This window comes from Taudactylus pleione, unplaced genomic scaffold (assembly GCF_031769625.1).
Source record: "Taudactylus pleione unplaced genomic scaffold, aTauple2 ptg000758l, whole genome shotgun sequence".
NCBI lineage: Eukaryota > Metazoa > Chordata > Amphibia > Anura > Myobatrachidae > Taudactylus > Taudactylus pleione.
This window is the reverse complement of record NW_028285160.1, coordinates 3,652,486-3,724,574: the sequence shown is the minus strand read 5'-3', so window position 1 is coordinate 3,724,574 and position 72,089 is coordinate 3,652,486. Positions and strand designations below refer to the sequence as shown.

Sequence of the window (72,089 nt, the reverse complement as noted above, 5' to 3'; positions counted from 1 at the left end):
GAGTGTCAGTGGCACACCTATTACAATGACAAAGGAGGAGACGTGTTATGGGCCTCAGAGTTTGCATGTCACAAATAAGGCAGTTCTGTGTAATAGCGCATTTCGCCATTACAGCGACAGTTTTAGACCCTGGAAGCAGCATCAGAATCTGACAATTGGTTCCTGACTCTGTTACATGGGGTAGGGGAGAACCTGTCCTCATGAGGCAGGGGAACCTGTGTGGATGTGTGGCTTATTAACTAAAATTCAGCATTAATAGTCAAAATATATTTGGTGGGAGCTGGGAGACAGCACAGTGCAGCCAAACTAACTCAAACTCCCAAGTCAAGCTATTAGTACTTTTTGGCATTTCCCAGGCAAACAGGAGAAAGGTGGTAAAACATATTTTTTAATTAGATTTTTATCCCCTTGTTTTTATTAGAAATAAACAAAAAGTATAAGAAAAATAGTTCCTCCCTGTACAGGTCCACAGGTGGAGTGCAATAAAGTACCAACCAATCAGCTCCTAAATGTAATTTTTTAAACACCGCCTGTAAAGTGACAGTTAGGAACTGATTGGTTGGTACTTTATCTCTCTCCCCCTAAAAGTCTTTAAATATTTACAGGAGACTCTTCTCTGTAAAGAAGCATATCTCTTTTCTTTATTATCAGTATGTTTATTCCTATAATCCTACTATCAAAATGGTCACACACAGCTATTCAGTTTGATTACTCCTCTAGCGTGTGCACTTTTAAGATTTAAAACTCGTTTGGGCAGGTCAACATTACCTTCCATTTCATGCCATTTATGTAGTTATATAGGTGTTCTAACTTTTTTATAACTGGGTTACAGTTCGTAAAATTTACAAGACATTCTGGAACCTTAGAATACTACGAGAATAAAATTTGAGCAACACAAACATGGCTGTATTGTATAACATTTTTAATGATTTTAATGTTTTTTTTTTCTTCATTTTAGCATTTATCAGCTATGAAAGCATGCTCAAACCTCAAACACAAACGCCCAAATCCAGAATGCGATCTTCATACCAGCAGTTTGCTATCTTAATCTGGGCACTTGCATCACAAACATATATGAGGTCCTCGACCTGGCTAATTCCTAAGCAGTTCCAATAGCTTGAGCATCTCTAGTCTCTTGTTAGATAATAGTTATATTATCTAACAGTGCTGTACACCCATAGTCTGTCATGTAATGGCTGTGTATCAATATTCTTTAAAAATAAAAATTTAATTAAATTAAATTCAGAATATATAATCTTGGAGCTAAAGCTCCAAACTCTGCAGTTCATGCATACCTTATTGCACGTATTAAAATATAACTTGACAGATTAAGGACAGATTTCCCCTTAACACAATACATGTTGGTAACACGTAATTTAAAAATAAAAAATGATAATAATTTTTTTTTTTTTTTAAATGTTGCAGAGGAGGGATAACCATGACATCTGTTATTTACGTAGCTATCAGAACAGGTCTGCTTTCTCAAGTCTGTCTCTTCTCAAGTCTGAGTGATCCATGTTTTGGTGTTAAGCAAATTTAATCAGGTAAAAATCAATTTATGATGAAAAAAATAATAATTTGGAATTGACTTATATCCTGTCTAGCAAGGATATTCAACATGCGACCTGCTGTGGAACTACACATCCCAGCATGCCCTGCCACATTCCTTAATAGCAAAACTATGGCAGGGCATGCAGGGATGTGTGATTGCACAGCAGCTAGAGGGCCACATGCTGATTACCCCTGCTGTCTAGGGATTGGATAAACTTTGTAGTTTGACAATTATTCTTAAACAGCAAATTCCAATTTGAGAAAAAATAGATCATTTTATAATATAAAGTGTTTCCAGAAAGTGAGCCGGGTCTAAGCATGTAGTAAAGTGAATAAAATTAGTCCTATCGCTTCGCTACCATTATGTTGCCATTCTGTGTGTGAGCCTAAAGGGGCTTTCCTCAGCTCTTGCTGTTATGTTAGACGTTAGAAGAGAAAGTGGGAAGCTTAGTGACAAATGTATGTACAGTACAGTAATTAGGCATGGAAAGAAATATATGCAGTGGCGTAAGTTCATCACAGACGCCCGGAGGCAAGTTATAATTTGGTGCCCCCCCGTCACAGACGCTGACACTGTAATGTAGCAATTCACATGCTGACAGGCTATAGATAGATGAAGGCAGCTAATGGTCTAACATGGAGCTCTCCACTAGTGTATGGTGGCTTCTCAGGTGCCTGAAAGGGGTGTCATGTACAGTATTGGCCGTCCGTGACGGTACACTCCGGGTACATAGTTACTGCCCTAAGTGGGGTGAATATGATGTGGACAATGGAGGAGGTGCCCCTTCAGAGCTGGAGCACGGTGGCAGACGCCTCCATTGTCTCCTATAGTTCTGCCCCTGAATATATGTAAAATATATCCACACATTTAGCTATGGATGAGCGCCCTCCTCAGGCGATCACCTGCTATTACATGGCTTGTACACCTTGGGCCAAATGTAATAGGGTGAGAGTTTAGAAAATGTGAGAGTTTAGCAGTACACGCTCACCCTATTACATTTGGCCCCTTAAGTCTATTCCTTTATGATTTCTTAGAAAAGAAATAGCAAATATAGTGTTAATTCCCTTTTTTTTTTGCATAAGAAACATTTTTACTGATCAACTCATGTCTGAAATCTTTTACAGAAATACCAGTCACTAATTTGATATTGTAAACCACAAGCCCGTGTTGCTCTTTTGAAATGTTTTGCTAGGGAGTTATATACGTCAAATAGGCTCCTTGTGAAAAAAATCTTTTGTCATTGTCCCCAGGCACCTTTTACTTTATGATTTGTAGCATATAATTTGATTTCCACTAGGCAAAAAGAAAAAGTCCTTCATTCCTCATGGACAACTACTCAGAAATACAGCAAAGCAAAATTTTAGTCTAATTTCCATTTCTGTTCCATTGCTGTTAATTGGTATGCCGAACAATGACACATACAAATCATTGCTGGCGGCAATGGTAATTCAGCCCCTGCGACTTTTTTTTAATCCATATCAGTATTTCCTTATTGTTTCATTCATACCAATTGTCATTTGTCAATACTGTACTAAGCCTTAGATGGAGATAAACTGAAGAGAGATAGCAGCCAATCAGCTCATGACATGTCACCGGAGGTGTTTGAAAAATGACAGAATGGTTGGTTGGTACTTTATCTCTCTCCATTTTATCTCTCTCCAAGGCTTAGGGGTCTATTTACCTGGAGATAAAGTGAACAGAGATTAAGTACCAACCAACCAGCTCCTAACTGTCATTATTCAAACACAGCCTGTGACATGGCAGTTAAGAGCTGTTTGGCTGGTACTTTATCTCCATTCACTTTATCTCCATCCCAGGCTTAGTAAATAGACCCTGTACCTCTACCCCACTATTTTCTCATTGACCTCACCACATCTTTTTCACTGATGGGTCTTTTATGCTGTTTATTTCAAAATATCTGCCAGTGTAATATGAACTTTTTTTTATATAGTGATATCCTCATAAGGGTGGGCAATAAGCGACCTCCCAGCTCTTTGCTATGTGGCCATGCTAAAACTGTTGCAATGCATGCTGGGATTTGCAGTTCAACAACAGCAGGAGGGCTGCTTAATACATTAGGAATTCTTTTTACCACTGTGTTTTTCTAGTTAGTAGTGACTTCTATAAATATTGAGCCTGATTCCAAGTGGTAAGTAATGCGCACACAGCTCCAGATGCCCTCTGCGAACAGAATGCAAAAGAAGTACAAATAAAGCGCAAGCGTGCAGTATTCACTGCCCTAGTCTCCTGTGCCCGAGAGCAATCATCGTCATGGTCATCAGCAGTTTCACCTAGCACATGCTCGGTGCAGGTGATCTGTCAGACTTTGGCATTCAGATTGTACTTGCATGACTCCGAATAATGAGTAATTATGGCTATTTGCCTTCGGGGCCGGATTAAGGCTTGTGGGGGCCCTTGTGGGGGCCCTGGGGCAACTAAGTTGTGGGGGCCCTCACCAAGCCACATGGAGCCTACCCCCCACCACCACATGGAGCCTACCCCCCCCACCACATGGAGCCTACGCCCCCCCACCACCACATGGAGGCTGCCCACCACTCTCTCTGATTACTTAACTTCTGGCTCTGTGTTGTGAATGCAGCAGCACAGTCAGTGCTGCTGCATAGAATGCAGAGCGGCTCCTGAGGTCAGCGTCACGATCATGATGTGTCACGTGACGCTGATGGGACTCGGGAGCCGCTCTGTGCTCTATGCGGTAGCACTGACTGACTGACCATTCAGGAACAGGTGCCACACAATATATATATATATATATATATATATATATATATATTAGGGGTGAGCGGGTTCGGATTTCTGAAATCCGAACCCCCCCGAGCCCCCCTGATCCGAGTCCGATCCGAGTCAGGCTCGACTTTTCCCGCCTGACTCGGATCTGAAATCGAGGCAAAACGTCATCATCCCGCCTTCCGAGTCTCGCGGGTTTTGGATCCTATATAAGGTACCCGCGTCGGCGCCATTTTCTCACTCGGCTGTGGACAGTGAAGAGGGAGGGTGGGAGTTAGGGCTGTGTAGTGTAGTGTAGTGTAGTGCTGCTGTTGTCCACTACTTCAAAGTCCATAGGGGCTGGCTGTGTTGTGCTGTGCTGCTGTTGTTAATAGGGGCTGTGTCCACTACTTCAAAGTCCATAGGGGCTGGCTGGACTGTGTTGTGCAGTCAGTTCTCCATAGGGGCTGTGTCCACTCCAAAGTCCTGTGCAGTGTCCCAGTCCTAAAGGAGTGCTGTAGTGTTGTCCAGGGGGTGCTCTGTCCATCAGGGGTGCTCCCCCCAAGTGTGTTTGTGAATTGTGTGCGCAGTAGCCGCACGTGCATCAACAAAGTAGTGCCAAGCGTGCGCCTGTGTCATAAGTAAAGGGCCGGCTGGCTTGACCGTTAAGGGTGCTGTAACCCCCGAAAGTACACTCCAGTCCAAACCAAAAAAAAAATTATTTTCTGTGTTTGTGAATTGTGTGCGCAGTAGCCGCACGTGCATCAACAAAGTAGTGCCAAGCGTGCGCCTGTGTCATAAGTAAAGGGCCGGCTGGCTTGACCGTTAAGGGTGCTGTAACCCCCGAAAGTACACTCCAGTCCAAACCAAAAAAAAAATTATTTTCTGTGTTTGTGAATTGTGTGCGCAGTAGCCGCACGTGCATCAACAAAGTAGTGCCAAGCGTGCGCCTGTGTCATAAGTAAAGGGCCGGCTGGCTTGACCGTTAAGGGTGCTGTAACCCCCGAAAGTACACTCCAGTCCAAACCAAAAAAAAAATATTTTCTGTGTTTGTGAATTGTGTGCGCTGTAGCCGCACGTGCATCAACAAAGTAGTGCCAAGCGTGCGCCTGTGTCATAAGTAAAGGGCCGGCTGGCTTGACCGTTAAAGGGTGCTGTAACCCCCGAAAGTACACTCCAGTCCAAACCAAAAAAAAATTATTTTCTGTGTTTGTGAATTGTGTGCGCAGTAGCCGCACGTGCATCAACAAAGTAGTGCCAAGCGTGCGCCTGTGTCATAAGTAAAGGGCCGGCTGGCTTGACCGTTAAAGGGTGCTGTAACCCCCAAAGTACACTCCAGTCCAAACCAAAAAAAAAATTATTTTCTGTGTTTGTGAATTGTGTGCGCAGTAGCCGCACGTGCATCAACAAAGTAGTGCCAAGCGTGCGCCTGTGTCATAAGTAAAGGGCCGGCTGGCTTGACCGTTAAAGGGTGCTGTAACCCCCAAAGTACACTCCAGTCCAAACCAAAAAAAAAATTATTTTCTGTGTTTGTGAATTGTGTGCGCAGTAGCCGCACGTGCATCAACAAAGTAGTGCCAAGCGTGCGCCTGTGTCATAAGTAAAGGGCCGGCTGGCTTGACCGTTAAAGGGTGCTGTAACCCCCAAAGTACACTCCAGTCCAAACCAAAAAAAAAATTATTTTCTGTGTTTGTGAATTGTGTGCGCAGTAGCCGCACGTGCATCAACAAAGTAGTGCCAAGCGTGCGCCTGTGTCATAAGTAAAGGGCCGGCTGGCTTGACCGTTAAAGGGTGCTTTAACCCCCGAAAGTACACTCCAGTCCAAACCAAAAAAAAATTATTTTCTGTGTCTGTGAATTGTGTGCGCAGTAGCCGCACGTGCATCAACAAAGTAGTGCCAAGCGTGCGCCTGTGTCATAAGTAAAGGGCCGGCTGGCTTGACCGTTAAAGGGTGCTGTAACCCCCAAAGTACACTCCAGTCCAAACCAAAAAAAAAATTATTTTCTGTGTTTGTGAATTGTGTGCGCAGTAGCCGCACGTGCATCAACAAAGTAGTGCCAAGCGTGCGCCTGTGTCATAAGTAAAGGGCCGGCTGGCTTGACCATTAAAGGGTGCTGTAACCCCCGAAAGTACACTCCAGTCCAAACCAAAAAAAAATTATTTTCTGTGTTTGTGAATTGTGTGCGCAGTAGCCGCACGTGCATCAACAAAGTAGTGCCAAGCGTGCGCCTGTGTCATAAGTAAAGGGCCGGCTGGCTTGACCGTTAAAGGGTGCTGTAACCCCCAAAGTACACTCCAGTCCAAACCAAAAAAAACATTATTTTCTGTGTTTGTGAATTGTGTGCGCAGTAGCCGCACGTGCATCAACAAAGTAGTGCCAAGCGTGCGCCTGTGTCATAAGTAAAGGGCCGGCTGGCTTGACCGTTAAAGGGTGCTGTAACCCCCGAAAGTACACTCCAGTCCAAACCAAAAAAAAATTATTTTCTGTGTTTGTGAATTGTGTGCGCAGTAGCCGCACGTGCATCAACAAAGTAGTGCCAAGCGTGCGCCTGTGTCATAAGTAAAGGGCCGGCTGGCTTGACCGTTAAGGGTGCTGTAACCCCCGAAAGTACACTCCAGTCCAAACCAAAAAAAAAATTATTTTCTGTGTTTGTGAATTGTGTGCGCAGTAGCCGCACGTGCATCAACAAAGTAGTGCCAAGCGTGCGCCTGTGTCATAAGTAAAGGGCCGGCTGGCTTGACCGTTAAAGGGTGCTGTAACCCCCAAAGTACACTCCAGTCCAAACCAAAAAAAAAATTATTTTCTGTGTTTGTGAATTGTGTGCGCAGTAGCCGCACGTGCATCAACAAAGTAGTGCCAAGCGTGCGCCTGTGTCATAAGTAAAGGGCCGGCTGGCTTGACCGTTAAAGGGTGCTTTAACCCCCGAAAGTACACTCCAGTCCAAACCAAAAAAAAATTATTTTCTGTGTCTGTGAATTGTGTGCGCAGTAGCCGCACGTGCATCAACAAAGTAGTGCCAAGCGTGCGCCTGTGTCATAAGTAAAGGGCCGGCTGGCTTGACCGTTAAAGGGTGCTGTAACCCCCAAAGTACACTCCAGTCCAAACCAAAAAAAAAATTATTTTCTGTGTTTGTGAATTGTGTGCGCAGTAGCCGCACGTGCATCAACAAAGTAGTGCCAAGCGTGCGCCTGTGTCATAAGTAAAGGGCCGGCTGGCTTGACCATTAAAGGGTGCTGTAACCCCCGAAAGTACACTCCAGTCCAAACCAAAAAAAAATTATTTTCTGTGTTTGTGAATTGTGTGCGCAGTAGCCGCACGTGCATCAACAAAGTAGTGCCAAGCGTGCGCCTGTGTCATAAGTAAAGGGCCGGCTGGCTTGACCGTTAAAGGGTGCTGTAACCCCCAAAGTACACTCCAGTCCAAACCAAAAAAAACATTATTTTCTGTGTTTGTGAATTGTGTGCGCAGTAGCCGCACGTGCATCAACAAAGTAGTGCCAAGCGTGCGCCTGTGTCATAAGTAAAGGGCCGGCTGGCTTGACCGTTAAAGGGTGCTGTAACCCCCGAAAGTACACTCCAGTCCAAACCAAAAAAAAATTATTTTCTGTGTTTGTGAATTGTGTGCGCAGTAGCCGCACGTGCATCAACAAAGTAGTGCCAAGCGTGCGCCTGTGTCATAAGTAAAGGGCCGGCTGGCTTGACCGTTAAGGGTGCTGTAACCCCCGAAAGTACACTCCAGTCCAAACCAAAAAAAAATTATTTTCTGTGTTTGTGAATTGTGTGCGCAGTAGCCGCACGTGCATCAACAAAGTAGTGCCAAGAGTGCGCCTGTGTCATAAGTAAAGGGCCGGCTGGCTTGACCGTTAAAGGGTGCTGTAACCCACAAAGTACTCTCCAGTCCAAACCAAAAAAAAAATTATTTTCTGTGTTTAGCCGCACGTATATATCAAATCGATATAACATAAATGGAGGACCAAACTTTCTCCGATAAAAATAAAATAGAGAAAGATCAAGAACCACTTCCTCCTAGTGCTGAAGCTGCTGCCACTAGTCATGACATAGACGATAACATGCCATCAACGTCGTCTGCCAAGGCCGATGCCCAATGTCATAGTAGAGGGCACATACAATCCCAAATGGCAAAGTTCAGGAAAATGACCTTGAAAAAGACATTTAAATCAGCTGAAGAGAAACGTAAACTTGCCAATATGCCATTTACGACACGGAGTGGCAAGGAACAGCTAAGGTCGATCCCTAGTATGTTCATGACTAGTGGTTCAGCTTCACATGACGATGGAAGCCCTCCTCCCTCTAAAAAAATCAAAAGAGTTAAGCTGGCAAAAGCACAGCGAAGAACTGTGCTTTCTAAGAAGATATCACAAATCCCCAAGGAGAGTCCAAGTGTGGTGGTGGTTGCGATGCCTGACCTTCCCAGCACTGGACGGGAAGAGGTGGCTCTTTCCACCATTTGCACGCCCCCTGCAAGTGCTGAAAAGGAGCACCCACAGTCCACTTGCTGATATGCAAATTGAAGATGTCACTGTTGAAGTACAACAGGATGAGGATACTGGTGTAGCTGGCGCTGAGGAGGAAGTTGGCGAGGAGGATTCTGATGGTGATGTGGTTTGTTTAAATCAGGCTCCGGGGGAGACAGTTGTTGTCCGTGGGATGAAAAAGCCCATCACGGTCATGCCTGGGCAGAAGACCAAACATTCCACCTCTTTGGTCTGGCAATATTTCTATCCAAATCCGGACAACAACTGTCTTGCCATATGTACCATATGTAAAGGTGAAATAAGTAGGGGTAGGGACGTCAACCACCTAGGAACATCCTCCCTTATACGGCACCTGCAGCGCGTTCATAAAAAGTTACTGTCAAGTTCAGAAACTTTGGCTAAGACCGTAAGCAGTCCAGGGACACCTAAATCCCGTTGTCCTGTTGTATCCAAGTGCCTGCAAACCACACCGTCAACTCCCTCCTCGTCAATTTCCTCCTTAGTCAGGATCGGAAGTAGTCCTGCAGGCCATGTCACTGGCATGACTGACTCTCCTATCCGGGATTCCTCTGGAGGATCCTGCATTGCTACGCCTACTGCTGCCGCTGCTGCTGTTGCTGCTGCTGGGAGTCGTTCATCATCCCAGAGAGGAAGTAGGAACACCACTACTTTTACTAAACAATTGACCCTCCAACAGTCCTTAGCGAGGAGGATGAAGTACGACAGCAGTCATCCTGAAGCAAAACGTATAACTGAGGCCTTGACTGCTATGTTGGTGTTAGACGTGCGTCCGGTATCCGCCATTAGTGCAGTGGGATTTAGACAATTGATGGAGGTAGTGTGTCCCCGGTTCCAAATCCCGTCTAGATTCCACTTCACTAGGCAGGCGATACCGAGACTGTACAGAAACGTCAGAAAAAGTGTCCTCAGTGTCCTGAAAAATGCCGTTGTACACAATGTCCACTTAACCACGGACATGTGGACAAGTGGAACAGGGCAGACTAAGGACTATATGACTGTGACAGCCCACTGGGTAGATGTATCACCTTACGCAGCAACAGCAGCAGCGTCACCAGTAGCAGCATCTCAGAAACGCCAGCTCGTTACAAGGCAGGCTACGCTGTGTATCACCGGTTTCAGTAAGAGGCACACCGCCGACAACCTCTTAGAGAAACTGAGGGAAATCATCGCCCAGTGGCTTACCCCACTTAGACTCTCCTGGGGATTTGTGATATCTGACAACGCCACCAATATTGTGCGGGCATTACATCTGGGCAAATTCCAGCACGTCCCATGTTTTGCTCACACAATAAACTTGGTGGTGCAGAATTTTCTGAAAAGCGACAGGGGCGTGCAGGAGACGCTTTGGGTGGCCCGAAAAATTTCTGGCCACTTTCGCCATTCAGCGACTGCGTGCCGAAGACTGGAGCGCCAGCAAACACTCTTGAACCTGCCCCGCCATCACCTGAAGCAAGAGGTTGTGACGCGGTGGAACTCAACCCTCTATATGCTTCAGAGGATGGAGGAGCAGCAAAAGGCCATACAAGCCTATACATCCACCTATGACATAGGCAAAGGAGGGGGTATGCACCTGACTCAAGCGCAGTGGAGAATGATTTCCGTGTTGTGCAAGGTTCTCCAGCCCTTCGAACTTGCCACACGTGAAGTCAGTTCAGACACAGCCAGCTTGAGTCAGGTCATTCCCCTCATCAGGCTTTTGCAGAAGCAGCTGGAGAAAGTGAAGGAGGAGCTAAGACGGAGCGATTCCGCTCGGCATGTGGGACTTGTGGATGAAGCCCTTCATTCGCTTTGCCAGGATTCCAGGGTGGTCAATCTGTTGAAATCAGACCACTACATTTTGGCCACCGTGCTTGATCCTAGGTTTAAAGCCTATGTGGTGTCTCTCTTTCCGGCCGACACAAGCCTGCAGAGGTGCAAAGACCTGCTGGTGAACACACTGTCAGCTGAAGCGGAACGTGACACGTCAACGGCTCCTTCTTCATTTTCTCCCGCAACTGGGGCTGCCAGGAAAAAACTTAGGTATCCTAAGCAACCCGCTGGCGGTGATGCAGGGCAGGCAGGACCAAGTTTGGACATCTGGTCCGGACTGAAGGACCTGGCAACAATTTCTGACATGTCTACTGTCACTGCATATGATACTGTCACCATTGACAGAATGGTGGAGGATTACATCGGTGACAGCATCCAAGTAGGCATGTCAGACAGTCCATACCTGTACTGGCAGGAAAAAGAGGCAATTTGGAGGCCCCTGTACAAGCTGGCTCTATTTTACCTGAGTTGCCCCCCCTCCAGTGTGTACTCCGAAAGAGTGTTTAGTGCAGCCGGGAACCTTGTCAGCGAAAGGCGTAGGAGGTTGCTTCCACAGAATGTGGAGAAGATGATGTTCATCAAAATGAATTATCAGCTCTTCCAGGGAGACCAGCCTCCAGAAGGTACAGAGGGACCTGTGGTGGTGGATTCAAGTGGGGACGAGTTAATACTTTGTGAGGATGAGGATGTACACACTGAAGAGGGTGAGGAATCGGTGGATGAGGAGGATGAGGATGACATCTTGCCTCCGTAGAGCCAGTTTGTGCAGGGACACATTAATTGCCAGCTTGTTTTGTGGGGGCCCAAACGAACCAATCATTTCAGCCACAGTTGTGTGGCAGACCCTGGCGCTGAAATGATTGATTTGTTAAAGTGTGCATGTCCTGTTTATACAACATAAGGGTGGGTGGGAGGGCCCAAGGACAATTCCATCTTGCACTTCTTTTTTTTCTTTGCATTATGTACAGTTTGGGGCCTAGTTTTTCTAACTGCCATCCTGTCTGCCACTGCAGTGTCACTCCTAGATGGGTCACGTGTTTGTGCCGCCCACTCGTGTCGCTTAGCATAGTCATCCAGCTACCTCGGTGCAACCTTTTGGACATGAAAACACTATTGTGAGGTGTGAGGTGTTCAGAATAGACTGGAAATGAGTGGAAATTAAGGTTATTGAGGTTAATAATAGCATAGGAGCAGAGAAACCAACAAATTCTGTGATTTTAGCTGTTTTTATGCTTTTTAAAAAAAAAATACAGATCCAAAACACAAAACCCAGAACCCAAAACACGGAAGGGTGGTTTTGGCAAAACCAATCCAGATCCAAAACACGAAGAAAGATCCAGATCCAAAACCAAAACACAAAACACGAAAAGTGGCCGGTGCACACCCCTAATATATATACATATATATATATATATGTAGCAAACGTATATATTATATAGAACATACACACTAACGTGATGTAGTCAGTAAGCCGACGGTGGAATGCCGACTGCCGGCTTCCCGACAGTGAAATACTGGCATATGACTTATGATAGCGTCTAAATACAGACTCCTGTCATTAGCCCCACGCCGAATTCCCGACACCCGGCATACCAAACGTAGGTAAGCCGGGCCTTGGGAGTTCATAGCCGCGGGGGTGGGGGGTGTTAGGTTTAGAGACTCACAGGTGGACTTAGGTTCAGGCACCCCTCCTGGGAGGGTTAGTGTTAGGCTTGGGGAACCCCCTTACTCAGGCACCACCAGGGGAGGTTATGGTTAGGCACACCCTAGGTTAGGTTTAGGGTTCGGAGAGGTGGGGTTAGGTTTATGCACCCCTGGGGTGGGAGGTTAGTGTTAGGCACAAGGGGGGAGATTAGGGTTAGGCACCCCTAAGGGAGGGTTAGGGGGTAGAGGGGAGGGTTAGGGTACTTTCTTACCTTAGTCGGGATCTTCACCTGCCGGCCCTTCGGCGTCGGGATTTCATTCGCCGGGCTTAAGTCCGGAGGTAATTCATACCAATTCCCACACTAACACACACATATACAGCAAATACACACTAACACATATATACACATTAACACATACATACCCATATATACACACTAACACATATTGCACACAGTATACACATACTAACATATACTGTATATACAATAACACATAAACATATATATACACACACATACATACACTCATTAGGCCCTGCCCCTCACACTGTAATGCTGTGATTCGTGGTTGCTATGGGGGCGAGGATTGCCGTATTTGCTACGCCCCCACTTCGGCCATTGTAGTGGTGCAAATTGGTGGTCTGTCAGGGGGGGTTTCTAGGTACTCAGAAACCCCTCCTGTGTGTACTACTTGTGGGGGCCGCTATGTGTGTGCCCCCCCTTAATCCGGCCCTGCCTGACCTCAACACAACCCTGGCACATCCACAAAACAGTTCTCTTGCGTACGTTCTCCTTTAGCGGCCACAGGAAGATGACTGAAATGCATACGGGTCTGAATCATACATATGCTTGCATATGCAGCTGGGATACATGCACAGTATGCTAAATATCGCTACATGCGGCTGTGTTCTATGTTGTGTGCGAATTAGAATCAGGCCCATTATACCTAGGATGTAGCTTAAAACTCTTTAATGCTTCATTGTTTCAATAAGGCAGGGTCGGACTGGCCAACAGGGGTACAGGGGAAATCCACGGTACGCCCCACTGTCTGAGGGCCCCACCCCCTCCTCTAGGGGTGGAGCAAGGTCATGGATGAACTTGGTGCTTGATTTGTTTCTATGGAACCTACACTAAGATTAGCCCTCCTGCCAATCAAAGTGGGTGGTGCTGACACACCCCTGTCCTCTATTTTATAAAGGGCCCCTGTTCCTTGCATGTCCTCTCTAATGTTTGTCCAAGTCCATCTGTTTTGGCTGGCTACACCCCCTCTGGGGGCTGGCCACACCCCTTAAGCTTGGACCTCTATCATTGCATTCCCTGGTGGGCTCTCCATGCCACAGTCCGACACTGCAGTGAGGTGTTCTAAAAGGAGTAGCATAGGCAGACAAAAAACTTTATCCTGCATTGATGAGTGTTATTAATGGTAAAAGCATATTTCTATAGGTGAGAAGCCTGTCACAGCATTGGCCCACATCATGCTCTATAAACCCAGTGGGTAGAGAAATTACTCAAAGATGGTCATATCTATGTACATTTGAAAAATAAAGTAACAATACATGTTTTAATCCAACATAGTTTTTATTTGAAGTCAAACCCAACTAAATAGTCATTCTTTGGCCCCTTCTTCAGTCTCACCGACCCAGGCTCAGCTCATTGAATTACCTTCTCTGTCATTTCATGTGAGTGATGAAGTGAATGTTCTCTTTCTATAAACATCCTCCTTTGCTCATAACTGGCCAGACGGCAAGTAAGCCACGTAGATATGGTGCAGCCGCTGATACCTATGCATGCAAGTGACAGTGAAGCGAGGTGCAATGAAGATTTTTTGGAAAGGGGGCGTAAGAACTGAATGTTTAGGATGCCTCCAATAAGTCCGCAGATGCAGCAGGCAGAGAAGAGAATCATCTGCAGTGTGAAAAGAAAAAAGAAATTGAGTTTCTGCAAGTAGAGGATGGAAGTTATCAATCCATGATTCTGGCTTATTAGGATCAACAAAAGGAACCAGAAATAGTATTATAATGTTGGTGCAATGGTGACAAAGTTTCATTAATTCCAAACCCTTTTTGGGTGCATTTGACCACGGTCAGGACACTTATTGTAGTCGTTTGTCAAAGCAGGGCACACACAAGTGGGCAAAGCTCCAACAGAATATAACCAATACTGTCCATGTGTAATAACAGCGTAGTGATGCAAGGCTTTTGTCAGATTAATGTGGGAGGATTGTGGTGACAAATGCATCTCTATATTGATAAAAATGTAACTTGTTGATAAGTCATCATACAGTAGTAAGGTGCATTGGTAGACTCTGGTACCAAGAGATCAGCCCACGAGTCTGAAACACAGTGTCCTAGCTCATCTTCAAATTCTAAAATGTAATTTATTTAATTTTTAACTGATTTATAGCAGATTGATTATAGATACTTACTATAAGTCCAGATTTTTTTTTGGCGCAGAAGATTCCACAAATGCCACAAATCAGAAACTGCAGTGAAACAAATATAGGTATTTAATATATTGATAAATACTGGTAAACACTCCCACAGGGAAATATGTATTTTTTACACATGCGGAATAATGTACCGCTTGCTGTTAATTACAGGTCAAGAGGAACTCAATGACACACACATGGGTTGTGTACGGGATCCCGATTGTGCAGATGCCAGCGGCCAGATTACCGACAGCAGCATCCCAACAGTCAGAATTCTGATAGATTTCTGTAAGTATTATAACCCTTACCCTAACCTTCCCCCTAACCCTCCCATCCTGCACCCTAACCCTCCCATCCCGCAGCCTAACCCTAACCTTCCCATCCCGCAGCCTATCCCTAACCCTCCCATCCCGCAGCCTATCCCTAACCCTCCCATCCCGCAGCCTAACCCTAACCCTCCCATCCCGCAGCCTATCCCTAACCCTCCCATCCCGCAGCCTATCCCTAACCCTCCCATCCCGCAGCCTATCCCTAACCCTCCCATCCCGCAGCCTATCCCTAACCCTCCCATCCCGCAGCCTATCCCTAACCCTCCCATCCCGCAGCCTAACCCTAACCCTTAAGATGCCCACACACATAGCGATTTTTTTACCCGATTTGGCTGATTTTGATGAATCGGGAGGACAAATCGTGTAAAATATGGCCAAATCGTGAGTTTCAACTCACGATCACGATGCCAATGCGCGTCCCTGCTCGTTGTACCTCGCATCTTCTGATCTGCCATGCTGTAGGGCAGATTTGCCAATCTGGGACACAATGCACTGGATGCACGATAGATCTTAAGTCAGATTGGACATTTTTTAACTCCAAATCGTGACCACGACGGCTGGGGAGCTCCCGGGGAGAGTTCAGGGGAAATCGTGTACATCGGCGGATCGGGAACACATCGCTATGTGTGTGGGCAGATTAATCCTCCCCTCCCGCAGCCTAACCCTAACCCTCCCCTCCCTCAGCCTAACCCTAGTCCTAACCCTCCCATCCCGCAGCCTAACCCTCCCTTCCCACAGCCTAACCCTCCCTTCCCACAGCCTAATCCTAACCCTCCCATCCCGTAGCCTAACCCTAGCCCCCCCCTCCCGCAGCCTAACCCTAATCCTTCTGTCCCACAGCCTAACCCTAACCCTCCCCTCAAGCAGCCTAACCCTAACCACCCCTCTAGTGCCTAATTCCCCCTCTAGTGCCTAACCCTAACCCCTAACCTTAAACCACCCTCTAATCCTAATACTTACTTCTGCAATCTGTCGGTATGCTGAAAGTCGGTATGCTGACTACATCCTACACACATATACACACACGAACAACGAACTCTAAAGAAATTAAAAGGTTTGCATCCTGTATATATGGAGCAGAAGTTGTAGTAGGAGGATGAAATGGGATACGTTAATTATCCCGGCACAGGGAATGCCGGCGCCCAGAATACCGGCGCCAGAATCCCGACACCTGTCAGAATCCCAGCACCGGCATACCGACTCCCGGCATCCTGCAGTTAAGTAGTGGGGTTGGGAGGAGGGTTAGGAGTTAGGGTTAGGCACTAGGGGGAAGGTTAGGGTTAGACACTAGGGGGAGGGTTAAGGGTTAAGCACTAGTGGGGGAGGGTTAAGTTTAGGGGGTGGTGAGGGGGAGGTTAGGTTTAGGCACTAGGGGGGAGGTTAGGTTCAGGCACCAGGGAGAGTGGGTTATGGTAGGGAGAGGGGGAGGGTTAGGATACCTACCGACAGGTGGATCCTAACCCTGCCGGGATCCCGAGTGCCGGCATCCCGTACCCATCCTGAGGAAACACATCTTTGATTGAAGCATATATTTTCTAGTTGTTTGCTTACATACAGTAGTTAAACATTCTCACATAAGTAACTAGATGTAATTTGTGGGTGATACTATGACACTACTCTTTGACTTCTTACTACACAATCACATACAACATAAATTCAAGTATGTACACAATAAAAAAGTTAAAATGAAATGCATTTGAATCAAATATAGTTTATTGTGACATTCTAAACCTATTAGTGTGTTGTATCTCCTGACTAAACAGACAAAGCAAGTTTGTAAAAGGAATTCATTGTGTTGGACTGTGGAGTCAATTGTCACTAGTTACATGCTGCATTACATGGATGAGGTAGCTGATAAAATGTCTGCTTTAGAGAAGTGTATTGCTTCAGGGCCTCGGTAGCTTCAATCCAAGTAACCGTAGATAAGAAGTAACTACAGTGTTAAGGGTATAATTAAGAATGGTGGTACAGTAGGTAAAACGTACTGCAATAGTAGTTCTCAAAATAATAGACTATCTTAATCCCACATCTGAACTGTACGTCATCAAAATGGGCTTTTGTTGACACAGATGATGGACTGAGCTCTTCCAAATGTACTCAGGTTGCTGGACAGATCTTTAGAAAGAATATAGCTAATTTTTAGTATAACCAGTGTAAATTTAAGTGTAATCTCCAATGAACAAATTCACTTGAATACATTTACATTAATTATTATTTGTTTGTTTTTTTCATTTAAATACCAAGTTATCTTCATAATAGATGATTATGTTTGATTGCAATTTAATTATTTTTAGGTACACAATATAAACACATGAATAATTTATTGAATTATATATTAATAATTCTGGTACAGATTTATCAATCAAATCATTATTTAACTGCTTTCTTCCTGGTTGTCTACCATCCAAAGTCCTAAAGTGACCCTACTATATTGGGATCCTTTGTTTGCAGGCCACCAAAGGCACCAGAGTTACAGAAGGAGCATGCATTTCTTGTGTTGATTCACTGTGTAATGAAGTTACTTAGAAGAGGATGGAGGTAGGGGTTTGGCATATCGCAGATCCTTGGAGAATATGATATAGCTTTGGGGCATTGTAGGATAAATAAAGGACCACAGGGCTATGGGGTCTATTTACTAAGCCTTGGATGGAGATAAAAAGGACGGAGATAAAGTACCAGCTCCTAAGGATGGAGATAAAATACCAGCTCCTAACAGTCATTTTTCAAACAAGGCCAGTGACATGGCAGTTAGGAGCTGGTTGGCTGGTACTTTATCTATATCCACTTTTGTAAATAGACCCCAACTCACATAAGGTCCAAAACACCCAACAGACACGAATAGACCTATTGCTGTTGTAATTTGCAGTGTGTAACATCTGGAGAATTTTTAAATGAGCAAGGGTGACGGATAGGGGTTGGGTACAGGATGCTGGCGTTCGTTATCCCGGTGGTCACAATCCCGATGCCGGCATCCCGACTAGGTTACAATCCCGACAGCTCGAGGTAACTATACCTAACCTAACACCTAACCCTACCATAACTCTAACCCTCCCTCCTCGGTGCCTAAACCTAACCTCCCCCTAGTGCATAACCTTCCCTTCCCCCTTAGCGTTTAACCCTAACCCTCCCCATAGTGCCTAACCCTAATGCCTAACCTTAACACTCCCCCCAACCCCGCTACTTACATTGGGGATTCTTGCAGGTGGGATACCAGCGCAACTGTAAGACAGCATACTCGTTTATGCCTTCTTACCGTCTCATATCAAGTGCTGGTTATTACCGTTACTCAGCGTCTCTCATCAAGTGCTGATTATTACCGTTACTCAGCGTCTCATATCAAGTGCTGATTATTACCGTTACTCAGCGTCTCACACCTTCTAGAAGATAATAGCTAGAATCTGATTGGTTGCTATGGGCAACATCTCTTTTAAAACTCACTTCTAAAAACTCTCACTTAAATTTACCCCTAAGTATCTGTCGAATGCAGTATGCCAGTGGGGCAGGCTCCTGTCTTGCCATCGATTCAGCAGCATTGAAGCAAGCCTGGAGTGGACATCCTTAGTATGGCTACCAGTAGATCAGTATTAGATTCCAAATTAGTAAACCTGGACTTGCAAGTATATAAAACAGAATCACACAAGGCAATATGTATATTACAGCATTATGCACTAAATAAAAAGTTGACTATTTTTTTTTAATACTTTAAAATGTATTATTTGTTTTTGGGATAAAGCAGCACAGAGATGTTTTGTACTGTAATCAATCATTACCCTGTTTTCTGGTCACTGTCACAGAACAAGACGCTGTATTCAGGTGTACCACCTGCTAAGTCAGTTATCATCGTCTATTGACTTGCATTTCAACACATGAGTTATTTGTATATGGTTTATTGAAGAATTTGGCATTTACAGTATCAAATATACATTGTGAAGGTACAGTAGAACATTTGAATAATTCTTAGTGCATTTTAGAGAACTGTATACAAGAGCTTTAATATGCAAACATAAAAAATGCTTTAAAGCAGTAATTGCAGTCATCAAGACACATTGTAATTCTAATAGAGTCGGGGGAAGTTGAGTGACTGGTCTTTCCGGAGTGCTTTGTACATTAAAGTATACATATTTTTTCAAACCATGAAACACTATCAGGAATCTCACAGTCCAGTTTTTCAAAGGTTTCCTTCAATATCCACATGAGCAGCTACATTTGTTGAAGCTGGAGAGTGCTACTCATACTTGCCTACTTTTGAAAAATAATTTCAGATAGATTGTGAAAACAACACCTATGAGCGCATATTAAAGTGGGCATGTACTGCTACATCTGAGAGGCATGTCATAAAATGTACTTACATCCAAATGTAAATGAGCCCCAAATCAGTTAGTAAAAATCGATTTGTTGATGAAAACACACTGATACTTATAAGAAAATGCATGTAGCCATAGGGATCATTGTGCCTTATAAACAATGCAGGGAAATTATACTAATGATCTAATTTGAATGTATATATATATATATATATATATATATATATATCTGTTTTTAAATTTAATATAACAGCTTCATAATGGAGGTAAGGTGCAATCAGGGAGATTGTTAGACTCTCCATGAAGATTACTACTATTTCAGGGAGACTCCCTGACCATCAGGGAGAGTTGGAAAGTATGGTGCTACTGCACGTGTACTCCATATTGGTTTCTACAGGGAGGATTCAAATCCCTAACCAAGATGGCCTCCGACCTTACCTCTGCGCATTCCCCATTTTTGTCACAGTGTTGGTACACCTTAGTAGAAGACAGACGTCTTCCACTTAGCTCAAAGTGACCCTGTATGTTACTGCTGATCCACGATGCTAGAGATGCTGGTATTGCTTGTATCCTGCACTACTACCTGTACCTACATACAGTCACGGCTTGTGACCTGCATGCTCTCCTCAAGCTCCGCCCCATGCAAAGAGTCTGTATATGCATAACTGTGAAACCAGCTGTACAATTCACATTGCTGCAGAATAAACCACCCCACTGGTTAAGCACTGGGCCATTCGATGACTCAGGGCATCCGCTGGTGTGTACCTACACTCTACCATACCACCGCCAGCTGTACATACATATTCCAACAGGTTATATTATGGGTCCTGGCACAAAAGCCACAGAAGCACAGGCCCCAAGCTACTAGAATGCTCAGCAGCACACATACACTATTTTAGACACCTGCAAACACAAAATGAAGACAGTACATAGTATTTTTAGTGCAGTGTTTTAGCACAGAAAGCTAATCAAAATACAGGTGCTGCATAGTCATGTCAGTTTACTATGAAGATGCAACTAAAGCGTGAAAGGTTAGAACCTGGTGACAGTACAAGCCCAAATGATGTAGAAAAAGCCATGTGTACATATGATTGGTTTGAATTTTGAACAGTATGTGACAGTATGTGTGCTCTATCATATATGGGAAAGTGTCAGCAAAAGACATGTAGACAGAATAAGTCTGAGACATGTATTGTATAACACCAAGCTATGTGAATGCAGCATTATACATTGAATGATGTCTATTTCTTAGCAATCAATGTATGTAGAACAAGTAGATAATAAAGTGATTACCACAGCAATGATACTTGATAATTTAACCCCTGCGTTTGACTTTCTAGTCATAGCATTGAAAGCAAAAACAGCCAAGTTACCCACAGACACAGTCAGAGCAAAACTGCTACAGTTCCAGGAATGCATGTCAGTTGAGTTGAACTGTGTGGGTACTGCCTTACACCTGATAAAAGTGACAAGCTCAGAAAATGTTCAAGTGTTAGTTAAGTCACAGATTTCAATGTAAGCAAAATAACATAAATGCTATACCGAATACACAAATGTACCAAAAAAAATGAATCAGCACTGAACATCACAGATCGTTGGTGTATCGATTCAGGTGCTACCAGGCATTTCAGCTGCGATGAAGAGTGGTTCACCACATTAGCCACATGTGATCGTATAACTTTCAAAGGAATTGAAAATTAAGTGCTTACAGCTAAGAAAGCTGGAACAATTACAGCCCACTTAAGAATTGGGACAAAAAGAAGAGTCACAAAAATCCAAGCCGTTCTTTATGTACTAGAAATTTGAATAAATGTTATATCCATTAGTGTCCTAGAGCAAAGAGGTCACAGAGTTCACTTTGCAAGAGGAAAATGCATTGTACGGAGCAGAAAAGGGACCATAATAGCAACTGGTACCTGGTGCCATCAATTGTACGTCCTTGACACACAGCAGTGTTATGCAATGATGACAACTGATTCACAGCCTCTCAAACTCTGACAAAGAAGAATTGGTCACCTTGGATATGACGGAGTTCAAAAGCTATTGAACGAGGTACTGTAGTTAAAGGAATATCAGTGACTCATATAGAGAAACCCGTATGTGAAACTGTGAAACAAGGAAACAAAGCCATCAGCCATTTCCAAAGTCAGAAAGAAAAGCTGACACACCACTAGAGTTAGTACATACAGATGTGTGTGTGGTCCAATGGAAGTCAAGTCAGTAAGTGGTTACAGATACTTCATAACATTCATTGATGTCTTCATAAGAATGACACACTTATTCTTCATCTAGGAGTCTGAAGTAGTGAAGAAAATAGCAGACTACAAGCAGAATTGGACTTAGCAACAAGGGAGTGAAGGGTTTCCATAAGTGGGTGGGGTTTACCATGCTGTGTATCTTCAGCAACGCATATTGTAAAATAATAAAAAAGTGTTGCTGCATTATCCTCCCCTAGGTTTCAGGGTGGATCATGTGACTGTTGTTCCTGATCATCTTGGCTGGCCACACTATTGCTATGTAGATGTTTCTTCACCCTTCCCTCGTTGAGGTCCCGCCCCTTTTCCTCTATACCTTGTCCCTGCACTTCTCCTCCCCTAGTCACCTCCCCTAGTGCCTGTTCCATCCTGCTTCCTCTCCTCTCCCTGGTCTTCCAGCCTGTCTGTGTCTGTGAGTCTCTCCTCCATTGCAGCTCTGCAGATAGTGTGCTGAGACCAGTAAGCCCTCCTCACAGTGTGGTAAGTCTATAGGAAGGGGTGGGGTGTATTAATGCAATATCAGAGTGGGGAAGATTGTTATTGTTATCTGTGGGGAATATATTTATAATAAAGGTGGAAGGGAGTGTATTAATGATATGGGAGTATATTATTGTTATCATGGGGGTGCATTGAAGTTATTTTGGGGGTATAGTTATGAAGTTGTGATAATGTGTTAATATTTTTCTTATAAATATATGCACACATTTACATTTCCACACACAAACACACACATATGACCATGATTACACAATGATAACGGGCAAGTATAACAGAAAGACAAGGAGAATGCAGGATGGGGTTGGCTATTGTGACTCTCTGGCACTGGCATCAGGGACACTGCTGGTGAGACGGACTCCCACCCACTTTCCCGAGCCCCCCTACCTGATGGCAACACCCGGATACAGTCACAGCCGTGAAAGTTTTTCCTATGCCCAGTGTGCATCAAGCATGTGCACGTGTCTTGTTGACATGTATGTGTGTGGCCATCATACGCATTCATTGGCACAAGTAGCACCACACTCCTCCTGGAAGCTCCTGGTTCTCTGTACTGTTACTGTATTTTCCTAAAGGAAAAAGTTGCATCTTCCAGCTGGGCGAACAGCCTGTGTTTTTGGTCCTCTCTCTGTGTGTGCTAAGTTTGGGGAAGGAGTGGGGAAGTCATCCCCTCCACTGTTCCGTTGGGCTAGGAGAAAACACTAAGATATCAGCGTGCACCATTTCTGCACTCTTTTGCCTGTTCACTGCTTTCACTACGCACCCACATTGATTTTTTTATCTTTGTTTGTGTGAATCTCCCTAGTAGTTTGTATATTTATACTATTAGTTTTTTTTCTGTCTACTTCCTCCTGTGTCTATTTCCTACTCTGTCTTTTTAGCACTCTCACCCTATATTTTCTCCTTTTCTCTCTCTCCTTCCCCCTCTGTCTGTTTCTCTTTTTCCCACTGACACTGTTGCCCATTTTTCTCTCCTTTATGTAATTTAATTCTTTCTGTCCCCCTACCCTGTCTCTATATACCCAACTCTGGGGTAGATGTATGAAGAGTGGAGAAGTTACCCATGGCAACCAATCAGCTCCTACCTATTTAGAAAATGCACTTGATAAATGTAACCTCAAAGCTGATTGGGTGCCATGGGCAACTTCTCCACTGGTACACTTCTCCACTCTTTTCACCACTTCATACATCTACCCCAGAGTACAGTGTCTTCTCATCCTGTCTGGCTGTTTTTCCCCATCCCCCTGCTGTAGCTCTCTATCTTACCTGCCACTCTCTCCTGTCTCCCATTCTTCTTTCCATCTGTGTCTTAGGGCTCCATTTAACAATGATACCAAATACCAGTGGCATATTTTGTTTAGTATCACTGTGATATTTACAAATATGCAGCCTGTGTTTAACATAACTTACCTATACAGCGAGATCTAGCACTGTCTTCCCATGCCATGGCATCCTCTGCTGAGTAGCTGGCAGTCTAACGCTGCTGGCATCTGTAGAGTCATAAACAGCGGTACCGCTGCTTGATAAAATCTAAATGGATGTCATAAACCCTTTAGAAAATGCTAAAGGGATAATGACTTATTTTTAAAATGGAACTCTTAGAAAGAATGAATATCTATGGGCAGGCCTGGTGACAGGGGGGGGGGACTAAGGGTACACCCGTACCGGGCTCCAAGGTCCATATCCGCCGCCCTGTTCTTTTGCACTCTGGCCCGGGTAGCGCTGGGTTCCACTTGAAAGTGGCTGAGACGCGACCCAGGCCAGACATGACCTCTTCATGCAACGCAGTAGCGTGACGTGATAGGTCACGCCACCGCACATCGTCTCCGTCGGTCAGGCATGCCGCACATAGTGAACTGCGCTGCGGTGGTGAGCGGCTGTGTGCGGAGGAAGGGGCTGGGGGCAGAGGAAGGGGCAGAGTCAGAGGAAGGGGCTGGGGGCATAGGAAGGAGCTGAGTGCAGAGGAAGGAGCTGAGTGTGCAGGAAGGTGCTGGGGCAGAGGAAGGGGGTGGAGGCTGAGGAAGATGAACGGGGTTGAGGGCTAGGGAAGGTGAAGGGGCTGAAGGCTGGGGAAGGTGAAGGGGGCTGAAGGCTGGGAAAGGTGATGGTACTAAGGGCTGAGGGGGTTGTGGGCTAAGGAAGTTGATGGTGGTCTGAGGATGGTGATGAGGGTCTGAGGCCGAGGAAGACATTAATGGACTTTTGGGCTTAGAGTGTTGATGAGAGGCTAAATTTGAGGAAGGTGATGAGGGGCTGAGGACTAAGGATGGCTGGCTACAGATGCCATCCCTCCTACCCGAGGCATCCACAGCACTGTGATCAAGAAGACCTGCCTGCATCATCAGTGACAGCGTGGTAAGCCAGTGTATTTCACTTTATTAAAAGGCTGGCATATATTTCAGTTAACATTATCAATCTTCACATATCATACATGCAGGGGAATTATGTGTGGGTGCGAGGTCGGGGGTGGTGGTGAGCAGGTGGGGCCCCCAGAGATATCAGTGTACCGGGCCCCAAGATTTCTGTTGCTGGCCCTGTCTGTGGGTGAAACTGAGACACTTTTTTTGTAAGATTTCAAAGTGGATTTTTGTGGGTGTGGTATATGCAGCCAGAGAGAAGTAATGACGGAGAAGGATTTCAGTGGGGAATGTTCAGCATCAGGGGGTAGTAATGTTTGAAGGTTATTTCAGTGGGTAAGGGATGGTGTCTCTGTGAAGTAATGGATAAGAGGTATTACATACTTAATATTTTTGTAGCATAGTAATTGGTACAGATTAAGCATAATGATGCATGGTGTGGGTCACTTGTATCGCCCCTGTCTTTTGCCTCTTTACACAGGCTCCATACATTTTCCTCCATGTACTACTTTTTCCATAATTTAGCGTCTCAGTTTGCTTATAGTGTACTAGGTACTTAGGATTAGTGTTTTGGGGCAGCTTAGATACAAAGTCTATGGCACACTAAACCACCATGCAGATGTGTCCACATACTTCTAGCCTCCTTGCGTGTTAAACAACCCTTCTAGTCATGCCATGCCGTGGCATGACTTGGCAGCGCTGAGCGTCTTTTTGTGCATTTCTCTTTCCTTCATATGCATCTTATTCGTACAGCGATGTATCAGCATACAAAACACTACGTTACAGTGTCACACCGCTGGCACTGTAATGTAGCATTTTGTATGCAGATACACCCGCAGTTGCACACAGAATAACTACTTTTTTGCATATAATTTTAATCAACAGAAGCTGCTAGTGCATTCTATTTGCATTGCTGTGTGGATAAGACATATTTGAAAGGAAAAAGTCACATGAATGACACTTGGCGCTACCGAGTGAGCTCACTCCATGCAACTTGTAGCATACAGAGAATAGATGTATGTGGACACATCTGTAGTACAGATATGTCCATATACACCTTTCCTAAAATCAAGCCATATCGCCAAATTTGCCATGCCATGAACTCTGTGACTTAGCCACGCCTTGTGATTTTTCTTAAAATTTGCTATTTAAAACTGCTACTTTATAAAAAATTAAAACTGATAATGGTGGTGAATATCTAAACTAAGAAATCAATTTTGGGCATAAAGCTGTGTCCAGGACAGTCTACCTGAAAAGTCGTTCTTCCTCCATTTCCCTAAAAGACAAAACACCAATTGAAGCATGGTGGAAAAAAAACAAATGTAAGGCATCTCAGTACTTTTGGAAGTACTGCCTACATGCACATACCAAAGGAGAAAAGACTCAAGCTGGATTCAAAGTGCATGAAGTGTATCATGCTTGGCTATTGCCAGTGAAAGTAAGGTTTACAGATTCTAGAACCCAAGTGCCAGAAATCTTGTCAATTCAAGAGATGTCGTATTTAAAGAAACAACACAAATTAAAGAAAGCTGGAATTTGAAATGCAGAGCAAGTATGTGTCATTGGATATGCCAGCAGCTAGAGACATATCTGAACCAAAGGCTACCAGTGTGGACATCCAAGCACAGAAAAAAACTTCTGCGAGATGGAGAGGTTTATTTATCAAGCAGTGAAAAACTTGGAGAAGTGGACCAGTGGAGAAGTTGCCCATGGCAGCCAATCAGCTTATACCTATTATTTTATAGACTGTACTTGATAAATATTACTTCAAAGCTTATTGGTTGCCATGGGAAACTTCTCCAATGGTCCGCTTCTACGTTTTTCACCAAATATTGAAATCCACATAAAAGATACTATGAGGAGTTTGCAAATATCGTGTTCAGTAAACCTCAAGACATTTCAGAAGCACAGTCAAGAGCCAACTGGTGAAAATGGAAATCAGCAATAGTCAAGGAAATGTAGTTATTCGATGAAAATAATACATGGACTATAATTTAGTGACCGAGCCATCATAAGATGGTCAAAAGTAAATGGGTGTTCTGCAGAATGTTGAAGGCAGACTAAAGCATTGTACGTTAACTTATAAGTCTTAGTTGGTTGCAAAAGGTTACACACAGAAGTCAGGAATTCATTATAGTGAAAACTACTCCCCAGCACATTACGATTGGTCATCACTATATCAGCCCTGCAAAAAATGCTACTGTACCAGCTGGATTTCAATTTGCCTTCCTGAATGATGGAGAAGATATTTATGGAGCCATTAGAGCATTCTAATGAAACAATGTTTAAAGAAGTAGAAGTCTGTCTTCTGAAAAAAGCACTACATGGTCTAAAGCAGAGTGGCCGATGCTGGTATTTAACATTAGATGCTCTATTGCAAGAGATGGGTTTTGAATGCTCAAAGATGGATCACTGCGTCTTTCTCACACGCTCATACAGAAGAAACTTTTTTATTATTGTTGTGTATGTGGATGAATTGCTTTTGGCAGGCCAAGAAAAGTACACTGCTGAAGTAAAAGAGTTGCTCAGACAAAATAAGGCCTTGGAATTAATCAAGACCTAGAGAAGAGCACTTTATCTATCGACCAACAAACCTATGTAGAGAACATAGTTGAGAAATATGAGATGTCAGATGCCAAACCGATAGACACTCACATCGACAAAGGCACAAAATTGAATAGACATGTTGCCTAAAAGCAAGGAGGAGGCTGAAGACATGAGGAAGGTTCCTTATCAAAATACCATTGGGCACTTGATGTATGCAAGTGTTGGGACCTGTCCTGATATTACACATGCAGTGAGCAAAGTTAGTCAGTTTGCACCCAAACCGGTAAGACAACATTGGAAAGTAGTTAAAAGACTTCTGAGATACCTAAAGGGGACTCCTTTCTTGAGATTAGAGTTTACCAAGTCCGCAAACTCTTTACTGGAGTCATTCTGTGATGTCAACTGGGGGGCAGGTAAGAATGACCGCCTTACACAGGATATTTGTTTCTATTGGCAGGTACATTGGAGAGCTCGGCAAGTAGGAAAAACCCACCGTGGCATTATCTACTACTGAGGTAGAATATATGGCATTGACTGAGTAAGCCAAGGAAGCCCTACACCTCAAATAGACTTTAAGCAAATTGAGTCTCATAAGTGTGGGAGATACCTTCAACATTGAGTGTGATAACAGGGGTGGAATTGACCTATCATATAGTTATAAACATAATAGAAGATCCAAACATATTGAAATCAGACATCACTTCATCCATGAGCCCGTAGACTAGGGATCTGTTCTATATGTAGTTCATATTGCCAGCGAAGAAAACCCTGTAGATGTACTTACTAATGGCATTACATCACACTCACTTGCCACATTCCTAAAGAAAAGTGGACTGAAACTTACTTGAAATATTGATGTTTTCTTGCTTGTTTAACCCAATTTTTTTTACAATTTGCAATAAGGAAGCTGAAAGTAAACATTTGTGTAACATAAAAAAGCTTGTAGCTAGGGGAGGTGTCGAAGCTGGAGAATACTACTGCACATACTCCATATTGGTTCTTACACGGAGGTTTCAAATCCCTAACCAAGACGGCCACCAACCTTACGGTGCCATCATGTCACTGTGTTGTAGCGCCACATAGAGACCCTGTATGTTACCACTGATCCATGATGCTAGTGACGCTGGTCCCGTTGGTAACCTGTATGCTCCACTCAAGCTATCCTCCACTCTGTATGCATAACTGTGAGTACAACTATACAATTCACATAAACCACCTCATTGGTTAAGTGCTGGGCTGTCCATTGACTCAGGGCATCCGCTGGTATGTACCTACAGTCTTCCATACCACTGCCAGTTGTATACACATATTCCTACAGAATTCATATCTACTGTATATATACGTTGCACTGAGAATGAGGTAAAACATGGCATTATACTCGGTTTTATTGTACTAAAAATACTTTCAGAATAAAACCTATTAAAACCTACAGTAGAGTACTTTAAAAGTATGACCAATGCTCATGAGATGGCATGGGAGGTTGACCTGGGCGAAACTTTAGATATCAAAGATTGGAGCGATATATATATATGCCAATGTGGCATCCAGCTCTATATGTGTTTGCATTAAAGAGAACACTTACAAATTGTTTTATAGATGGTATTATGTCCCTTCTTGACTATATAACATGCACCTGGACATCTCAAATCTATGCTGGAGATGTGGCTCCAATGTTGGAATGCTGAATGTTTCTACATGTATGGTGGAGTTGCCCAAAGCTTGTCCCCCTTTGGAATAAGATTAATACTTTGGTTCATTTCATAATGGACTTGAGCTTTCCACTCACTCCTAAATACTTTTTACTACCATTATGTGTACCTGATGCCACTCACTACCAACACAAATTATTTCAACATATGGTTATGGCAGCCACATGTCTTTTGGTGGCTGCTTGGAAGAAAATAGAGGTTCCATCTATGGGGGAGATTATAGCCAAAAGTTGGCATATCCATTATATGGAATACATGACTAGCATTCTTAAGAATTATTCTAAAAGTTTTACAAAGACATGGGAGCCATTGACCTCTCATTTTCACATCCCCCAACATACATATAGCTGATTCCTGCATAGATCTCGATGCTTTACTTTTGTTCTTTTCTCACAGAAATAGGGCCTTCCTCAGAATAGGTTTACTACTTAGTGGACAGATGGGAATGTTCACCTGAATCTGCTTCCTCTTCCTCTTCCCTTCCTGTCTTTTCTGCTTGTGGGCAGCCACCCCACATTTCTAATTTTTTTCCACTTTCCGCTTCATTACTTCTATTCTCATCTTTTCCCTCTTTTCCACACTCTTCTTTCTATCAATGTAAAATTTGTATCAACTTTCCTTATTGCATAACTGAGCCGTGACACCGGAATTCATTTGTTCTATTGGTATTTTTTGTCTGCTGTTTAGTACTGTTGTGCTATTTATCTTATGCAGACCTCTATGTAGGTCTTGTGTTTGTTGTCATTGATCCACCCAACAAAATTCTATTTAAAAAAAAAGAATGACCAATGCACCTATTTATATATATATATATATATATATATATATATATATATATATATAATCAGAAACTATGGCCATCTAGGATAAGAATAAACAATAAATATGTTTCAAACATTGGGGACATTTATGAAAGCTGATGAAAAGCTAAATGTTGATCTTCTCCAATCAGCCAATCAGACATTTACTTTCACTTTCTACACGACAGCATTGTCAGTTACTGTCGCACTTTACAACAAGACCTTTTCCCTCTGTACTTGTTTCCATATACTGTATGCCCGGGTTTGGTATAGAAGATAGACACTCAATAGATCTACAACAGATGGTAGATAGACAATAGGTTGACAGGGACAAAAGGTGGACAGGTAGAACTGGTTGACACTGTCACGCTTGCCACTGAGGGGTTGGAAGCTGAGGTCCGAGGTTGGGGAAGAAATCAGAGACGAGGGGCCTGAATGTAATATCTCCTCATCCACAGGGCTTGGACGTTGGCAAGACCCTATCAATGCTGTGGAGTCTAACCTGCTGGGGGGTATTCACCAGTGACCCTTACCAATCGGGATATGGGTTTTAGCTGCACCCAGCAGGCAGGTTGTGGTCCTTTGATATTGTATCCAAACCCTGTGGGAATAGAGAAACACACAGATGGTGGCCCAAGGAATATGCCTCACTAGGAGACACAACTTCACTAGAGATTGGTACTTGAGGTACCCACAGGTAATAGTGTGTAGACATACTATTGCGCTGTTGGCTGACTTCTGGGTATTGAGCACAGGCAGAGGTAGTATGACGCACAGTAGCTCCTGAAGGAGACGCTAATTTGTTCACAGGCTGAGATGTTAAGATGCAAGTAAAGTAAAAATATAGTGTTGTCCAATTGACATAAAATAGTCACTTGTTTATAGTTCAACTGTTGTACATCCTTATTTTCTTTACAGTCAGCAACCTGGTTTCTCCACTTGGTTTTTCACACATCCAAAACCTTTACAGAAAGGCACAGTTTTAGGCATATAGGGGTAAATTATCTGCTCCCCCTATTTGAGCAATACCTTCCCACAGTCAGGGCAGATGGCAGCAACACAGGATACAGCACCAAGGTGCTGTATCCTGTGTTGCTGCCATCTACCCTGACTGTTTAGCGCTAAATATCGGCATTGTGTAGCGGGTGCGGAGCCTAAATGACGTGATCGCATGGCTCCGCCCCAACCCCGCCCCTAAACACTGGTAATGTGTCCGGCCACGCCCCCTCTATACAGGCCCCACCCCCCTGCTAAACCGACCTGGCTGCTTCCTCCCGGAGGAAGCAGCCAAGATGTAGGCAAGTATGGTGTAGGTTGGTTTGAATATGCATAAATCTTATTGATATCATACATGCTTTCAGTGTGCAATTTCCGCTGCTTAGTAAATAGAAAGGAGAGCACTAGCTAATTTTAATAGTAACTAAGTGCTAATTTAATAATCCCATGGGCATGTCTCAGAAATCCCTAGGTCAAATTGTTCTTACAATCAGCCCCTTGTCATCGCACTCCCCCTTCATCAAGTACCCATTTCTTTTGGGATCAGATTATCAGACATCTGGTTTCAATCCATTTTCTTGACAGCATTTCTGATGAGAGTATTTCCAACCATCCCACAGGACTCTTTACCATCCCAGGAAAGTGGCAGGTGAATTATTAGCCTGAGGATCTCCTGTTCCTGCAACTTCACCCAGTAAATGAGCTCCAGGACATGGTTTGTAGTAGAGATGTGCGGTTCGGTTCTCCAGAAATCTGAATGCACTCGAAGTTCGTGAATCTGGACATATCCGAGTCGTGGTTCTAATCTCCTGAGGAGATCCAGATAATTCCGAGTCATGGTTCTGATCTTCCAGCAGTTCAGAATTCAGATTTTAAATCTGAATTTTGGGTTTTGGATTGCAAAAATTACATGTCTTTATCTGTTTTTATAATTAAAAAAAAAAAATATGTGTATATTTAAGTGTGTGTACAGGTATATATCTACAGGAAAAATGCTGACCGCGCACTGTGTCCACTTGTATCATCCAAATTTAATCATTAAAGTCCCAATAGTTAATTTGAAAAATCCAAAGTGCTGCTGAATTAATATAAGCTCCTCCAAGCTTATGGAAGTTCAATTATTCTAGGAAAAAGAATAAAGAGCGCACAATGTAAAATAGTATCAACTTTATATAATAAAAATGCATACAATCACATACATTTCAGTAAAGAACAATCTGTTTGAGTCACCAATTCCACGAGTACCGTCACCCTCACTCCAAGCTGATGGCATTTGGAGGTGCAATCGCTGAAAGCTGTGCCTCGGGTGCTGCTGATTCTCATAGGAAAAAGATCACCGACTCCTAAAAACCTTAGCAGGGACTATGGCTTATTTCCTCCAACACGCTAGCTGAGCATGTGTTCCGAGCCTCGCACTGGTCGGCTAGTCAGAATAAGCCGGTGTCTGGTACTGCCTCTCCAAACGCATTTCAACGCTATTGGACTTCGTCAGTGGGTGTGTCCTTATATCATCCTGACAAGCTTATATACCCGCAATGTAACACAATCATTTGACACATATGTTTCATTTTAGTCATTAGTAACGTACTATTAGCCACTGGTATTCCATTTGTGACAGTCTATAACAATTGGGAAAAAGAGTTAAAGTCCATACTGAACAGCTTGGAGTGAGGGTGATGGAACTCGTGGAATTGGTGACTCAAACAGATTGTTCTTTACTGAAATGTACATGATTGTATGCATTTTTTATTATATAAAGTTGATACTATTTTACATTGTGCGCTCCTTATTCTTTATCCTAAAATATATATAAAGTCAGGTGCATAAATATTGGGACATTGACAGAATTTTCATATTTTGGCCTCTATTCACCACCACAATGGCTTTGAAATTAAACAAACAAGATGTGCTTTAACTGCAGACTTTCAGATTTAATTTGAGGGTAATTACATACAAATCAGGTGAACGGTGTAGGAATTACAACGGTTTCTATATGTGCCTCCCACTTTTTAAGGGGCCAAAAGTAATTGGACTATCAACTCAAAAGCTATTTCATGGACAGGTGTGGGCTATTCCCTCATTATTTCATTATCAATTAAGCAGGTAAAAGGTCTGGAGTTGATTCTAGGTGTGACATTTACATTTGGAATCAGTTGCTGTCGACTCTCAATATGAGATCCAAAGAGCTGTCACTATCAGTGAAGCAAGCCATCATTAGGCTGAAAAATCAAAACAAACCCATCAGAGAGATAGCAAACACATTAGGTGTGGCCAAATCAACTGTTTGGAACATTCTTAAAAAGAAAGAACGCACCGGAGAGCTCAGCAACACCAAAAGACCCGGAAGACCACGGAAAACAACTGTGGTCGATGACAGAAGAATTATTTCCCTGGTGAAGAAAAACCCCTTCACAACAGTTGGCCAAATCAAGAACACTCTCCAGGAGGTAGGTGTATATGTGTCAAAGTCAACAATCAAGAGAAGACTTCACAAGAGTGAATATAGAGGGTTCCCCACAAGATGTAAACCATTGGTGAGCCTCAAAAACAGGAAGACCAGATTAGAGTTTGCCAAACAACATCTAAAAAAAGCCATTACAGTTCTGGAACAACATCCTATGGACAGATGAGACAAAGATCAACATGTACCAGAGTGATGGGAAGAAAAGAGTATGGAGAAGGAAAGGAACTGCTCATGATCCAAAACATACCACCTCATCAATGAAGCATGTATGGCTGCCAATGGAACTGGTTCCCTTGTATTTATTGATGATTTGACTGCTGACAAAAGCAGCAGAATGAATTCTGAAGTGTTTCGGGCAATATTATATGCTCATATTCAGTCAAATGCTTCAGAACTCATTGGACGGCGCTTCACAGTGCAGATGGACAATGACCCGAAGCATATTGCAGAAGCATCCAAAGAGTTTTTTAAGGCTAAAAAGTGGAATGTTATGCAATGGCCAAGTCAATCCCCTGACCTGAAATCCGATTGAGCATGCATTTCACTTGATGAAGACAAAACTGAAGGGAAAATGCCCCAAGAACAAGCAGGAACTAAAGACATTTGCAGTAGAGGCCTGGCAGAGCATCACCAGGGATGAAACCCAGCATCTGGTGAGGTCTATACGTTCCAGACTTCAGGCTATAATTGCCTGCAAAGTATTTGCAACAAAGTATTAAAAAGTGAAAGTTAGATTTAGGATTGTTTAGTTTGTCCCATTACTTTTGGCCCCTTAAAAAGTGGGAGGCACATATATAAACTGTTGTAATTCCTACACCGTTCACCTGATTTGGATGTAATTACCCTCAAATTAAATCTGAGAGTCTGCAGTTAAAGCACATCTTGTTTGTTTTATTTCAAAGCCATTGTGGTGGTGAATAGAGGCCAAAATATGAAAATTCTGTCAATGTCCCAATATTTATGCACCTGACTGTATATCTACCTGGCTGCCTCGGATCCCTATCCGAGTCAAAACCTCGAGATACCGCTGTCGAATCTCGCGGTTTTGGCCCGGGCGCCAATTGAAATCAATAGGCTAACCAGTGGTTGGCTGTGAGAGCCAAGCCATCTGTCACGGCTCTCAGCCAATCAGCCTTTCCCCAGACTTCAAAGGGGCAGATGCACGCAAGATGGCGGCCCCCACCGCACCGAGGACACCACTACCCATACTGCTGACACCATCGACACCCCATCACTGCTGACACCCCTGACATCTGCGTACTGAGGACACTGCCGGCACTCCTGCACTGAGGACACCGCTGGCACCCCCGCACTGAGAACACTGCTGGCACTCCTGCACTGCTGAAACTGCTAGCACCCACCCACACTGAGAACACTAGCGGCACTCCTGTACTGCAGACATTACCAGTACTCCCGCCCTGAGGACACTGCCACCAACACCGCACTGCCATCACCGCCAGCATGCCAGCACTGAGAACAATGCTGGCAGCCCTGCATTGCCAACACTGCCGGCACCCCTGCACTGCCGAAACTGCTTCCCCCTTGCACGACTGACATCACTGGCACCCCTGCACTGCCGCCACCGCTGGCAACCCTGCACTGAGGACAACACCGGCACCCTCTGTCAAACTAAGTGTACCATTTGTGCATCCAACCTGCACTGTATCCTATCCACACTGTATTTGACCTGCACTGTAAGTTACAACCCGCACTGTACCTGACCCGCACTGTATCTGACCCGCTCTGTATCCGACCCACACTGTATCCAACCCACACTATGGGGGTCATTCAGACCCGGTCGTTAGCGCCGATGCGCTCAGACCGGGTTGATGGCCCCCCACAGAGCATGCGCACGATGGCGACGGCGCCGTCGTGCGCATGCGTGAGACCCGCTACGACCGACAGCGCCGGTCGTAGCGGGTCTCAATCCAAAGGGGGCGAGCTGTCGATGTTGATTGACAGCTCGGCCCGTTTGGAAGGTGGGCCGGGGGGGTGGCAGCCCAAACGGAGGCGTTCCCATGGGAACGCCTACCGTTTGGGGGCGGCCCCACTGACATCACTAGTGATGTCAGTGGAGAGCTTCCAGCTCAGACAGAGCCAGAAGCTCTCCGGGGCTTACGACAAGGGAGACCCTACCCTAGGGTCTCGTCGTAAGCCCCGATGGTCGCGATGGTCTCTAACCATCGCGACCATCACCGGAGCGGCCGTTAGAGCTGTGGGTGTTAACCCACAGCCTAACGGCCGCAACAGAGGCGGGCGGTAAGGATGCAAGTGGCCGCCCAGTTTCTGAGCGACCCGCACTGTATCTGACCCGCACTGTATCCAACCCGCACTGTATCCGACCTGCACTGTATCCAACTCGCACTGTAACCTGCACTATATCCGACCTGCAGATACGGATTGCTGTTTTTATGTTTGGGAAGATTTTGAGGAACTGCTTAACCAAAAGGATGATTGATCAGTGCTTTCCATGGGCACAGAGTACCAGTCATCATTAGCCCAGGGCCCCCAGGTGGGAGGTACAGATTATGCACTGAGAATAGGCATGTGCTGGGTGCATATGCGCTTGTGTAGGGAGCATTCACGTCTGCTGTTGCTACTGTACACATGGTTTAGGGTTTTTTTTTACTTTGCTGTTTGTTAACTACTACTACTTTTTAGCAATGATATTCCACACACGATTCTGAGTTAGATTGTTTTCTATTAAAAGTATTTGTGAATTGGTTCGATTGGTTATTGCTAATACATTACTAGTAACTGCCGTATGTTTCTGCTGCTGCTCTGTTGCTTAGTTTAGCCAGCCAGCCTTTGGCCTATGTTAGTGGACAATATTGTGGAATAATGTTTCCTTCTGCCATCTCACATATTGTGTTTATTATCCATTAGCGCAGAGATATTATTTATATTTCTTCTTTTTAGTGTTTGAATTTGGAATGAGTTTTTCACAGACTCATTCAAATCTGTGCAGCTGAATTACCTGTTAACTATACTAGTTAGTTATTTATTTATTTAAATCCCAACTGACAAGCGCCGGCGTTTTTTGAATATTTTCTGTTTTTGGACAATATTGTGAGCTGTGAGGTGGTCAAAATTGAGTGGAAATGATTAGAAATCAATGTTATTGAGGTTAATAATACTTTAGGAACAAAAAAGACCCAAATTATGTAATTTTACTGTTTTTTTGTCAATTTGGAAAAAATTCCAAAACCAAAACCAGTCACGGCGTTCTGACAAAACCAAAACCAAAATCGGACGACAAATTAGAATCAAAACCAAAACCATCAAAAATGGTTTGGCGCACATCTCTCTAGACTATCACAGGCATTAAGGAAGAACTAAGGGCAGAGGAGAAGGAGGCTCTGCCAGCTGAGGAGAATGGGAGGAATACAATGGCATATACTGTACATAATTAAATATAGTTTCCAAGTGTCCCTGATTTCCAGAGGTAATCCCAGGTTTTTTCCATGGAATGTCATTATACTTCAGTCTAGATCCACTGGACTATAAAATATCTTATTTTCTGCATATTGGCCCATACTGTATGTACTAGCACACAATTTGCAGGGAGGGTTGTCTTAACAGCAGTGTGGGCCCTGGGCAAAGCAATGCACTGTGGTCCCTACCCACCCATTCATGCAAAAACATTTTTAATGGTCAATAAAATTAAACCCTCCTCATGCCCATCAGACCTCCCACACCTGCAGAGAGACTCTGGCCCTGACAGAGCCGGACGCTCTGACAGAGCGCTTGCTCTGAATCAGGGCCATCCTTCTTCATTTGTAGAGCGGCCTCCTGGCCGCTCGTATAGCTGTGGGTGACCACCCACAGCTATAGCGAGCGGCCGGGAAAATGGGCGCGATGGTCAAGATCATCGTGACCATCGGGCTTGCGACGAGACCCTTGTGGTAGGGTCTCATTGCCGCAAGCCCTGGAGTGCTTTCGGCTCTATCAGAGCCGAAAGCACTCCCACTGACATCACTTGTGATGTCAGTGGGGCCAGCCCCAGATGGTAGGCATTCCCATGGGAACGCCTCCTTCTGGCCAGCCACGCCCCCGGCATGCCCACCAAAGGGGGCGTGCTGTCACTCACCATCGACAGCACGCCCCCTTTGTAGCGAGACCCATAAGCGACGGCTTGACCGGGTCCATCGTGCGCATGCGCACTGGGCCAACATCGACCCGCTTGCGAGCGCTCGCGAGCGGGTCTGAATTAGGCCCTCTGTCTGACTGGTCTAAACCCGGCGTATGAAGTGAAAGTGGGACTGAGGTGAGTACTCGTCACCGGGGGGGCATGGGGTGGGGGAGGTTAGAACAGAATACAGTGCACCGATGGCCGGCTTATAAAAATATCACAAATGTACTAACTGGCCACGGTTGCAGGGGGGCGGGTTGGCAGGCCCCTACAAGCTTCGGGCCCTTGGGCAACTGCCCAACAAGCCCAATGGAAGAGATGGCCCTGTTTGCAGGCAACAGTGACATTCCAGCAAGATACTGTAGCTGCTAGATTTAAACTAATTACCTTTTAAATCTAGCTTCTATCACACTGGAATAACGCTAATGCACTAAATCGCTGGCTATTACATATGGACCATAGTATATACTACTTAGATATGTTATAATTTCTCTATCAGATAATTAAAAAAAAAGATGCATGTGCGACTGTCCCAGTATTATGTATGACTGTCCCAGTATTATGTCCCAGTATTATGTATGACTGTCCCAGTATTATGTCCCAGTATTATGCATGACTGTCCCAGTATTATGTACAACAGTATTATGTCCCAGTATTATGTACGACTGTCCCGTATTATGCCTTTACTGTATGCACAGTTTTAGTGTCCTGGTAATTCATTTCTAGTGTTGTTAACTATGAATAATAGGCTGTCTAACGTTTATGTACAGGAAGGGTCCATTCTATTATAAACATGCAATATGCTTCCCAGACAAATGCCCCGTAATAAGAAAGGGGAAAGGAACCACAATAAGAACAATCCTTTGATAATATTTAATGCACAAAGTTTACAGTATATTAATCCCACAAGTATTTACAAACAACTACAAACTACATTAGTCTGACTGCTGATGGATACAGTGTGTCACTTTTAGCGTCTATAATAGTACATTTCAATTTTGTTGTGTATAGTTCATTAACTGGTAATTTTATTACATGCTTGAAGTCTATATTTGGAAACAAGATATCGGAGTAATGTATAACACAGTGGAGCAGGGCACTTATTATTACAGTATGTCTCTTTTAGCAATGTTACAGATTCTTTTCCACCCAGTGTACACTTAGGATTAGTCCCAAGATGAAATTTAATTTCCAATTTGATTAGATCAGTGGTTCTCAAACTCGGTCCTCAGGACCCCACACAGTTCACTTTTTCCAGGACACCCAGCAGCTGAACAGGTGTAGTCATTACTCACTGACACAATTTAAAGGATTCACAGGGGGAGCTAATTATTTCACATGCGATTCTGTGAGGAAACCTGTAAAACATGCTCTGTTTGGGGTCCTGAGGAACATGTTTGAGAACCTGTGGATTAGATGTTCAACCAAAAGCCTCACACCAGAGTTATTTTACCTTTATCCTGTTGTTATCACTCAGTCAAAGTTTAGTTTGTAAATAAAAAAAAAAAGTAAATCTGGGATTACAAAAAAAGAAAAAGAAAAAGTGACAATTAAAAACTTAGGAAAAAATAGAAAGTAATGGTAAATAAGACTATGGGGGTCAAAATTTCTGCACCTGGAGAACTACTGTACTGTAGGTTTTGCGATCCCTGGGCATATCATGGTGGAGACTGGGAGGTGACCTAAAGTGATTGCAAAAATGGGACATTTCATAAGTGTATTAGGGGAGAGTCATGGGTGTGTCTTGGAAAGTTTATGTGTTCCCAATCACAAATACAATGCTTCAGAGCCCATGTTTAGTTGGATTTGAGGAGAGTAGCTAGAGTAGACCCTAGGTTACCGCAAATGTTGATGGTGCAACCGATGATGCATATATGTTGGAGTGTTTACAATCTCAATTGCAAATTCATAGATTATGCAGCATGGAAGTGGGGATCTCACTGCTTGTACTCTCCATCACAGTGTCCAGCACAAAGAGAAGGCTGAAATTACCATTTATATATTCCCGCAACTGCTATTGCCAGGGGATGTAGTCTGGAAACCGACAGTCTAAATGCCGACCACCAGCTTCCAGACTCTCTAATCCTGGCGTGGTATTAATGACAGGCGTTGAAATTCCGACGCCTGTCATTAACCATACGCCGGAAGGCCGACGCCCGGCAAACTGAATGAAGGACAGCCGTGTGCAGGGGGGTAGGTTTAGGGCTCCCGGGGGGACTTAGGGGTAGCCACCCCCCCGGGAAGGTAAGGTTTAGGCTAGGAGAAGGGGGGGTTAGGTTAGGCACTTGGGGGGGAGGTTAGGGTTAGGCACCCCTAAGGGAGGGTTATGGGGTAGAATTAGGTTAGCGATACTTACCTTAGGGATGATCGGGATCTTCACCCTTGCCAGGCTGCCGCTGTCAGGAGTTGATGTGGCCGGCGGTAATACCTACTGCACCCATTGCCAGAGTGGCTGAGACCATGGCTGCATTAGCAACCATCTCTGAATCAGGCCTGTGTGTGTACAGGGCAACAGTGTGGCATTCTGTTTGGTACAAAGGCATCTTATCCTACCACTGGTAATATCACCTGTATGTACACATGTAATACATGTAGGCACATCCTTCTTGTTCATATGCAACCCACACCCTTTTGTCTAAGTATGGGGCTACAAAGCTCCTAGAAAACTCCTTAGCTAGGTTTATGTGTTTTACGATATTTAATTAACATGTGTGCACTGACTCCGTTATATGTAAGAGTGACAACATATTGCATGATAGCAGCAAACAGACTACTAACATATGGCTACATAACCTGTAACATATTGTATCATCATTGCTTTGCTAACTTGTCTTATAACCATCAGAACTGTCACAACAATCAATAAAAGCAGAACACTAGAATTTAAACAAAACTGGGAGGCTGACATGTACATAAGGTAATTTAGGTAATTTAAAGATAGAATTATTTCTAATACTATATGCTTCTTTCAAAACACCACTGGGCTCATGGCACCATAGGCAAACTTTAAAATACTTATAGTACACCTTAAATAATACGTGCATAAGAGCATCTAGTACAAGCGGGAAGAGAGAGAGAGAGAGAGAGAGAGAGAGAGAGAAGATAAATGATGAGAGAGAGAGCGCGAGAGAGAGAGAGAGAGAGAGAGAGAGAGAGAGAGATAAATGATGATAGACATTTTGGGGTATATTTACTAAAGGTCATCAATTATAATAGATTTTAATCGATTTAAAATTGATCAGAATCGACCTTTAGTTACGGAATCGGTATGGTTTACCGCCGGACCCATGCCCGGTGGTTGGAATCCCGACAGCGGCATCCCGGAAGAGGAGGAAATCCCGATCGTCCCCAGGTAAGTGTATACTAACCTATTTCTACCCCCTACCCCTCCCTTAGGGATGCCTAACCCTAACCTTCCCCCCCTAGTGCCTAACCCTAATCCCCCCTCTAAGTGCCTATACCTAACCCCAACCTCCCCTAGCCTAAACCTAAGTCCCCGGGGGAGAGGGGGTACCTAACCCTAGGTCCCCCCCGAAGGTACCTAATGCTAACCCACCCTTCCCCTAGCCTAAACCTAACCTCCCGGGGGGGTGCCTAACCCTAAGTCCCCCCCAGGGAATCCTAAACCTAACCGCCCCCCTGCGGCTATCCACGCTCGGCACCCGGCATTCCTTCGATCGGGATGCTGAGTGTCGGGCTCCCGGTGTATGTCTAATGGCAGGCGTCGGCACATCGATGCCTGTCTTTAGACCCTTGCCAGGATATGACAGTCGGGAGACCAGCTGTCGGGATTAGGTCCGCCGACTTCCCGACTGCATACTAATAAATATACCCCTTTGAGTGATGACTGTAGAGAAAGGTTACAATAATTAGACATTACACACATCTTAAGACATTCCAAAGTTAGTTATATAATCATAAGGTAATTGAAAGTAGGTATGCAGTGGGTTAATTACCAAAAATAAAATTCAAATATCACAATCACAGGCTGTTACTGCAACAAATATTGCTATAAGGTTTGTATTAATAATACAATATTAGTAATAATAATACTTATTTTATATAAAAATGTTTTTAAAGTAATCAACACACAAATATGTACAGTATGTATGAGACCCAAACAGGGTCTAAGATCTGCAGTACTGTATTGAGCCTCCAAAACCCGAAGTTACACTTATTAGCATAGTAAATAATACACTCATGCTGAGATGACATGCAATGTATGGCTAACCTACAGTAAGCAAAGCTGACAGCAATATGATAGTGAAATGGGTAACTGTATAGTACTATACTGTATATGTATAATATATAGTATAATAATATAAAACTGCATAGTAATATAGTGAAATGTGTAACTATACAGAAATATGTATGAATAATATATAATATAATATATAAGGAGGCATAGTTATATAAATAGTTAAATGGGTAACTGTAAATTACTATATATGTATGATATACAGTATAATATATGAAGGTGCATAGTTTTATATATATATATATATATATATATATATATATATATGTATAGAGAGAGAGAGAGAGAGAGAGAAATGGGTAACTTTATAGTACTATATATGTGTAATGTGTAATATATAGTATAATACATAAAGCTACATAGTAATATGTACTGTAGATAGTGAAATGGGTAACTGTATAGTACTATACATGTGTAATATATATTATAATCTATAAAGCTGCATAGTACAGTAATATAGTGAAATTGGTAACTGTATAGTACTATATATGTGTAATATATAGTATAATCTATAAAGCTGCTAAGTAATATATAGTGAGTTGGTAACTGTATAGTACTATATATGTGTAATATATAGTATAATATATAAAGCTGCACAGTACAGTAATATAGTGAAACTGGTAACTGTATAGTACTATATATGTGTAATATATAGTATAATCTATAAAGCTGCATAGTACAGTAATATAGTGAAATTGGTAACTGTATAGTATGTATATGTAAAATGTAGTATAATATATAAATATATGAAATGGGTAACGTACACACGCCCCGCTCCATACCGGAGAGGAGTCTCCCAGCTGCAGCGGTGACTCCGTCCGATTCCTGACCCTGATGACAGTGACAGCTCCCACCGCGATGCTGGACAAGCCCAGTCCTATCTCCAGCACAGACAGCACCAGGAGGCTCCCAATGATCTGGCTACTGGTGCACATGCTTCCCCGGGCATCATTCCTCCCAGCTCAGGCAGGGGAAGCATCCATCAGCCTCAGATCTTCTTCTTGCGTCTTCCTGCTCTGCTCTTCTCCAAACTTTTCCCACAGCACATATTCAGGAGACACACAAATGATGTATGGCAGGTACACTGCTGGCAATGGGGGTAAATAAACTACTGAAGTACCAGGCAGGAGGCATCATAGGTACAAAGCAGGAGGCATTATCGGTTCCAGGCAGGAGGTATGATACTGTGGTTTCCAGGCAGGAGGCATCAGGGCAGCCGGAGGGTTTTCATTGCAAGATGTGCAGGCGCTGTCCAGGGTGCTGAACCTTCCAAGTCACTCTGCTGCTGCCCCATTCACTTAGGGAGCTCCCTTCATTGCAGCTCCTGTGTTCTGTCGCACAAAGTCTATTCTGGAGTATGAGACTTCCCCATATGTTGCCTGGTGTCAGTATTACTGACTGAGATTTGTGTGCACCACGCAGGAAGGGCGATTGCATTAGCTAGATTAGGCATTGCCTAGGGCGACATAAAGTAGTGGGCGGCTCCAGAGCTGGAGCTCACTACACGAAGAGATACAGCCAATGTAAAGAGCCATTCCTTGCTTAGCCACTTGCTAGAATTGCAGATCCTTCGTCTTTGTAGCAGGGAGGGGGGAGGTTTAGGAGATTTATCACCTCTGCCTCTGTCAGATAACTGTGCAGCTCCTCAGCAATAGTAAAAGTGCACGCAGGATAACAAAGAACAAAGTGACTTGTCCATTTACCTGGAAGCTGCTAGCGAGCAATGCAAATTACATTAATATGCTCCTTGGATCAGCAAAGCACATGGGCTGCAGCTGGTAACACAGCACACTGACCTGAGAGAGAGAGAGACATGTAGTGTGATAGTGAGGGATACGCCCTCCCCATCCTTCACCAAACAATAACAATTTAGTATGGGAGAGTGGTTTGGGAGAGAAAAAGTAGAACTCTCTTTTGGGAGGCACTCAATTATAAATTATCATAAACATAAAATGTAACTTTTATTTAGGTATGCATTAAAAACAGATTGTAACCACAATTCGCACATCAAGTAAATATTGTGCAGCAGCTGCTATTTTGCCACTGTATTAAGGGAGTAGTTTATTCTCCATTTCCTCTTTAATTCTATATGGGTACCTGGGATAAGTGGTACTCTCACTGGCTGGCGCTCCGCTTCTATTAAACAATATATAAGTGCATATACATACCGACATTTTTAGTGGATGTCACTAATTAAGTATCTATATGTTACATGATCCACACACTATGGGACTGATTCAGAGCTGAACGCTCTGACCAGAGCGCTCGCTCTGAATCAGGGCCCTCCTACCTTTTTTTGGAGCGTCCTCATGGACGCTCGCATAGCTGTGGGTTACCACCCACAGCTATAGTGAGCGTCCTTGATGATGGTCCATCGCGACCATCGGGCTTGCGACGGAGACCCTGCAGTAGGGTCTCATTGCCGCAAGCCCTGGAGTGATTTTGGCTCTATCAGAGCCAAAATCACTCCCACTGACATCACTAGTGCAATTTAATTTATTTTGGGTTATAAATACCCTAATGATGCTATAACCAGCAAGCTAAATGGTGACTACACCTCCATTTTTCTTCTGGTAATATCTTGTAATATTTCACTAGCTGTCCTACTGGTGAGATTACCTTTTAATAGTTTTTGGTCCTATGTTTTGCGTTATTATTCCACATTAAGGTCTTTACTTGATGTGGAACTGTGGTTACAATCTATTTTTAATGCATACCTAAATAAAAGTTAAATTTTATGTTTATGATAATTTATAATTGAGTGCCCACAAAAAGAGAGTTCTTCTTTTTCTCTCCCAAACCACTCTCCCATATCTGTATATACTCTCAGGGGAGCACCTTCACGCCTGCTATTTGTGATATGCTGATTAGGATTTAACTTCCAATATAGTGGACTTGTATATTATTATTCTTTATCTAGATCATTTCTACCATCCTGTGCTCAAATTATATCCTACCCTCCCCCCCCTTCTTGACAGTAACAATTTAGTGCAAGTTTAGTTCAGGCACTGGTTTGAAAAAGAGGTGAGTACACTATCTTCACATATGGAATCGGTATGAATTACCGCCGGATGCAAGTCTGGCGGTTCAAATCCAGACAGTGGCTGGCCGACATGGCTGAAAATCCCGGTCGTCCCCAGGTAAGTATCAACTAACCTAACCTAACCCCCCTAACCCTCCTTAGGGGTGCCTAACCTTAACCTCCCCCCCAGTGCCTAACCCTAATCCCCCCTCTAAGTGCCTAAGCCTAACCCCCCCTTCCCCACCGCCTAAACCTAAGTCCCCCGGGGGGGTGCCTAACCCTAAATCCCCCTGGGGGTGCCTAACCCTAACCCTCCCTTCCCCTAGCCTAACCCTAACCTCCCGGGGGGGTACCTAACCCTAAGTCCCCCCCGGGTGCCCTAAACCTAACCCTCCCCCCCGGGGCTGTCCACAGTGGCGCCCGGCATCACTTCGATCGGTATGCTGGGCGCCAGTCTCCCGGCATTGGTAAAATGATAGGCGTCTAGATTTAGACGCCGGTCATTTAACCCTCGCCGGGATAAAGCAGCCAGGAAGCCGGCTGTCGGGCTTACGTCTGCCGGCTTCCCGACTGCATGCCTCATATACAATTCAGTTTATAAACAAAGGGAACGATTCAATTCAGCGTGAGTGCCTGAAGCTATTCAATTGTCTCCATTGTGCCCTAAAGTCTGGAGATGCAGGTTACAGCAGTTTTGCCTGCTTTCTCTGACTTATGTGCCGGCCATGATGATGCTGTTACCGCATGCACTAATGGCCTGATTCAGCAAGGAACGTAGTTGCTTACACGCACGCAATTGGCTCGATTAATTAGCACTGTGCATGCGTATGCATCGCAGGGCAAGTGCACAAGCCAAACGCTGCAATCAGACTGCGATCACAGACAATACGCAGATCCATGGCAGAGTGATTGACAGGAAGTGACTTTTGTGGATGGTGACGTGGGGAGGTGGCCGGGCGAACGCAGGTGGGCCAGTGTGATTGAACGCCGTTGCATAGGCGTGCATAAATTATAGTGCAGCCAGAGGCCTCATAGCGTGCGCTGAAGTAAGCAATTCCTGAGTGCAGTCTGACCATACCTTAACTGTGCTTATGGGTCCGATGTTACTCAATGTTACCGATTGTTTCGTTATGTTGCCCAACTATACGGATGTGAGTAAGGGGAAGTGGGTGTCCTTATGTCAAACTGCGATCACAATGCGAATGCAAACATTTACATATCACCGCTGATATTAGCAACTGTGCTGCGTGCGTATAAGCAGAATAGCGATCCTTGCTGAATCCGGCCCTAAGCCTGAAAACAGCATTGCTGCACTAGTTTAGTTGGATTTCTGCTCGCACCTCAGGAGAGTTCCAGCAGAAATCCTCTAGTCAGGGTTAAGAGCACGGTCAATTGAATAGCTCTTGGAACTCATTCCCAGCATTATTCAACATCACACAGAATGGAATCGCCCCACAAGGGTGCACGGTGTAATTTTTACACTGGCTGAGTACAAATGGTAACAAGGGAATTCCTGTTTCTCCAGAACTCTGAATAAATTCTGTGTTGCAGATTTATCCTCCAGTAGGATTTAAAGAGCAGCAAATTAGATACTTGTTCCTGTTTGTTGGCACTGTCTGTATCACTGGTAGAGATGGCCAATTAGAGGATCCAGAGGATTGATATGGAATTGGGATATTTGTATTAAGTAAGCATAAAAACCACTAAAGTAATATTGATCTTATATTATTTTTATGCGCAGCTTAAAGAAAAAGAAGAAAAGAAAAAACAAATGAATCCACACATGTGCAGAACAGGTCAGCACAGGTCATGCAGGTGCAGGGACACTGGAGAGTGGGTTAGGACTGTATTGGACATGGATATTGATCTTTTTGAAATATCGATCTTCAGTGACCATTACTAATCAGTGGTTACCAGTAATAGAGCTAGTGTAACAGCTTGCTAAAGTTTAAAAGAAAAATACTATAGGTATATTTATTCTTAGGTGCCTATTCATGATGTTAAATGACCCCGATAATTAACATTCTAACTCACCGCAGCTGCTGGAAAAATTCATCATTGCCCTGGTGCGGTGACAGCTGATGCGAAATCAGCTGTCCCCGTGAGCAGTGAATATTTTCTCTGCTCCTTTTGGAGCAGTGAGGGGACTGCGCATGCGTGACCTACAGGACACACATGTGCACCAGAGATGATGTCCGGCGGAAGGAGCCGAACAGGGGCGGATGGATAGGGAAGGAGCGGATTGTGAGCCCAGAGCAGGAGCATTTGCCATCTGAAGATGTCAAATGCTCCCACAGCCAAGCTTCAAAAATATTATATTTTCGTAGCTTGATGAATTCTGTCCCCATACTAGACCACTTCTTAAAAAACCTAATTTAGACCCCGACTGCATGACCAACTACAGACTGGTATCAAACCTCATTGAGAAAGTCGTGGCAATACAACTGAAAACCCACCTGTCTACCCATGATATTTATGATATTTATGATCCATTCCAGTCAGGATTTCATGAGAAGACATAGCATTGAAACAGCCCCGGTATGTATGCTTAATTTTTTTATGGCAAGAGACATAGGTGATTGTTTAATCTTAATCCTTCTGGATCTCTCTGCAGCATTGATACCGTGGACCATGGGATTCTAATTGAGTGCCTGAAAAATTTCTGTGGACTGGATGGCACAGTCCTTAGCTGGTTCAAATCATTTCTGACCGGCAGGTCACAGAGAGTTTCTTCTGGAGTAAACTCTTCATCACCAGTGTCACTTCCATGCAGTGTCCCACAGGGTTCTATACTATCACCCATTCTTTTTGCAATATACATGCTACCATTGGGTGAAATAATCAGACGTCATGGCCTGGTCTACCACTGCTATGCAGATGATACACAACTGTCCCTGTCCTTTGCTCCAGGTACTAAGAACCCCATAACAACCCTAAATGGCTGCCTAGCTGAGCTCCAGTAGTGGATGAGTGCCAGTTGGCTGCAACTGAACCCTGGTAAAACAGAGGTCCTTATGATAGAACACAGGATAAGGCTACAGCATAGCCAACCAACAGGACTTACACTTGGGGGCTCAGAGTTAAAAAACACTGAACATGTGCAGGCTCTTGGTGTTGTCCTGGATAGTGGCTTGACACTTAAACATCAGGTATTAGCCACAATCAAATCCTCATTCTTTCATCTGAGGAACATAGCCAGAATCAAGCACTTAGGATCTCATTCAGAGTCGGTCGAAGCGGCCGCACGGTCGTATAGAAAATGGGGCCGGATATGAAAATGATGCACACGCATGTTGCATCCCTAAGGTCGGATCGTTAGCTGGCCGACCAAGGGGTGGATGCGGTCGGATTGCTAAAAATACGCCCACATCTCGTACGCATAGTGCGTCATCTCCGGCTACATAAGGATTAATCGCGAGCATCGTATGCCATCGGAACTAGTCGTAGAGCTCAAGGTTGACCTGACCCTCTCTTAAGCTCTACGATCATGTCAGTGTAAAACCTCCCCTGTCACGTGTGCCATGACACTACTTTGTTAATTATGCACTCCAATAAAACGCCATTCGCATAATGAGGCACGCCTGCATTTGGATCTCCACACCCCCGTTTTCAAGCACCTTCCCATGTTACCACCCACAAACGCCGCAATCTGTCACTCAAACTACCGACCTGGGGGTGTTCAAGGAGAAAGAAATTTCTGATCGTAGCCGCATTGCAAAGTGTACGCATGCGCAGATCAGCAAACATCGGCTGCGTACGACCGTGCAGCCGCTTCGACTGACTCTGAATGAAGTCCTTAATTCCCTCAGAAGATCTGCCTAAAGTCATACATGCATTTATATCACCACGCCTAGACTACTGCAATGCCCTCTATCTTGGTCTCCCAGCAAAAGAATTGCACCGCTTGCAGATGGTACCAAATGCAGCTGCCAGGCTATTAACCAACCAGCCCTGCTCCAGCCACATAACACCCATTCTCTACTCCCTTCACTGGCTGCCTGTCAGATGGCAAATTGTTTTCGAATTTGGCTTATTGACTTTCAAAGCCCTACATGACCAGCGTCCAAGGTACCTGAAACAGCTTCTGATTTCTTACTGTCCCACTCGAATTACTGCGATCCAGTGATGAAGAACTATTAACAGGACCTAGAATCTCCCGGAATTCATCTGGGGGTTGAGCTTTCAGCTTTGTGGCTCCGACTCTATGGAACTTACTTGGCCACACAATTTGAGAGGCCTCCACTCTAGAGTCCTTCAAAAATAGACTCAAGACTGACCTATTCACCCAAGCATTTCACTGGTGTCCATTGTTACGCTTATTTTGTATTTTGTGCTGTAAAGGCAGATGTAAAGGACTTTAAGTCATTTTAGAAGCAAAGCGCTATATAAATAAATAACATTATATTTGTATCTGATAAGAAACATTTACATGATACATTCTGCAAAAATATAAATTCTGTATCATAACTATAATAACATGAGTTTCTTTGTATACATCTTGATTGAATTGTGAATACCCATCCGCCATGCCAAGGTGACCTCATTCAGATGTCAATTTATATTCATTTATAAACAACATATTGCCTGGTTCCTATATGAATTATTTGTAGATTTGAAGCTTTAAAAGAAAAAAGTTTCACGTTATAGAAATGAATATAAATTGCAAATGTAGATAAGCATCCAAATGAGGTCACCTCAAAACAAATCCTTGGTCCCAGTGTTAAAATGCTTTATTTACCTACCAGTCTTTTTGCTTGACTACACCATATATTAAATTTTTGTGTAACTTACCGTGAAGAAAGGAGGCATCTTGGGTAGTAGTATCCAATACTCCAAAAACATACTGATACAGTAGGTTAATGAATAAACCCTGGTGTGAGTGTATGGTAGAGAAATAGTATGTAAACTCTGCTGGGGCTGGAATTGATGAGGATTATGAAATATTCTCTTATAAGTACTGGATAATATGGTGGTGTTATATATATAAAGGTTAATAATAAATAAATAATAACATTTTCCAATTGACAATCAAACTGTTGGCAAATCATTTTTATATATTTTCTATTGCATTTTTTGAACAAGATAGCCCAATTTTAGACTGTGCCATTAGCTAACAAGTATTTTTCTGAAATATTATAATAGTCTTTGATGTATTAATTGTCTCTGATGGTAAAGTATGTAATTCATTCACCCATGTCATGGAGTATCTTAGCTTGTGTTAAATTCAGAAATCTATATGCTTCTAGAGTCACTGATACATGTAAATGCTTTCATTTGCTCGTAATATGCATTTGAAATGATGGATTTTTTTGTTCTAAACAATGGTTAATCTCAAGCCTACATGTATGTACACTTGTGATGCTGACATAAAACTATCCCACACATATATTTCTTGTTAAACTTTTTAACAAATGTGCTGCTAGAAGGTACAAAATGCATATCTATATAATAAGCGAGAAAGTGTTTGTGTGTGTGTGTGTGTGTGTGTCTATCTGTTCGTCTTTTATGCAGGGTCAGAGTTTTTTACCTATATCCACCAAATTTGGCATGGTGGTGTAGTTTGACCAGGATTAGATTTTTTTGAACTTTGGCAGGGCCACACACTGTCACACAATCCCATGAAATCGGGACACTCTTAATTTACACAGGTTCTGGGGCTGAGGGGTCAGCTTCATACATACACTGTCACACTCTCAGCTCTTCCAAAGTGCTGTGTTATATCACTTTTCCAACAGCCGCATATATGAAATATGGAGTTAGTCATCTTTCTATGTTTGCATGATAAATATTGACATTAAACAGTGTGCATTACTAGCATATCACTCACTGTCTCATATGACAGCATCAGCTTGGGGGTCTTAGCAGAGTGCTTGGCAGGCTCATGAGCAGCATTCAGACTGTGGCAAGCAGCATAATATCCACAATCTTTGATCCAGGCAAATCTTAGCATACATAGATTACAAACAGCAGGGGAGATTGATCGCAGCAACACATTGCCACTGCAGACGGGCCCCCTTCTATCCGGGAACGGGGCTCCAATCTCGGTATTCCTCCCCTAATGGCAGCCCTGCTAGACATGGTCTTCAGTGTTGGTCTGCAGAGTGATTTCGGAGGGTGATTAAGCTGCAGATACAGTGACAGGGATCATTGGGAATTTGTGCATGCACCTGATCCACACTGCCCATGTGCAGAAAGGGCCTGCGATCAGTCCAGCCGCAGACTGTCAGTGATTGACCGTCTGCTGCCGTTTCTGGGCAGGCATGGTGCTGCAACGGGCTCCGTTTCCCAAAACAGAAGCATGTTGCCGCCGTTGTGGGGGGAGGTGGAGAGGCTAGTATCTTCCTCGGCTGACAGAGATCTCCTGGCTTCTTTTACTCATCTGCAGTGGCCGGCTTACGTCACCTCATGGTCACTCAGCTGGCCGAAAGGAATCACACACAAATGATCCAATTCTGCGCCCATGGACGCAGCAGAGATCAGTAATGTTTGCAGGAGGCATGATGCTTCCTGCTGCATAACCATATTACAGCTATCACAGCTGATAACATGTTAGCAGCTGCGATAGCATATCCCTCCACAGCTCAATCATCCCCTCTGTTCTGCAGTGATTTCTTAAACTCAAGTGATTTTGGAAGCTACACTGATTTCTGTTCTGTATGTCAATCTGCTCCTGATATACCCCATTCCAAACAGTATGAGAATACACTGCCTACACTGTCATTTACCTCTAATTTGCAGTTAGCCAGCTTATAGGCGAGGACAATGTAAAAAAAATGAAGGCTGCAGGTGTACTTCAGGATCCACTCTTCAACCCAGGCAACGCCAGGTATACCAGCTAGTTTATTTAATAATTCTACAAATTCTGGGCCTGTTTCAGCAGAGGACGGTAATGCATGAGCGGCTGCGATTTCTTTCAGATTTGCTGCTGCGATAATATGCAAATGATAGTTTCAATCTTCTCCTTGTATAATTGTAATGGAATACCACCATCGACACAACATCATATGGATGGTACAGTGGCCCTCATTCAGAGCCGCTCGTTAACAGCAGTATGCTCGTTGCGTTCCGATGTTGTGACACAGCGCATGCGCCGGTGTAACACTGCGCATGTGCGTACGGCAGATTGCGAGTTTTTTTTCACTCGTTCGGCAACTTGCGAATGTGATTGACAGAACAGGCCGTTTTTGGGCGGTGACGGGGGTGGAGATGGAAAAACGCAGGCGTGGCGAGGCGTTTTTGGGGCGTACATAAATTAGCTCATGCGAACGTCCAATGTGTTCGTACCAACTCATACGTCACTGGCTGATCCTCTTTCCGTTCAAACTGCTCGCACAGCTTAGGGTCTGGATTACTCGACCACAATGGCGATGGCCTTGTCCTTTTGCCCGGGCCTCCACGATGTTTCATCGATTTATCACGGCTTGTCAGATAAACAATCAACTTTGGATTGAAAACCAGCTTATTTTTTTTTTGTTTTTTTTCACTTTGTAATAGCACAAAACCGTACACAGCTGAAAATCTCGGCTGCTAATTTCAGGATTACACAATCAATTAGCGTTTTTTGGTAGTAATGTATTATACAATTTGGTTAGTATTTTTGCATTTTGTAACAATATTGTACTCATCTTTGTGTGTATTGTAACCTTTTGCATTGGTTTTTTTTTTTTTTTTTACATTTATTCCAAAGTGTTTTTTAAAGTAACATTTTGTTTTAACCCTTGATTTTTTGAAAGTCCCAAACTCAGACTTCGTTTTTCCCTTGTGGGCCAGAATTAACTATAAAACAATTGTCAATTAATGTCACAATACAGTTGAGAACAATTTGTAGGTTTTATTTGCCAAACACATTTTTAAACAAATCATGTGCATTGTCATGTACATTTTTGGGGTCCTTGTTACCCACTAATATTGGACACATATTTTTGGATTAAATGATATTTTTTGCACACAAACGAATAAAAAATTAAAAACAATTCACAAGAAAAGGAGAGGGAAGTTTTGGCCAGAAATAATATGGGGCAAGCACAGAAGGTGTGTGGGCAAAGTAGCCAGTGCTGTCATCGTTTCTTTCCCCGTTTGGCTGGGGTAGGGTGGGCGCCAGACCGGCTCCGGGATGTCCTCTGGCTGGCCTGTCCAGAGGCAGATGTTGTGGCCTCTGGACTAGTCACAGGGCTAGGCACATTTGGAGGAATGGCTGTTGTTGTGCCAGAGGTGGAGGATCCTGATGTTCCGGCAGAAAGGGAGGTCGGCTCCACCATGTGCTGACGAACGAGCTGCTCCAGGGCATTGGCGATTCGGATGTTGGCCCTGGTATTTTCAGCCAGGGCCTGACCAATGGTCACGTTGGTTGCCGCATTTTGCTCCAGGGCCTCAGCCACCCGTAGCAGACTGGCGTCCATCCTCTGCAGAATCTCCGTATGGGAATCCGATTTAAAATTGAGTTCTGTGAGGAGTGCCACTGCCTGCGAGGGGGATTGCCCAGGACTGGCTTCTGCAGGGTCCTCAGCCGGATGTACTGGTTCCTCCCCTGCAGAGCCAGCAGAAATTCGGCGGCCAAGGCTCCCCTCTGGAGCAGACTCATCCGCCTGTGTCTCTGTGAGAAAAAAGAGAAAAGAGGAACATTACAATCTACATATTGTCACAATAACATTTCAGAGTTGGTTACATCATAACATTTACCTGGGACAACATGAGGAGCCGCAAAGTCTGGCATGTCCGTATCCATATTGGACACGCCAACACCTCCACATCCTGCACACACCCCTGTGCCAGCTCTTCCAAATCATTAAACTCCAATGACACAGGGGTGGGACCCCCACCTGTCCCCCTTGCATGCCTAGCCCTGTCCGCCATTTTTTGTTTCAGGCGATATTCGAAGTCTTGCCATCTGTGGGTGAAAAAGTAGCAGGATGTCCACACACTTCTGAACCAAAACCTCTATCTCCTTTCTTGTGAATTGTGGCTGCCTTTTCTTTTTCCCTGCTTTGCCCGGAATACTGGGCCCAGCAGCCTCTTCCATGTCATCCTCCACACCTATTTTTAAAAAAATTGAGAAATTGTAGCGTGCAAACTTTCACTATATTATGTTTCAAATTAATCCTTGTTTGGAAATGCCTGAAAAACTTACCGGCCGCCTCTTGGCCATTGTTTGGCTGGTCTGTAGCCATTTCTTATAGCAAAACAAGAAATACACCAGACCATTTTTTTTGGGTCGTGACGTATTTATACATGCGTCCTTATTTTTCGGCCGCATCATTGATTGTGCGTTCCTATGATCCCTCCTTAATTTGAGCGGGAAAATAAACACTATTTATGGCTTTGGCCGTCTCGAGTCTAGGTGGCGGGTGTTGGTTGTTGGAGGTTACGTTGGTCGGAGTGGATTGTTGGCGGGAATTGTATTTGGCGGTGTTTGGCGTTTTTTTCTGTGCGTTTTTTTGGAGTTTATCTTTCCGTTCGCTTTTTTTGGTGTGGTTTTTTTATTTGTCGTGTATTTTTTTTGTACGTTTTTGGCCATCTTCCTTTTGTTCAATTTGGCTATCCTTCTTTTTTTTAAATTTTGTTCTCTAATTTTTTTTAAATTATCCTTTGGTAGGTTTCTTTTGGCTCTGCCCCAACGACCTTTTTCTCCGGTGACTTATATATCCTGTATTGGTAAGTTTGGATTTTCACTTGTTTATTAAATGTGCATGTCATTTTTTTCGCAACTTTTGTTCACTTTACAGTTTTTACCTTTGGTTTTGTGTTTCCTAAATGTCTGAACCAATTAGCGCATTTTTGTCTGCTTCTTTTATGTATTGTAATTGCGAACTAATTAGTGCATTTTTGTCTGCTTCTTTTCTGTATTGTAATTGCGAACTAATAAGCGCATTTTTGTCTGCTTCTTTTCTGTATTGTAATTGCGAACTAATTAGCGCATTTTTGTCTGCTTCTTTTCTGTATTGTAATTGCGAACTAATTAGCGCATTTTTGTCTGCTTCTTTTCTGTATTGTAATTGCGAACTAATTAGCGCATTTTTGTCTGCTTCTTTTCTGTATTGTAATTGCGAACTAATTAGCGCATTTTTGTCTGCTTCTTTTCTGTATTGTAATTGCGAACTAATTAGCGCATTTTTGTCTACTTCTTTTCTGTAGTTATATTGGTTGAGATTTACCGTTAGCAATCTTGTTTGTTTTTTGGGTCCCAAATTGTGGTAGTCTGTGCACTGTTGTTTTGCTCTTTGGAGAAATGTGTGTTTATCCCCTCTTATGTTTTGTATTTTACCCAATTTTGAATCCTAAATGGCCACCCAAAATTTTTCCATTGTTCGGTTTTTTATTTTTTTATGCTTGGTAAATCATGACAGTACCCCGGCATGTAAGCATCATTGGATTGTATCGTAAAGATAAGTATTTTGGGATTTTTGGGGTAAACAAACCTTACATTCAATTCTTGCCATTTCAGGTTGATCTTGGTCGGATTGTTGTGGCCATGCTCCCGGAAGCCGACCAACCTCAATCTCGTCCCAGGCGTAGGCATCGTAGGCGTGCAAGGCCCCAGATATATCAAACACGTGTCACCCTTTTTGGAATGCCCGATGATGAGGTGTTAAGACGCTACCGTCTTCCGCCCCAAATCATCATAGACACTCTCTCATTAATAGAGAGTGATCTTGAGCGGCAAATTGACAGTCCTACAGAAATACCACCACTTACGCAATTTATGGGCGGTGTTACATTTCTGTGCCTCAGGATCCTTTCAAACCACGGTGGGAATAGTTGCGGGAATCTCCCAATCCTCCTTTTCCAGGATCCTGAGGGCAGTGATGGAGGCCCTTTTCGAGCACCTCCATCATTTTATTAAAATGCCTTTGGATATGGGTGCCCTTAGTGTGGCCAAGGCCAATTTTTACCAGATAGCTGGCTTCCCACACATCATAGGGCTTGTGGATGGTACTCACATACCACTTCAGCCTCCAGCACGGCTGGAGGCCATTTTTAGGAACCGCAAACACTATCACTCACTGAATGTAATGGTGATATGTGATGCCTCCCTCCAGATCCTGTCCCTGAATGCTAAATTACCCGGGAGTGCACATGACTCATTCGTCATCCGGCAATCAGGGATATGGCAAAAATTAGACAACCTACAAGCTGGTGATGCGTGGCTTCTGGGTAAGTGGAGACCTTTAGTACATAACAATATTAAGCTTGATACACAGTGATCCTGATGTTGTCTTTTCTTTTTCACAGGAGACAGTGGCTACCCTTGCACGCCCTGGCTGCTCACTCCTTATTTGGCTCCCACACCAGGGCCACAAAGTAATTTTAATTCCGCACTTACAGCCACCAGGCAAGTGGTGGAGCACTGTATCGGCCTTTTAAAAGGCCGATTCAGATGCCTCCACCGCTCTGGTGGCGAGCTCATGTATTTGCCGGATATGGTTTTGAAAATTGTGGTCCTGTGTGGGATATTTCACAACATCGCCATAAGGAGTAGTGTCCCAATGCAGCCAGAGGATGCCTTGCCTGAGGATGGCCCCCCGAGGTTGGTCGGAGGTCAGTATGTGGGGGGGCCATATGCGATGATGTGGTGGCCAGATATTTTAGGTAATTATTGGCACAAAAGAAGTTTTTTGACACAATGTGGTATGGATTTTTGGAGACCATCTAATTAATTTGTTTATTATTTCCCATCTTCTGTTTGATTTCATATTCTTTTGGACTGAAATGATGACTACTTCCTGCTACCCAAAACAAACCTTCATGGGGACACACTGGATATATATTCTGGACCCAATATTGCAATGCCACATTTGTGGAATCATGTTGGCATGCTCATTCGTCAACCAGTTCTTGATTTATCTAATTTTTTCTTATGGTGTTTGATGGTTTTTACATTTTGTTATCACTGTGTGTATTGTTTGTGAGCCAACACTTTGGTTTTTTATTTATGTGGTGAATACATTTTTTGATTTTGTAATTCCCAAAATTTTCTTGAACATTACAAGCAAGTGTAACCAGGTTCACCCACGTTAAATTTGCTTAAGGGTTAATCCTGTAATGTCGCAATTTGCACAATATTTAACTATGCTTTCTGGGTCCAAACCAACACCAAAAGGTATTATGTAGAATCAGTATTCTTTGGAATCTCGGTCTAAGCAGGTTTCCCCCAAAATTGGAACATGTAAAATGTACTAAGTGAAAAAATGTAAACCAAAAAAATGCCTCAAACCGATTGTTAGTGTTAGCTGTTTCATGTGCCTGTTTTCTAAAAATCAACAACACACAATCTTAGTGACATTAGTTGCAAATACTTGCTGCAAGAGTCTACTTATGTAAGTGTAAACAATCTAAGATTTGGAGACAAGGAATGAGACTGAACTCAAAATTCAACTTTTTAATTATGAAAAATAATTTGCCTAGAAAATAAATAAATTATGGACGCAGGATCCCTGCCAGGACCACCAGCAGGCCGATCACGTGGCCCCGCATCACTTGTATGCACCCGGCTAGGTCCGCCAAACGCCTCTGGTCCTCTGTGGGTTAGAAAATTGTGGGGCTTGCTACATAATTTAAGAATCTCCCAAAAAACACAAGCAAAAGAGAGTTATCAAAAAATGACAATAGTGTGACCAAAAACACATTTTTAACAAAACCCAGAAGGCCCAAAAAATGGACACACAAACCCCCCCCCAAAAAAAAAAAAAAAACAGACAGACAAGTTTGACTGTTTTGCCATGTGGGATATGTGTATGGGGAAATCAGCAGTAAAATGTAAATACAAACAGAAAAAACAAAACTTTTGGCAAACCAAAAAAAGGAAAAGGCACAGACACAGGATTAGATCAACACATTTTAAACAACAAAAAAGGATAAAAAGGAAACATACCGTTCTGAATGACGGCTGGCCCCGAAACAACTCCCTCGTCCTCCTCGGAGGTGGCCAAATTTCCCAAGGAGGTGGGAGGGGTGATGACCGATTCTGGCGATGAGGTGGTCAAGAGAGGCGTGGTTTGAGGGGAGGGGGAATTGGGATGGAGGGGAAGTAGCACAGAGGGATGGGCGACAGGGTCTGGGCAGGCTGGGGAGGAGGGCGAATTTTGGGTATTTTGGGGAGAGGATGTTTGGCTGGGGGTTGGGGAGAGGGGACGAGAGCGCCGTCTTTGACGGCGATGGCGCCGTAGTCTTCGCTCTGCCCCTAAATGATGGAAAACAAATTGAGGTTAGTTTAGAACATCACCTTGTTAAACGCTAATTGTTGAACCCCAAAAAATGAAAACATGCACATGCAGATATGAGTACAAAGAATAAACAGGCCATACATGAAAACATGCACATGCAGATATGAGTACAAAGAATAAACAGGCCTTACATGAAAACATGCACATGCAGATATGAGTACAAAGAATAAACAGGCCATACATGAAAACATGCACATGCAGATATGAGTACAAAGAATAAACAGGCCATACAAGAAAACATGCACACGCAGTTAGGGCCACAAAGATAAACATGAAAAACAAAGTCAAATAAACTTACTTTCCGCTATCTGCATGCAAAAGCATGCCAGCAAGCGGGGCGTCCGCCGTTGAAGGTCGGACCACCTGCGCTCCAGCTGGCCGATCTGGCGGCGTGAGCCGAAGGAACGCAGGCGTCCACGTACCTCTGCATATGCGGAACGCTTTTCACGATTGGTGATGGGGGGAGGCTGGCTGGTGATCTGCCTGTCCATCACCTCTGTTAATACCAGGAGCTCGCGCTTGGTGAATGCAGAGGCTCTCATGATGGCAATGGTGTATTTTTAATAAAACAGTTTTAATAAAGACCAGAAAATAATTTTGATTGGCTAATGTGTTTGGGTAATTAACAGGACCAATTCTATTGGTTAGTGTATGAGTCATGTGTTCGACAGGGCCAAAAATCTATTGAGAGTTATGATAGGCTTGATGCAGTGACTTGCGTAAGCTAATTTAAATAAAGAAATTTACCCAGTAAAATATGCGTGGGTAAAAACACAGAAAACAAATGGATAATTGGCTCAAACATGTATTTTGACAAATGAAAGTGAATGTTTAAGCCGTACGTATTCTGCAGGTAAACACAAACACGGACAAGAGTAAAGTTTATTGCATATCAAAATAAAAAAAATAAAAAATTGTGACGAGCAATTAAGCTCATTGATATATTGATTGCCATGATACGATTGAGGGAGGTAGGCAGAATAAACGAGCAGGTAATCGGAATCTGATAGGCCCACTTCCGGTTTGTACTTGTGAGTGCGTTCCCTGCAGGCCACATTGGGGATGTACACTCGCTATTTGGCTCGCTCGTTAGGTAGAGGAGGGGTCAGTAGTCTTTGGGGTGGATTTTTGGGTGCGTGCGAAATTACGTGCGAGCGCTTAAATTTACATATTTCGGCACGTACGCCGAACGTACGATCGGCCATTTGCGTCCGGCTCTGAATCAGGCCCAGTGTCTCCTTCTGCTCTTTCTCTAAGCATGGTCTCTGTGCCTGTGGCTCTGCATTTGAGAGCATAGCCGCGTACACTGACATGCCCTGACACTCCCATAACAGCCTCTTTCTGCATTTACTTTAGGCCACCTCCAAGGCAGCTCCACCAGCTCTATTGCAAGTGACTCCATTTGCAACACCATCTCTGCGTACACTCAGGGTGATGCCTGCGTTGTAGAAGATCAAGGACTTTTTCGCTCAAGCGCAGTCGCAAATAAACGCTCAACTGCGTAAACATCGGTACTACATCCACCTCTGAATCAAGTCGTCAGTCTCAAGTCATTGCACATGTCGACATGTTCATTATATTGACATCTATTTTGATATTCATCATGTTGACACTGATCTGATGATGACATTGTTGAAATGTGAGCAATGTGGTTTTCGGCTGATTCTATCCATAACCCTAATTTTAACCCTTATGCTAAGACTAATGGTATTTTTGACATTATGACAATTCTGTCAATGTCAACATTTTGCAGGTGTCGGCATTAATAATATTGACATTTCAACCATATCAACATCATCAGTGTTGACCATCTTCTATGGACATTGTGAATGTCATTGTAACAGGAGACATTCTGACTGCATACTGTCCAATAGACTAGTATTGAAAACATAGGAGGAGACAATATTTCTTTGCCACCTCACTGGTTAGGAATATATATTTAGAGCAACACAATATGTATCCTCCTAACTCCCATAAATGTCTACACCTTAATTTAATTTCACTAATATCCACCGTAGATTCTTGCATAAAGTAGATACTCCCGCTATGCCTAATCTGCATCAGCAAGGCTCTCCTCATGTTGTACATGAAAACTTTTGCACAGTTACAGATGGCACCATCTTAGCCCATAAATTCATGTGTTTAGCAATAGTCTTTGTCAGTATTCAGCCCCCCCAGGGGCAAACAGGGCTGGAAGGCAGGGGGTAAACCCTCACAGGCCAGACTCCCATTGAGTGTTGTGGTCAATATCAAGCCAGCCATGTACTATTTCATGTGGCCATGGGTGCCTATGTATGGCCTGTGTGGCTGTGTCACAAACCAGGCCCAGCACATGATAATTACCAAATTTAGGGCCTTATTCAGAGTTGGGAATAGAGTAAGATAGAGCAAGTAACTGACCATGTTGTGCTTCAGGGGGAGGGGGGAGGAAGGGGGGGGGCAGATGTAAAATGTGCAGAGAGATTTAGATTTGGTAGGGGTGTGTCCAAACTGACATCTAAATTGCAGTGTAATAATAAAGCTGTCCAGCATTTGTGGGCTACATGCAGAATCAGCCAGTATTTACCCTGCATGCAAAACAATAATTATGTATATGCTCCCCTTGCAGTGCAGCATGGTTTGTCCAGGTACACAGTGACTTGCTCTATCTTAAGGTGCCCACACACATACCGATGTCCTCACAATACGATTTTATGGCCAATTTCCTCATGAACTTTCACAGGAGCTCCCTTGCCGTCGTGATCACGATTTGGAGTTAAAAATGTCCAATCTGACTAAAGATCCATCTTGCAGCCAATGCATTGTATCCCAGATTGGCTAATCTGCCCTACAGCACGGCAGATCAGAAGATGCGATGTACGACGAGCGGGGACGCGCATCGGCATCGTGCTCGTGAGTATAAACTCATGATTTGTACTTTTTTTACCCGATTCGTCGTCACGATTCGTCGAAATCGGCCAAATCGTGTAAAATGTCGCTATGTGTGTGGGCACCTTTACTCTTTTCCCAAATCTCAATCAGGCCCGTAATGCTGGCAGTAGCCTCCTATCTTGTTTGAAGTAATTTCAAAAGCCACTCACCACTACACAGCTTACAAGTGATCCAGCCATCCTGAGATGTCTTCTATTTAGGGTTTGTCAATGGTTTGTTGGTGATGGTTGATGGTTTTACCATTGATGGCGGGGGGGGGGGCAATGGTGAACCTGCTGCTTTGTACATGTGCTGATGTGGTCTTTTTACATGTTCTTGCATTGTTGTAATAGCTTGTTAATGGAGGACAGGATGATTAAGTTAGTGGCCTGTTGGGGGTGATCATTTTACAGTGGGTGGTAAATATTAATTTTTTGGAGTGGGGTATTTAATATAATAGTAGCATATTGGTGGAGCCTTTTAAATGGAGTGATGGGTTTATTAATTGAATGTAGACTTGAGTTTGTGGAGAAAGAAAGCAAATTATTGAATGTCAGGGCTCTTTGGGATGTAAAATGGTTTATTTATTGAATGTGTATACTATTACCTTACAATTGTGGCTGTTTGGAAGGGAATAGATATATTTATTAAATGTGAATGCACTTTATTTGTCAGTATTGGCTGCAGGGAAGTGTACTGTGCTATATTAAATATGGGTACTATTGAATTAACTTTGGGCTGATTAGTGAAAAAAGAAGCATAGAGGATTCACTCATTACTAGGCTTTCCATGTTTCATGTACCTATCCATTTTCCAAACAGGGCTCCAACATTCTAGGATCCAGATATGCAGCAACTAAGTTTAATACACGAGCAGTGGCATCTGATAGTGAAAGATGGAAGAATAGGTAAGAGAGAGCTGGACTCTGCCAGCCATCCTGATTATGTTGGGGCAGTCCCAATTTTGGTTGACTGTCTGACCCAGTCAGGACTTTGTTCCAACTGCTGAGGCAGTTTGTAATGTCCTGCTTTACACTGGTCCTAATAGTTATACACGCAGCTCTGTGATTCAGTGGAAAAGGGATATGAAGGAGATAGAAAGTGGCCTAATACTAAGATGACAGCCACACTACTTAAATGATGGTCATGTACTTTGAAATATAAACTCCCCTGTTCTACAGCTTTTTTCAGAGAGGCAACTCCTCATGGGCCAGTACTGTTAACTTGCCCCTCAGCTTGAGTCCCTCCCCATCACTGACCAGTATTGAATTCCATACTAGCATGCAAGTAATATTGACAAAATACATCATCTTTTTATTTTAAATAAAGCTCACTACTCATCATCTCTTTAATCTGTGCAGCATTTAGTAGTGTAGAGTCTAATAGTCATAGCAATCAACCCTATTTACTTGTTGATATGTAGTTAAATGGTTAATTGCTATGTGCTGTTTCTTAACTGTGTGTTATTGTGCATGACTCCCCTGTCTGAATAACATCACATGTTAGAGTAAATATTATTTACCAAACTTAAAGGTCAGACTGATTAGACTCCAGGTGCAAGACTTATTTACATGGATCTATAAAAGGTTCTGGATGAGCAGAAGACTGTCACAGCAGAGGCATAACTCCCAGAGACAATGGAGGCACCTGCTTCCAGGTGCCAAACCCTGAAGGGGCTCCTCCATCTATAGCATGTCCGGCAGCAAATGTGTGATTCACAGAGAAAAATGAGTGTGACAGCTGATCTTCCACTGCAGCGATGCACCCACTGCTGCTGCAGCGTTGATTAGCTTTGTCCTGGAAGCCTCGCTAACACCTGCAAAAGGGGACAGGAAGGCTCCCATCTGATACCCCTCAGCCTACGCTGCAGCAAGCGACGGTGCAGCAGCCACTGCTGCAGGACAATGAGCTGGGACCTGAGACACCTATCTCAGGGAGCACCGGTACAGAGAGCCACACCCTGGTGACCACCGATTATGCATAACAACAAACGGCTGCTTACCAGCATATGTTGCTGCAGAGTCGGCTGAAACTCCGTGACTCTGACCCACTAGTCATTGTCACACTGCGTACCTGAAGCTGTGGAACAATATGTACATATTAGGCATAATTGTATATGAGCGTCTGTGTCTGATTCGGCGCTGCCAAGGGTAAAAGCCACAGCAAAACGCCCATCGGTGTCCTGCTGTGTATCCAATGCCTCATGTAGAAATTGTGAATACTACATATATATGTTATGTATGTACCTATGCACTGACGTTAGGAGAACTATACATGGGTCTTGACACTGCAGGACACAAGCAGGGCTTGGTAGCGCTAAATCAGGCACATACTCTCATATACATTTATACCTGATATGTACATTATCATACACCTCTAGACCCCATAGAATAATTTTCATATATTCCTTCTAGGTCTGATTTCGTGGGTATATTTTTTTTTGTGTGTGTGTGTGTGGGGGGGGGGGGGCACCAAACTAACTTACCACTGGGCAACTGGGATGAACTTACACCCCTGAGTCACAGTGTAATTGGAGCATCACAGTGCTGTGTGGCTGTACAGTACTTAGTCCAAAAGGGCTTATCATATTGTCTGTATTGACTGTATTGACTGTTGTTTGTCTTCTATCACGTGTATCCTGTTATATTCAATAAAACCTACTCTGGTCTGGAATCAACATGTGGATTAACCTTCCTGCTCACATCTGCTATGCATCTACCAACGTTTAGTCATCTGCCAATATTAGTGTGTGCTCTGTTATAGAGACTGCATACACTGAGTGCTAATATCACATGAGTGCTGTCACTCTTATTTGCGGATAACCGTGTTTGACTCTGTTCATCACTTTCTTCATTGAAACAAAGCAGTGGCAGCAGTGGCTGTTTAGCATGAATAGGCAACAATCATAATAATATAATGGGCCAAGTAAAATGCACAATAGGGATAATGCTGCTATGTACATTCCTTAAAGATGGTGATGAAGCATCTCTCCTAGTTTTAGCAGACGTTGTCTCCCTTGAGGCTGGTATTATATTTATCTCTTAGACTAAGCAACATGGCCCTGTCCTTGTCATCCATTTCATCTAAAGCCTTCTAAGAAAAACATAATGTCCTCAGAGTACCAGTACATTGCCGATTTTTACTTTTGAACACTCTTCTCAAGGTCATTTTTAATGCGTATTCAAAAGTCATTATTGCAGTGAACACTGGATACTGGACAGATACTGAACTCCCGTAAAAGAGAGAGAGAGATGTTGGAGACCATTGACCACATCAAATTTGTATATTTTTCAGACCTTTATTGTTCAGCTGTGACCAGTCTGCATGCCCCATTCCCACCCTATGAAGAGAATGGGTATGAAGTCCCGATGCCGGCAGCCTAAAGGGAGAAGATCCCGACAGGGTAGGTAAGTACTCTCTATCTCTACCCCTCTCCCCCCCTAACCCTTCCTTAGTGGTGCTTAACCTCCTCCCTAGTGCCTAACCCTAACCTCCCCTCGGGGGAGCCTAACCCTAACTCCCCCCTTACCGCACCCAAAACCTAACCCTCCCGGGCTGGTGCCTAACCCTGACCTCCCTCCCAGGAGTGCTTAACCCTAACCTTCCCCCCTAGGGGTGCTTACCCCTAACCTCCCCCCCCAAATACTAACCCTAATGCTAAGGGCGCCCTGGCTTACCTCATTTGGTCCAGTGTTCCGGCGTCAGGATTAAGATAGGCGTCAGTATTTCAACACCTATCTGAAATCCCTTGTCAGGATTCGGATGTCGGTATTGAGACCGGCGACCTTGCGGCCATCGGTCTCATAACTACATCCCCTCTGAAGCATTGAACAAATCTCCATTGCAGATTACTAAGTAATACAGTATGTACAGTTCTGGTTCGGTATGTTCTCTCAACATTTATAATGTCAGTATTTATTATATAGACACCATTACAAAATACTGACAGTCAAAATGTTGATAACCACAATGTCGACATGAAAAAATGCAGAAACTGATAAAATATCGCCATTCAAATTGTTGGCTGGTAAATAATGTCGATACCCAATTTTCATATTTGACCCTAACCCCTATCACTGCTCTAAAATTTTTTGTACTGTGTCGATATTTGACTGTGCGACATTATAGTGAAAAATTTCCCGACTGTTGACATTATGGTTGTCAACATAATGACTCCGGACCATACAGTACTAATAAATCAGAATCCCTACAAATACAAGTATAGTAATTGCACAAATGTACATGGCCAGCACTATGTAAGTAGAGTTGCTATATTTCAAAAATAAAAGTCTGGGACACATTCGGGGGGTCCCGCCAGCGCAGTCATCCTGCATCCCACCCTATTATATAAACCCCATAATATGAGAATTATATTGCCGTGAAGGTAAAATACAGGCTGTACAATAAACTGTAGATGATGTTCCCTCACTTTTATTTTGGTCATGAGTAGGGGTGTGGATTGGTTTTGCCAAAACCACCCTTCCGTGTTTTGGGTTCTGGGTTTTGTGTTTTGGATCTGTATTTTTTTAAAAAAAGCATAAAAACAGCTAAAATCACAGAATTTGTGTGTTTTTCTGCTCCTATGCTATTATTAACCTCAATAACCTTAATTTCCACTCATTTCCAGTCTATTCTGAACACCTCACACCTCACAATAGTGTTTTTATGTCCAAAAGGTTGCACCGAGGTAGCTGGATGACTATGCTAAGCGACACGAGTGGGCGGCACAAACACGTGACCCATCTAGGCGTGAAACTGCAGTGGCAGACAGGATGGCAGTTTGAAAAACTAGGCCCCAAACTGTACATAATGCAAAGAAAAAAAAGAGGTGTAAGATGGAATTGTCCTTTGGTCCTCCCACCCACCCTTATGTTGTATAAACAGGACATGCACACTTTAACAAACCAATCATTTCAGCGCCAGGGTCTGCCACACAACTGTGGCTGAAATTATTGGTTCGTTTGGGCCCCCACAAAACAAGCTGGCAATTAATCTGTCCCTGCACAAACTGGCTCTACGGAGGCAAGATGTCATCCTCATCCTCCTCATCCACCGATTCCTCACCCTCTTCAGTGTGTACATCCTCATCCTCACAGAGTATTAATTCGTCCCTGCTGGAACCACAGGTCCCTCTGTACGTTCTGGAGGCTGGTCTCCCTGGAAGAGTTGATAATTCATTTTATGAACATCATCTTCTCCACATTTTGTGGAAGCAACCTCCTACGCCTTTCGCTGACAAGGTTCCCGGCTGCACTAAACACTCTTTCGGAGTACACACTGGAGGGGGGGCAACTCAGGTAAAATAGAGCCAGTTTGTACAGGGACCTCCAAATTGCTTCTTTTTCCTGCCAGTACAGGTACGGACTGTCTGACATGCCTACTTGGATGCTGTCACCGATGTAATCCTTTAACAGACAGACGCACGCTTGTCGCTGCTGCTTTGAGGATGCAAGTGCGGCTACAGCCCACAAAATTCACAAAGACAGAAAAAAAAAAAGAATATTTTTATTGTTTGTGGAGCACACTTTGAGGGTTACACCACCCTTTAACAGACAGACGCACGCTTGTCGCTGCTGCTTTAAGGATGCAGGTGCGGCTACAGCCCACACATTTCACAAAGACAGAAAAAAAAAGAACAATATTTTAATTGTTTGTGTAGCACACTTTGAGGGTGTCACCACCCTTTAACAGACAGATGCACGCTTGTTGCTGCTGCTTTAAGGATGCAGGTGCGGCTACATCGCACACAAGTCACAAACACATTAAAAAAATAGTTTTTTATTTTTTGGAGCACTTTGAGAGTTACACCACCCTTTAACAGACAGACGCACGCTTGTCGCTGCTGCTTTAAGGATGCAGGTGCGGCTACAGCCCACACATTTCACAAAGACCGGAAAAAAAAGAACAATATTTTAATTGTTTGTGGAGCACACTTTGAGGGTGTCACCACCCTTTAACAGACAGACGCACGCTTGTCGCTGCTGCTTTGAGGATGCAAGTGCGGCTACATCGCACACAAGTCACAAACACATTAAAAAAATAGTTTTTTATTTTTTGGAGCACTTTGAGAGTTACACCACCCTTTAACAGACAGACGCACACTTGTCGCTGCTGCTTTAAGGATGCAGGTGCGGCTACAGCCCACACATTTCACAAAGACCGAAAAAAAAAGAACAATATTTTAATTGTTTGTGTAGCACACTTTGAGGGTGTCACCACCCTTTAACAGACAGACGCACGCTTGTCGCTGCTGCTTTAAGGATGCAGGTGCGGCTACAGCCCACACATTTCACAAAGACCAAAAAAAAAAGAACAATATTTTAATTGTTTGTGTAGCACACTTTGAGGGTGTCACCACCCTTTAACAGACAGACGCACGCTTGTCGCTGCTGCTTTAAGGATGCAGGTGCGGCTACAGCCCACACAATTCACAAAGACAGAAAAAAGAAGAAGAATATTTTTATTGTTTGTGTAGCACACTTTGAGGGTGTCACCACCCTTTAACAGACAGACGCACGCTTGTCGCTGCTGCTTTGAGGATGCAAGTGCGGCTACATCGCACACAAGTCACAAACACATTAAAAAAATAGTTTTTTATTTTTTGGAGCACTTTGAGAGTTACACCACTCTTTAACAGACAGACGCACGCTTGTCGCTGCTGCTTTAAGGATGCAGGTGCGGCTACAGCCCACACATTTCACAAAGACCGAAAAAAAAAGAACAATATTTTAATTGTTTGTGTAGCACACTTTGAGGGTGTCACCACCCTTTAACAGACAGACGCACGCTTGTCGCTGCTGCTTTAAGGATGCAGGTGCGGCTACAGCCCACACATTTCACAAAGACCAAAAAAAAAAGAACAATATTTTAATTGTTTGTGTAGCACACTTTGAGGGTGTCACCACCCTTTAACAGACAGACGCACGCTTGTCGCTGCTGCTTTAAGGATGCAGGTGCGGCTACTGCCCACACATTTCACAAAGAGAAAAAAAAGAAGAATTTTTTTATTGTTTGTGGAGCGCACTTTGAGGGTTACACCACCCTTTAACAGACAGACGCATGCTTGTCGCTGCTGCTTTGAGGATGCAGGTGGAATCTAGATGGGAATTGGAACCGGGGACACACTACATCCATCAATTGTCTAAATCCCACTGCACTAATGGCGGATACCGGACGCACGTCTAACACCAACATAGCAGTCAAGGCCTCAGTTATACGTTTTGCTTCAGGATGACTGCTGTCGTACTTCATCCTCATCGCTAGGGACTGTTGGAGGGTCAATTGTTTAGTAAAAGTAGTGGTGTTCCTACTTCCTCTCTGGGATGATGAACAACTCCCAGCAGCAGCAACAGCACTAGGAGGAAGTGGTTCTTGATCTTTCCCTATTTTATTTTTATCGGAGAAAGTTTGGTCCTCCATTTATGTTATATTGATATATACGTGCGGCAAAGGCGCACACAAACACAGAAAATATTTTTTTATTTTTGCTGGAGAGTAGTGCACTTTGTGGGTTACACCACCCTTTAAGAAATGAGCCAGCCGGCTCTTTACTTATGGGACACAGGCGCACGCTTGGCACAGCTCCTTTGTTGATGCACGTGCAGCCACAGTGCACACAATTCACAAACACAGAAAATATTTTTTTATTTGGTTTGGAGTTTACTTTGGGGGTTACAGCACCCTTTAACGGTCAAGCCAGCCGGCCCTTTACTTATGACACAGGCGCACGCTTCGCACTACTTTGTTGATGCACCAGCGGCTACTGCGCAAACAATTCACAAACACAGAAAATATTTTTTTATTTGGTTTGGAGTGTACTTTGGGGGATACAGCACCCTTTAACGGTCAAGCCAGCCGGCCCTTTACTTATGACACAGGCGCATGCTTGGCACTACTTTGTTGATGCACGTGCGGCTACTGCGCACACAATTCACAAACACAGAAAATATTTTTTTATTTGGTTTGGAGTGTACTTTGGGGGTTACAGCACCCTTTAACGGTCAAGCCAGCCGGCCCTTTACTTATGACACAGGCGCACGCTTGGCACTACTTTGATGATGCACGTACGGCTACTGCGCACACAATTCACAAACACAGAAAATATTTTTTTATTTGGTTTGGAGTGTACTTTGGGGGTCACTGCACCCTTTAACGGTCAAGCCAGCCATCCCTTTACTTATGACACAGGCGCACGCTTGGCACTACTTTGTTGATGCACGTGCGGCTACTGCGCACACAATTCACAAACAGAGAAAAAATATTTTTTTAGCACTTGGGGGGAGCACCCCTGACGGACAGAGCACCTCCTGGACAACACTACAGCACCCCTTTAGGACTGGGAAACTGCACAGGACTTTGGAGTGGACACAGCCCCTATGGACAACTGACTGCACAACACAGTCCAGCCAGCCCCTATGGACTTTGAAGTAGTGGACACAGCCCCTATTAACAACAGCAGCACAGCACAACACAGCCAGCCCCTATGGACTTTGAAGTAGTGGACACAGCCCCTATGGACAACAGCCACACAGCGCAGCACAGCACAGCACAGCACAACACTACTCTGCACTACACTACACAGCCCAGCCAGCCCTAACTCCCTTCCTCCCTCTTCACTGTCCACAGCCGAGTGAGAAAATGGCGCCGACGCGGGTACCTTATATAGGATCCAAAACCCGCGAGACCCGGAAGGCGGGATGATGACGTTTTGCCTCGATTTCAGATCCGAGTCAGGCGGGAAAAGTCGAGCCTGACTCGGATCGGCCTCGGATCGGGGGGGCTCGGGGGTATTCAGATTTCAGAAATCCGAACCCGCTCACCCCTAGTTTATAGTGAGTTCATAACTGAGAATACACATTCCACAGAAGAGTTAGTCAGGGCCGTAACTAGGGGTGTGCAAGCAAGGTCAATTCAATTCAGACCTGGTAGCTAAGATGCATACTCTCGCTGCTGCCGATGGTTTTCATTGTGCACATGGGTATGCATCGCAGTGCGCGTGTGCATACTTTAGCGAAAGTTCACAATGCATTTGCTCGCTGCACATGGGTTGTTATCAGGGCCAGATTAACAATGGGGCGGATGGAACTACAGCTCCAGGCCTCCACATAAAAATAGGCCCATTGTCATGTCAACATGATGTTAACTGGCCATCTGCTCTCCACACGGTCAGCCATAAATCATAAGTAGTAAAATTGTATTTCTATTTACCTCACAAAATTAAGCATTTTTTTATTTTACATATTTAGGGAAATATTGGGTATAGGGATGTACACGCCCACATGGCACTGACCACACCCACACAGCACTGGTCACACCTCCTCTGCTTCTCATAATAGGCCCTTAGTAATTTTCAGCTCCAGGCCCATGTGGCCCACAATCCGGCCCTGTTTGTTATTACACTGAAGTTCTTGCAGTGATTGCGGCAGGATATGGTCAACCTAAAGCGCTGCGATAACATCCGATGTTACCCGATGGTTGCATACACTACCTGGACATAACATGTACAAGTGGGCGTCTTAAGACAGGCTGGTGGGTGTCTGCATACTCTATGTGATCGCTCTCTAAAAAATACTGGGTGTTGCTAATGCATTGCTGTGCGATAGCAATGCCTACGCAATTTGCATACACATCGTGCCGCGGCTCTGAATCAGGCCCAGAGTTTAGGGCACTGTGGGTGGTACCGTCGCTGCCCCATGGCATTTGGTTCTGGCTACTAGGGAGCCTGTAATGGTACCCTGTAGCAGGTTCGTTGTTCCATTGCCACCTTAAGTGTCCTTTGGACACTTCAGACATGCACACTGTAGCATGACCTCATCCGGTCAGCGGGCATGGCACTGGGTGCAGTCCCAGCTACTGTAGTTTTATGCAACTTTAAATTATACAGTTCAAAATGTTGTTCTTCAATAGTAATTGAAGAGATTTGCTGAACAACTGCTAATGATGATTTAGCGCCAGGCCAACTTATATTTTCCCTTCACGTTAGACCAAGCCATGAAACATGAGCTAATTCCTCTGTAGGATTTGAACTACTCACTTTTGAATATCACACATGCATCGTAAAACTCGCCACACTGGCTATGAAAACATTGTTCGGTTAAGTTCCCCTCATCGTACAATGCTTGTAGCAGTTTTGAAAAATGACTGTTGGGAGCTGATAGTATCGAGCACCATTTATCATACGCAATGAGTTTTAAAACCTGTTGTGTATGATAAAACTCATTGATAAATGTGAAAACGATTTGCCAGACTCAGAGTAAAAGCCAAATACAAGTTGAAATACAAAAAAGACAATTTTTTTAATCCCTTATTGCAGGGTAACAATATTTACAAGTATGGAGTGTTTTGCATAGCATTTAGTACAGCAGCAGATATTTTAGATATCTGCTGAGATCCCCAGTTTTCTATTGCAAAAGCAACACCAATAAGTTTCTTTGGGGGGCTGCTTAATTGACAAACTTACCAAGAAGCTTGGCCCCAATAGTGAACACTCTGCAGATTTTGTTGTCTGAGGCATCTATAGGAGCAGAAAGTAAAGAGATCGCATTTTACTTCTTACCAATCACTGGGAGCCATGGTCACCCCGACTCAGATCATACAATCATCACAAACAGGGGTAATAAGGATACCTTAATATCGGGGACTGGTTGCAATTAATAATAAATATGCTGCTTAGTCTGCGTCAAGTAGACTCATGTTTCATAACGTCATGAGCAAACCTATTTTGCACTACAGCTTTGGAGTGTAATAGATTAGCCCGTCAATAGATCTCACTAGTTTGGGCAGAAAATCTCACACATTATTATTATTATTATCATTTATTTATATGGCGCCACAAGTGTTCCGCAGCGCCTTACAAAGTACATAAACAAGTTGTAGACAAACGACTTACAGAACAATACAATACAGGACCAGGACATGGATAATATATATTATTGCTACATTAGCGACCATAACACCCAGATAAGCAACAGGGCATAAGCAACCAAGCGTTAGGTGCCCTAGTGGAGAGTAAGAAGTAGATGAAACTAAAGTAGGGGGAAGCACAAGAGGGTAGAGGGCCCTGCTCGTAAGAGCTTACATTCTATTAGGGAGGGGAAGACAAACAGGGGTGACACAGATGGGGTAGATGGGGAGGAAGGAGCATGGAGCAGTTGTTAGGATGAGAGCTGGAAGGCTTTGATGAAGTAGTGGGTCTTAAGAGCCCGTTTGAAGGATTGCAAAGAGGTGGAGAGTCTGATGGGGAGTGGGAGAGAGTTCCAGAGGTGGGGAGCAGTGCGGGCAAAATCTTGGAGGCGGGAGTGGGAGGAAGTAAACAGTTGGCATGAGAGGTGGCATGCATTAGTTGAACGAAGAGAGCGCAGAGGAGAGTGAAGGGAGATGAGATCAGAGATGTATATGGGAGAAGATTGGGGAGGGCACATACTGTATGTGTATACTCTGTATATATACAGTAATCTTCTCAGCTGTTTAATACTGTTAATTCAACACTACAGTAAACACCTCATTTCATAGATTTTAGAAATCTGCAGACTACACACAATTAGACCCTAACGAATTCACAGGTACACCTAAGGGGCATATGTCTTACAAATGTCAGAGGGCAAATGCAATAAAACG

The 72,089-nt window shown here is 43.8% G+C and overlaps 1 protein-coding gene across 2 annotated transcripts; it reads right to left on the bottom strand.

The window, feature by feature from the left end:
• Positions 1-13,819: 13,819 nt before the first annotated feature.
• Positions 13,820-43,083, bottom strand: TMEM196 (transmembrane protein 196). 2 transcript variants are annotated; one of them, XM_088457364.1, is made up of 3 exons: positions 42,087-43,083; positions 14,674-14,730; positions 13,820-14,153 (listed from the first exon to the last, which is right to left on the bottom strand). In XM_088457364.1, exons 1-3 carry the CDS (start codon positions 42,255-42,257, stop codon positions 13,899-13,901), a joined length of 483 nt encoding a protein of 160 aa, XP_088313490.1. In that variant the 5' UTR covers positions 42,258-43,083; the 3' UTR covers positions 13,820-13,898. The 2 variants fall into 2 exon arrangements, with proteins under 2 accessions (XP_088313490.1, XP_088313491.1); XM_088457365.1 differs by having other exon boundaries at positions 42,105-43,083.
• Between the last annotated feature and the right edge of the window lie 29,006 nt (positions 43,084-72,089).

Coding starts and splice junctions, on each gene's coding strand:
- TMEM196 (XM_088457364.1), bottom strand. CDS start 42,257: ATGTGCACCAGTAGCCAGATCATTGGGAGCCTCCTGGTGCTGTCTGTG. Junction 14,731..42,086: donor CGGTATGGAGCGGGGCGTGT/GTACGTTACCCA, acceptor GTTTCACTGCAG/TTTCTGATTTGTGGCATTTG. Junction 14,154..14,673: donor AAAAAAAATCTGGACTTATA/GTAAGTATCTAT, acceptor TTCACACTGCAG/ATGATTCTCTTCTCTGCCTG.